This window comes from Rosa rugosa, chromosome 6, assembly GCF_958449725.1.
Source record: "Rosa rugosa chromosome 6, drRosRugo1.1, whole genome shotgun sequence".
In the NCBI taxonomy this organism is placed as follows: domain Eukaryota; kingdom Viridiplantae; phylum Streptophyta; class Magnoliopsida; order Rosales; family Rosaceae; genus Rosa; species Rosa rugosa.
In genome coordinates this window covers 9,198,486-9,269,473 of record NC_084825.1, presented here as the reverse complement: position 1 = coordinate 9,269,473, position 70,988 = coordinate 9,198,486, and the positions used below count along the sequence as shown (strand labels likewise).

Below are 70,988 nucleotides of genomic sequence, written 5' to 3'. Positions count from 1 at the left end.
ACCTAATTCTTGATTTATGGTTTCTTCATTAGATTGCTCTGATAACCTGTGGGACTAATGTTTTGAAGTTGAGACTTGTATTTGTGTAATTGGAGATGTTGTGATTTGGGGAGTAGGGTGGGTCCATGAGTTGAAGATGTTGTGTGTATAATTAGAAGTGTAAATGTGTTTTCTACAAGTTTTGGGTTGTCCATTTTTAGGGATGACTCTGCCAAATTTTCGGTAGAGTTATTCTTAAGGTGGACCCTACAGGGCCGCCTCGGATTTCAGGGTGAAAATTGGGGCACATTCCGTCACTTACACTCATTCTGATTCCTTTATGTGTTAGTAAACACATGAATACTTTTACCCCGGAACCATGTCCTTCATTTTCATTCTCTTTCAATCATTCTAAGTAAGTAAACGTGCCCTTATTTTCATTTATTTGATGCCCATTTTTTTTTTTTTTTTGCGGATAAAATAATCATTGTATTATTGAACCAACTAACATACAGGACTACTCTTTAATACATAGGCTTTGGTGCCTATTACAAAACAAAAGTACCTCACATTTGAAGAAAGAAATATATTTTGCCAGTCACTCACGACAATTGCGCAATTGTGGTATGTAAATATTAAGAACACTTAAACAGTTGCAACCTCCTTCCCCTTGAGGTTGCGATGTTACCTGGACCTTTAGGAAATGAAAAGGAGGTAAACCATTCCCCCTAGCCAGCTAGAGTTTTAGTGTGCTGCATGCAACAAAAAGCAGTCAAAACCAAATCATTAGTTTTTTATTCCTATTTATGGATCATGTATTCAATGTTGATAATCCATATTTTAGGCAAATACAACAACAATACAGAGCACATGAAAAGAAAAGAAAAAACAACAACAAATCGTAACTTGGTTGATAGCCAGCACCAACAGCATGTGCAAGAACAAGAACAAAACCAAGATCAAAATACAAACCAAGCCTAAATAAGCTACTTAGCACAACAATTTGGAACCTAAAGCCTATTTAACCTATACATTACCCAGCTTATAAACACTTAAATAATTCCCAAATTGAACCCCAATTCTTATGCATTAGTAGAATAATTACAATGAAATCGCCTAAGCAAGCCAAATGTGGAAGTGAAAGTCAATCTTATAATTGATGCCACAAGCAAGGATGTCTGTTCTACATGTACATCTTCTTCATTAGAGACTATGAGAGACTGTAGAACTATGATAGAGACTTCTAAAATAATGAGTTAATAGCAATAAAATATACATTTTGTAGTTGGGTACTTGGGTATATGGTGATATTAGATTTTATCAAACCTTTTTTTCTTTTTCTTTATCTGAACATTATAAACCACTGGAGTCCGTACTAGGGTAAAGAAAAAGAAAAAAAAAATTGCCCAATTTCAGCTGAAATGATCATTTACCCAATTTCAGCTTAAAAATTGCCTACTTGCTCCACTAACAGTTTTTTAACCTCATTTACCCAAAACACTCTAAGAGATTATTTCCCTAATACCCAATTAATTCTTTTTATTTATTTTTGAGACTTTTTTGCCCTCTCCTTCTTTCTCACTTAGAGAGAGAAGTCATCCTCCACCTTGCTGTGCTCCTGTGACCAGTGGCCGGCCGCGGTCTCCGGCGACGGGTGACCGGAGTCCGGCGTCCAGTGACCAGAATCCGACAACCAGTCACCGGAATCCCGAATCCGATTGCCGGACTGGTGACCGGATTCCGGCGTCTGATTTTATTACCCCCAATAATCATATTATTGCCCCCAGTAACAAGTTCATTGGGGATCAATAATTAGTGAAAAATGAATATGTTTTTAATTTTGAATGTTTTAGTAGGTTTATCCAAATAAATAATCTTATTATTGCCCCCCAATAATCTTATTATTGCCCTAATAAACATTGTATTGCCCCCCAATAATATTATTATTGCCTCCCAATAATCTTATTATTGCCCTCAAGTGAAATGCATAAACTCCCAAAACCAAAATCAATTTATATGTTCAATTGTATAAGTTCACTTTTTTTTTCTTCTTTTTTTTTCCTTCCCCATATTTGGAACCCAAAAAAAAAAAAAAAACTATGGGCACCCAGAAATTGCTTTGGGCACCCTCTAGAGTGTGAGGCCGGTGCAGGAGTGGTTGAGGAGATTGTGTAAGGGGATCGGAGTCCAGATGCAGTGCTCCGATTGTGAGGCCGGTGCAGGAGTGGTTGAGATCGTCTCTGATGGCGGACATCCAAGTCGAGAGAATCGACGTCGAAGCCGGCATCGAAGTAGTGATCGAAGACGTGGCCGGGGGCGTCGATGTGGGTCCCCGTGTGGGTGGGGAGCTTCATCTCCGAGCCAGAGGAACTGGCCGACGCAGTCGACGGAGTCAAACGCCGTCATGTCGGGGAGGAGATTGGGGGTGAATGAGTCCCTATCGCCGGTTTCTGCTATAGCGGTGGCTGATGTCGAAGATTCGGCCGTTTCCGTGGACTTCGCGGCGAGGGGGGATCAGGTTGGTGGCGGTGGCGCCCGGAATGGAAGGGTAGGCTGTGGTGGTGTGGGAGAGGGTGGCTTGAAGGGAGAAGAGGAGAAGGAGAAGGATTGGATTCATGGTGAGAGTGCTGAGGGGAGTCGAGAGAGATAGAAAGAGAGGGTATGAGGGCAATAATATATGTTAGATCGGGTAAATGGGGTTAAAAAACTCTTAATGGAGCAAGTGGGCAATTTTTAGACTAAAATTGGGTAAGTGGTCACGACCACATTTCTGTATCATGAGAAATTGAAACTAAGCCTAAACATACAACAATTTCATGAGTCATTATTACCCAATTAAGGTCAGTTCCACTTGAATGAGGCAGGTAACTTTTTCACATTACCCTGCTCCTTTTGGATTTTGGCTCGTCGGTCTCTTCCTTGGTTGGCATTGGATATCGGCACACTAGACATAAATGATGAATCTTCAGCCACCAGACAATGCAATATCCTTCTTATAATTTTAGGGCGTTTTAGAGAAACGGGAATTGAGAGAAAATCGCTGTGTATTCTCATTGATAATAGGGGCCTCTTTATATAGAGGATTACAAGGCATAGAATCTGAATCATACAAGGAAAGGTAATCATACATTGAATAGGAATATCTAGATTCTTCTAATTAAACCCTATTACCACTATGTCAAGTAAGCTAGAGTTCGGGCTAGACACAAATTAAGGATATCCTTGAACACTCCCCCTTATGTCGCCCAAATGCAGTGCTTCTCTCGTTGCCTCGCTAAAAACCTTGCCGAGTAACAAAAACCCAGTGGGACAAAAATAACCTCGGTCGAAGAGGAAAAAGAGCACAACACACTCTTCACGCTTCGAGGCGAACATGTAGACATCTCCCCCTGATGTCTGCGCCTCCCCCTGATGACTACGATAATGGGAGTTCAAATAATTTCCGCAAGCCAATTCTTGCCACATGTTTCTCGATCGTGGATTTGGGCAATGACTTAGTAAACAAATCTGCCACATTGTCCTCAGATCGAACCTGGTTTACTTTGATCTTGAGGAGCTTCTGTTGTTGTTGATTGTAGAAGAATTTGGGCGATATGTGCTTGGTGTTGTCGTCTTTGATGTAGTCTTGCTTCATTTGTTCAATGCAAGAAGCATTATCCTCATAAATGCTCGTTGGCTCATCTGTGGTAGACTTCATACCACAATTGCTTCGAACATGCGTAACTATGGATTGAAGCCATATACATTCACGAATTGCTTCGTGAAGAGCAATAATCTCTGCATGATTCGAAGAGGTAGCGACTAAGGTCTGCTTTGTAGACTTCCAAGATATCGCGGTTTTTCCCATGGTGAATACATAACCAGTTTGGGAGCGACCTTTGTGTGGGTCAGAGAGGTGCCCAGCATCAGCAAAACCTTCCAAAACACTTGTATCGTTTTGGGATGGGGAGAAGGCACGCAGTCCACCATGTGTGGCATCCCTGACACTTGATGGGTCCGAATTCATCGTCTCTCTATAGGGATAGAACAAGCCCATATTAATCGTACCACTTAGGTATCGAAAGATATCTTTAACACCAGTCCAATGACGTCGTGTTGGCGCAGAACTATATCTAGCTAGCAAGTTAACAGCGAATGAGATGTCCGGTCTTGTGCATTGTGCTAAGTACAATAATGCGCCTATTGCACTTAGGTAAGGCACTTCTACCTCTAGCACTTCTTCATCGTCATCCTTTGGACGAAATGGATCTTTCTTCGGATCAAGACTACGGACGACCATTGGGGTGCTTGAAGGCTTAATCTTGTCAGTGTTGAAACGCCTAAGCATCTTTTGGGTATAAGCTGATTCATGAATCAGGAAACCATCTCTACGGTGCTCAAGTTCCAAACCGAGGCAAAGCTGTGTTTTCCCAAGATCTTTCATCTCAAACTCGGATTTCAAGTGTTCAGCGGTTTCCCTTAACTCTTTAAGGGTGCCAATTATATTCATGTCATCGACATAAACCGCTACTATTGCAAACCCGGAACTTGTCCTTTTCATGAACACATATGGGCATAGTTCATTGTTGACATATCCCTTACCAATCAAGTAGTCACTTAGACGGATATACCACATCCGTCTGGATTGTTTCAATCCATATAGTGAGCGTTTTAACCTTATAGCAAACGCGCTCCGTGGTTTAGAGCCACTTGATTTGGGTAAATGAAGTCCATCAGGAACCTTCATGTATACTTCTGTATCTAGATCCCCATATAAATACGCAGTAACCACATCCATAAGCTGCATGTTCAGTTTTTCGGAAACTACCAAACTGACAAGGTAGCAGAATGTAATGACGTCCATTACGGGAGAATAGGTCTCCTCGTAGTCGATTCCAGGGCGTTGTGAGAAGCCTTGCGCCACAAGGCGAGCTTTGTACCTTACAATCTCGTTTCTCTCATTACGCTTTCTAACGAATACCCATTTGGGACCAACTGGTTTGGTGTTGGGCGGTATTGGTACAACTTTGCCAAATACCTTTCTTTTCGCTAGAGAATCAAGTTCTGCCTGGATCGCATCTTTCCATTTTGGCCAATCGGCTCTACGTTGGCATTCATCAACGGAGCGTGGTTCGATGTCATCAGTCTCAATAATCTCGCACGCTATGGAGTACGCGAATACATCATCAACGATGATGGAGCTTCTTTCCCACGTCCCATGTACACTAGTGTAATTTACAGAGATCTCTACGTTCTCAGGAATAGGTTCTAACATTGAGGCGTCCCCCAATGATGTCTCTTGGACATAACCATAATCCGGAACATTCTCATGGGACGGATTTTGAGTATCGATGATCAAAGGATTTGTTTGTGCCTCATTCGCTCTGTTTCTAGGCGAGTATCATTCGAACCAACTGGTCTACCACGCTTACTTGTGGGACCTGCGGCCATAGACGCCACATCATTGCCATTTTGGGCAATGGCACCATCTCTTGGTGTCACAGGAGTGGCGTTATGTCCAGTATTCGGGACATCGATCCTTGTAGGCACGTTTGCAGCAGGTATGTGTGATCTCGTCACTTTGGCAACACCAGAAAACGCATCAGGCAGAGTGTCTGCTATGTTCTGGAGCTCGATTATTCTTTGCACTTCAAGTTCGGACTGTGCGGTACGGGGATCGAGATGAGACATAGTAGGGACAGACCACGACAATTCATGTCGTTCCTGTTGAACATCTATGTTATGATCTCCCCCTAACGATGGGAAGACTGTCTCATCAAAGTGACAATCAGCAAATCTAGATGTAAAGAGATCGCCTGTCAAGGGTTCAAGATAGCGGACGATAGTTGGAGATTCATAGCCAACATATATGCCCATTCGTCGTTGTGGACCCATCTTTGTACGTTGTGGTGGCGTAATAGGCACATAAATGGCACACCCAAAAATGCGTAAGTGCGAGATATCAGGCTCGTATCCAGTCACTAGCTGTAACGCAGAGTAAGATTAGGTTGCAGTGGGTCGTAGACGAATTAGCGTTGCTGCATGCAATATTGCATATCCCCAAGCAGAAACAGTGAGACTGGTGCGCATAACCAATGTCCGTGCTATCATCTGTAGTCGTTTGATAGCGGCTTCTGCGAGACCATTTTGGGTATGAACATAGGGAACTGGATGCTCTACATTAATCCCCAGTGACATGCAATAGTCATCGAAAGTTTTCGATGTAAACTCCCCAGCATTATCAAGTCTAATTGACTTAATAGGATGGTCAGGGTAGTGAGCCCGTAGACGGATAATCTGGGCGAGGAGTTTAGCATAAACAGCCTTTCAAGTGGACAACAACGCAACATGTGACCAGCGTGTCGACGCATCAACCAATACCATAAAGTATTTAAAAGGTCCGCATGATGATTGAATTGGTCCACAGATATCCCCTTGGATTCTCTGTAAGAACGGAATGAGTATTTTGGATCCTTTGTGTAGGACGGTCTTGGTTCTAATTTCTCGAAGGAACAGGCTTTGCAAAATGAGCGAGGGGCCTTAAAAGTAACCAATGAGGATTTTGGTTGGGCCTGAGCGTCTATAGCGCTATTAGAAGCAACATGTGTGACTACATCACCCATCATGGCGTTGGAACCATGGAAAGTGGCATCCATGGCGTCTTGGCCATGAGGAGAATCATCCATGGCGTCATGACCATGGGGAGGAACATCCATGGTGTCATGGCCATGGTTGGCACCATTTATGGCGTTGTCACAAGGGACTTGGGCGGCCCAGGACAGCTGTAGCGCCGGATGCTGCGGTGGCTACTGTCTTACTAAGTCCGGGAATCAATGTTCGATTCTTGCTTCTTCTCACTCTGAAGAATGGATGTTCGTGTGAAATCTTTAGTATACGGATCATCATATCACGACCAGGATGTCCTAGTCAATCATGCTAAAGCCAGTACGTGTCAAAATCCAAGAGATATTCTCTTATCACATTATTGGATTCAATTGGTTGAATTGTAGTGACATAAAGTCCACTAGATTGACACATAAGCTTCTCTAAGATGCGCTTCCGTCGACAATCATTAGAGGTAATGCAAAGAAACTATTTTCCGTTCTCAGTATGCGTTTTCGCATGGATTCCGTTGGCTCTTATATCTTTAAAGCTCAATAACGTTCGATTTGCCTTAGGAGTGTAGAGAGCATCTGCGACTTTAATCAAGGTGCCATTTGGCAATAGGAATTGTGCCATTCCATGTCCTTGAACTAAATCTGATGGCCCAGCCATCGTAGTCACAGATGAATATGTAGGCAACATTTCTAAGAATAATTGCCTATGGCGTACAATGGTGTGTGTAGTCGCACTATCCGCAAAACATTGTAGTTCTCCAGAATCCATTCCTAAAAGAAAAGCTTGTAATTAAAAGGAGTCATAAAGAAAAGAACTCAACTTTTATTAATAAGCCAAACAGAATTACATCATTGTTTCTTAACCAAAGAAATTCTAACCCAATAACTAGCTAATGCAAAACAATGGCAGTCGTCTAACTTCTTTCGGTAATTCTAATGCAAATGTGACCAGGTGAGTAGAGATATGTCGGTGGAGCGAGACTCACTTAAATACCACTAATCTCAAAACCTTCCTGGACATCACACTTACATTGAGTACGCCTACTTTGAAGAAAGACTAAACCATTGGCATCTACTACAAAATAATATGGCAATTGCCTACATCTCTTGGAAAATAAAAGGACTTAATCAAAATCGCCAGTTTCTTGGCCCTTGAAATCATCCACCCTAAGAGCTAGATCGTCCCCTTGATCTTCTTGCTCCATGTAGTGCGCCTCCCTTGCTTCACGATACGCCTTGTATGCATCTGCAACATTCTGGGATACTCTACATGCTTTGGCCCAATGTCTGGTTGATCCACATCGAAGACAAACATCATAATGGTCAGGCTCCCTTGATCGAGGCGCCTTTGGGGCGCGATTTGGACGACCATTGCTCTTCGTGGCTTCACCACCATGGTCGGAGGCTCCGCCTCTCTCTCTCTTCACACGTTGACCTCCACGGTTCCGTACACACCTCTTTTGGCGGTTTCCTTCCTCTTTGGGGCAAGTATATGGACCATAACGTCCAGAATTGTCCCTTTTCTTAGGGTTTCGCTCCTTGCTTCCTCCTTTGGGGGCGCGACTATAGTTAGACTCCGGAATAGACTTGGTTCCCACGGGTCTAGCATTATAGTTCTTCACAAGGATATTGTCGTGCTTCTCAGCTACGTTCATGGCACCAATAAGCTCATGAAACCTTGTGATACGTCCTGGATTCACATCAATCCGATAATTCTTAGAAATCATCAGTGCAGAGACGGGGAAGGTAGAGAGAGACTTCTCGATCAACATCGTATCAGTTATGGTTTTGCCACAAAACTCCATTAAAGACTTGATACGAAGGGCTTCCGAGTTATAATCAAGTACAAATTTGAAATCACAAAAGCGGAAGTCTGTCATCTCACTTCTAAATCAGGAAGCAGGGAGTCACGAATGTTGCCAAATCGCTGCTCAAGTTCCACCCATAGTTTTCTGGGGTTTTCCTCATTGAGGTATTCACTTTGGAGCGCGTCATTCATGTACCTTGTCATGAGAATGATAGCTTTGGCTTCATTTTCCTCTCTCGCAGCTCTATTTGCTTCAAAAGCAGCAGCTTGTTGAGGAGTAAGCACGTCCTGACTTGGCTCTTGGATGGTTTCCAGAAGTCCATCAGCCTTAAGATGTTGGCGCACATCTCGGACCCGCCTATGGTATCCTGCGCCTGTTATCTCCAGTGGAACAAAGTTCAACTTGTTCAAGTTGCTCATCCTGAAAAACAACACAAGATTAGGGTTAGTTTCGGAGCGAAAAAGGCTACCACGAAAAACTATAAAATTTCTGAGCGTAGTCGCTTCCAAGAAAATCCGATTCCAAGAGGGGTTTAGATTAGATTGAAACAACGATGTATGTGGTCGATCGTTTTCTTCTCAACAAACTCTAAGTTTGGAGGACTCTACAAGCTCCAAGCTTGGAGTGAGCACGAACCCCCAAAGTTCGGCTTTTTGGTTTCCTCTATGAAGAAGAAAGGGGGGTAGAAGAAGGGAGGTTGCAAGTCCCCGAGAAAAAGAAGAAAAGAATGAAAAACTTCAAAAACGGGAACTTTTAGAAAAGTTTACCTTGAAAAGTTGCCGAAAAACTTGACTGGAAAAGTCGTTGAAGGTGGCCGGAAAAAGGTCTCTGGAGGTCGCCGGAAAAGTGGCCGGGAGCAGGTGGCTGGAGCTAGGCTGGACTGTTGCGGAGGCTGTGCGGGGGCTGCGCATGGCTCGTGCAGGGGCCGTTGGCAGGCTGTCGGCAGATGCTGCAGGGGTGTCGGCAGGTGTCTGGTAGATGTTGGCAACAGGAGCGCAGGGGCCGATTCGGATTTTCTGACGGCCGGTTCAGGTCGATTCCGGCCGGTTCTAGTGGTTCCACCACCGGTTCTGGGCTCCTTGGGACTAGGGCTTCGATATGTGAGGCAGTGGATTCTGGATTTTGAGGGCTATGAAATTATGGTTTTCAGGGTTAGGTTTTCGTGCTGATAACGTGTTTTAGAGAACGGGAATTGAGAGAAAATCGCTGTGTATTCTCATTGATAATAGGGGCCTCTTTATATAGAGAATTACAAGGCATAGAATCTGAATCATACAAGGAAAGGTAATCATACATTGAATAGGAATATCTAGATTCTTCTAATTAAACCCTATTACCACTAGGTCAAGTAACCTAGAGTTTGGGCTAGACACAAATTAAGGATTTCCTTGAACATGGGGAACTTTTTCTATTGATTTTTTATGCGGGACTTTTTATTGTTGACACCCGAAGGCCAAAATCCTATGTAATATATATATATATATATATATATATATATATATATATATATATATATATATATATATATTTTGCAAAGAGGATCAAAGGATTTCACTCCTACCCCCATGGTGACTCGAAGTCTCGAACCCATGACCTCGATCTTAGGTAGTGGGTGCTCTAACCAATGAGCTAACACCACCTCGATCCTATGTAATTTTCATTTGTTCATTATATATAAAATATTTATAATGCCCTCAATTCAACCTTGAACTTTTCAAAATACTACGCCAATGGGTTAGTCCAATACCGATACTTAGAAAACAAACCAAAAAAGAATTGAAAAACACCACACCAATAAGAATTGAAAAATCTTGTTTTAATAATTATTGCACGAGTTTAATTAGTAATATATAACCTCACGCTCATACTATGCATGACATAATTTGATTAAAAACAAACATTATATGGGCAGTTATAGATATTCGAGCTAATTAAGATGTGATAAAGTTTTTGAAATATCAATAATATTTTTGTGAGAGATAGACACATAATTATATACAAAGAGTTAAAATCACACAACAATATTTTCATGTACAGGGCTCTCACGAGATAGAAGAACGGCCCAAGGGTGGTGTGACACGTACATAGTTTTTTCTCATTGCTTTCATATATAGTTTTGCTTACTACTAGGAATGACAAACCGCGCGATGTTGCGGGCAAGAATCTCTGCTTTATGCTCACTAAATTACATATGTTTTTTAAGTGTTTGGTTAGCAAAGATAACTAAGATGTGATTAAATGAAAACGGAAAATTGTTGTGGAAAAGTCAGTGGCCATGTCCAATGTTGATCAAGTCACTGGCCATGTCATATTACATGTCACTGGCTAAGTCATTGACCATATCATATTCCATGTCACTGATTTTGTAACTAACCATATCTAATGTTGATCAAGTCACTGGTCATGTCATTGAAATTGACATGTCACTCGTCATGCCATATTGCATGTTATTGGCTAAGTCAATGGCCATATCTAATATTAATCGAGTCACTGACCATGTCACTGAAATTCCCCAATTAAGTGACATGGCCATATAACGTGACATGGGCAGTGACTTGAATATAATAGTGACTTGACAGATGACACGTTCATGGATGTGACTTAATTAGTGACTTGATGTTAATAGTGATCAGTGACATGTTCATGGCTGTGATATGACCAATAACTTAAAATTAAGAGTGACTTGGCCAGTAACCAATGACTCGGCCAGTAACAATTGACTCCACTGGTCAGTGACATGTGATTGAAAATGACTTAATAAGTGACACATGATTGACAGTGACTTGACAAGTGACATGTAATTGACACTGACTTTGATAAGGATATGATCAGTGACATGACCAGTAAGTTGGCTAAAGACTTGAGGTTAAAAGTGACTTTGCCACTAACCTCACTAACTAGAGACCCGGGTTGGCCAGTGACATGTGTTCAACAATTACATGGTCAGTGATTTGGCCAGTGACATGTGATTGACAGCAACTTGGCAAGTGACCTGTCCATTAACATGCATTGTGACCTGGCCAGTGACATGTGGTTGACAGTGACTTGACAAGTGACATGTGACTTTGAATTGAAGTTGCATGATCAATGACATGAATATAACAGTGACTTTGCTAATGACTTGGAAAGTGACATGTGATCGACAATTACTTATTCAGTAACTTTGACAATTACATGATCAGTAAAGTAGTCATGACTGTGACATGACCAATAACTTGTCCTGTGATATGGCCAGTGACGTAACCAGTGACTTGAGGTTGACAATGACTTAGCCAGTAAACTCACTAACTAAAGACCTGGGCTGGCCAATAACTTCATTGGCCAGTGACATGACCAGTGACATATAATGTGACTTGACCAGTAACTTGGTCAGTAGCGTGTATAATAATAATATAGTCAGTGATTTTTGAAATTGATTTTTCTGAAGATTAAGAAAACTATCCAGATTAATAATGTTGTCAATTTAACATCTTTTTCTTTCCAAGAACACGCCTCACGCGCTGAAACCCTAGAAACCTTGCCTGTGTATTGCTTCGTTCTCGTCCGGCTGTGCCACGGCGCTAGAGTCTGCCTCTGGCCGCGCCGGCGTACTGTGTGTGTGGCCGGACAGGATGCCGGTGTAGTAGGCGTATCCCTTGTTCGAAGGCTGAGATCGGAGGGTGCTTCTATCTATCTCTCTCGGTGTATGGATACGGTTGCATCTGGACGGTTGGGGATCGGAGTGGAGACGGATCTTAACCGGGTCGGAGCAGCGTCTGGCGGCGCTTAGAGGGTGGCTCGAGATAGATGGTTAGATGGGTTCGATCGCTGGCTTGACTGAATGGACGATGATGGTTTGCTGAAGTTTGAATCGGATTCTGCTGTAGATCCATGGTGGAATTGTGGAGGGCTCTACGGCGGTGTTTCGAAATAGGCAGAGGTAGCCGTGATGGTCAGGGTCCGACGACGGTGGTGGGACGGCGGGTATGGAGGGGAGCTAATGCAGCTTTGAATTGAGCTGGGAGGGCTGGAGGCCCACCTTCTGGTGTGAGCTTTTGGACTTGGGTTTTGCTTGTGGGCCCGTTCTGGGCTAGAGTTAGGGTTGGGGCTCAATTTTTGGGCCATGCCTTAAGTTTTATTTTATTTATTGTTTTTGTTTACTTATGTTATTTAGTTTTGTTGCGCTTTTTGCGAGCAATAAGTTCCTACATTGGTTGAGTAGGGCTAGTCGGGCTATGTGCCTGTGTGTGCACTCAAAGTGTCTTGTCTGCTCTAGGTAGGCGGCGAGTTTCTTGCTTCGTCAAATGGTCACTACCGCCTAGTGGTAGGGTGAAGCTAAGTGTCGTTGGATGTTTCCTCCGGCGGCAACATAGTAGGAGAGCTATGCGTATGGTAAATATGCTACATTGTTATCGAGTTATCTTTCTGTTATGTCACCGCTATGTCAAAGTAAATAGAGTAGCCAGTAGAGCACTCTTTGCTAGTTGGTGCCTGGTTGAATACCTTATTTCAGTAGAGACTCCTGATATTATTTCAGGACGTTCTCCATATGCTTATTGTGTAATCAGGGGTTTAGGTTTCATGTCCCCCCCTGTATTCGACAGTTTCATTAATCAAGGCTTGAGGGCAACCGCGCCAGCCCTTTATTCAAAAAAATAATAATGTTGTCAATTTCAATATTAAACAAAATTTTTAGTCTTAATAAAATGAAAATTGGAATAACGAAGAAAACTATATATTTGTTCAATGACTTTTTGAAACTGTACTATATCTGTACCATATTACAAGAGGATTTACAGTAATCCAGTAGAATAGTCTTTAACAAGTTCATCAGGGACATCATTAGGAAAGTTGTGTTTGGTGATGAAGTCCTTCAATATGTCCATGCTCAGAAAGAATGCCCTTGTCTCCGCTGGTAGAATATGTTTTTGAACCAAGCTAAAATTGTACCTTAACCTGAGGCCTACGAACAATGATTCCTGGATTTGAACCTCCATCATACTGCAGCATAGGCAATCCAACAAAGACACAATTAGACAACAACTGGTGATAGTGCAAGACATGGAGTAAATAGTTTCTCTCATGGCAGCTGCTGGTTATGTTTAGAAAGGGAAATGAAACATGCAAAAGAAATAATCTTCTGAACATCTTAGAATGGCTGTATATGAGACAACTGCCTTAAGTCCCCAGAAATGGTTCAGTTGGAAGTTGAAATTCTAACAGAGCTCCAAAATCATGCTCAAACTTCTTTCACTCTAATTCATCCAAAAACGGATTAGAGTAGCTATTAATTGCATCTCAAACTGAAAGCAAACTCCATTTCGACATAATTCAAATCATGCAACACCCAAACCAACCTATATCAGATTCAAAAATGGCATCGTAATAAGGCATGATAAATAAACAAAAACAATAGCAAAGATCATAGCTTTTCCAATGCTCCACTTAGTGTCTGGCAAAACACATAAGACAAATTCATGTGATCATAAACAATCAAGATCAATTGAAAACACGAAAATGAACCACCTTTACCTTGGAATTCTCATTGCCTACCTAGTTCTCTGGTTTTGCAGCTTTGAATTCCCAACCATCATCGTCATCGTCATCAAAATCTGTGATTCAAAAATGGCATCGTAATTTAAATAGTTTTTGAAATTACCGCCGAAGACGGAGATCTAGTAGGCCGAGTCGTCGAAATCGCCGGAAGATCGCTCCCGCCGAGTGGCACCATTGCTGGAGTGAGAAGACAGTACCAGCATGAGGCGGCTGACCAGGGATTCGGAAACTGAGTTCATTATCCTCGTCGTCATTATCAGCGGTCGTCTGCGATGGTGGATGGTGACCCGGATTCCGGTGGATTTGAGAGAGAGCGAGAGGGGTTATTCTAAAATGGCTGATGGCATGAGTTGTAATTAAATTTAACTTTTTTTTTTTTGGGTTACAAACGGGGCCTAGCAGGCCCAAACACAAAAAAACAAAAGACTAAGAACTGGAGTAAGCACTTCTTCTTGCTCTAGACATAGAGGTAATGTCATCCAGGTAAGGTTGAGCAGCATGAATGGGAGCGTCATCCAGAGTAATGAAACCAAGCTCATGGTTAATACTAGCTTTGGCCAAGGCGTCTGCAGTCATGTTGAATTCTATGAAAATATGCCTAATATGAGCATCCCCCATGTTGTTCATGAGATTTAGGCAACCAGTCAGAAGAGAACCAAGATGATGATTGTCAAGATCAGCACTCTGAACCAGCTGCACCAACACTGCAGAATCAGACTCAACCTCAAGTTGAGAGATTAATTAAATTTAACTTTAGTGGTAAGTTGTAAAAGAGGTGACCTTAATTATCATGGGGACATTTGTGTGTTCTGGATTATAATAAGACACTTCAAAATGACCTCTTTTATCATTGACCCTTTCCAAAATCATCATTATCTTATGAAAGTATTCCCTGACCACGAAAAAGGAAAAAAAGGAATGACAAAGGATCTATTTTTTTTTTTTTTTTGAATTTCTTTGTTTTGTATTTCAACTACGAGGGACTACATTCCTTGAAGTTGTTTGGGCTGTGGTCACTCACCCTAACACAAGGGTTTAAATTTCTTCGAAACAACCAACATTTTGTTGAAAATTTCAGAAATTTACCTTACTGATATGTAACCAAAATTAGTATTTAACTACTAATATTGATTGACATTTACCTTACCGATATTTAACCGAAACTAATATTTCAATCAACCCTGAAATTTTCATCAAAAATGAAATTGCAAACCTTGCCACCAAACATTAAATAATACTTTTTAACTTTTACACAATTCTTTTTTCTATCAAATTTTTCTTTGGAAATTAAATTATGAAAATTTTTGATAGCCTTTGGTTTCAAATGTTCTAGAATAAAAATTTTGAAGAACTCTAGACTAGAACGAAAAATGATCTTTTTAGGAGACGTTCTCTCTCCCCAAACTGGAACAATAGAGTGATAGAGATGAACTATAACCGTCACTTTAATCTGCCGGTCATAATAGTGCTAGCTCAAATTTAGGAGGAAAAGATAAAATTTGACTGAAATTTTGGAGCTATTTTGGAGTCATCCAAGCAGATGCCAGCATGGAATAAAATTGCAGAGGTGTCGAATTTCGAGTGGTTGGTTGAATAAATGTGTTGGAAAGGGTTCCCTACCTAAGAATCTCTATCATCCACTATATAAAGGTCCAGAGAAGACGAGCGTTACGTTTCTTTCATTTCTGACAAAACACACATCAGTGACTCATGGCTGCCTCACCGCCTCACTCCGATGCTCAGCTGACTCTCCTCCCTCCTCCTCCTCCTCCACCGGAATCCGACTCTCAGATCTCTTCCCTCCTTTACGGCAAGTTTCACTTCTCTCCTACCTCTACTAACATTTTCGATTCTAAACAATCAGATCCGAAATTGATTCACTCGCGATTCGTGCAGAGATCTCGCAACAAGTTCAAGCAGAAATGGAGGACATGCTCAAGTCGATCAGGTCAGTTTTGAATTCGTGCTGAAGAAACTGTTTGATTTTGATCGGGCGCTGCAAGTTTTGAAGTCACGATTTGTTGTTTTTCAGGGAAATTGATGAAAACTCTGCTCAGATAAATGAAGAGATTGACAAGTGCAAGGACTCTGCGCTCGAGAAGAAGAGAGGCTTAGACGAAACCAAAGAACAAGTCGAGAAAGCTGCTTATGCCGTTTTGCAGATGCTCAACAACAGAGCATAGCTGTAAGTTCTTCAATCTTCATCCTTATAAGTGAATTACATTATGCGAAACCGAAACCATGTTGTGTTCAATTATACATCATCGCCTTGTTTGAAAGATAAAGAAGAAGCAGATAGGGACTGGCGAGTCAATTAGTAGTACTGAGTGACTGAGATGACTCTCATAATATGTTATTTGGTAATGTATGGAATCATTGAACTCCCTGGTGTTCTTTGAATGGCATTTGATTCTCATTAGTTCGAATTTGAATAGTTTCGTACTCTTTATCCTTTGGAAGGTCTTGTGGTACTTTTGTAGAAAATTTTTGGAGAGTCTTTTGCTGATTCTTGTCTCAATTAGAAAAATATCTGCTAATCTCCAAATGTATGCAACTGAACTAGGTAGATGAAATTTTTTCCCTATTGGAGTCACCTATTTGGACAATGACTATGAATTATCACTCTCAAGGAGTAATGGTGATTGGCCCTGCAGCAGAAGTTTGTCTGTTTTTGTAAGACTATAGCAGTATTTTAAAGAAAGATGACAAGTTTTAAAGAATACTATTAAGTATTCATATAAACCAGAATTTTGATTAAGTTAACATAAGCCAGAATTTAATTACTCTTCAGGAAGGATACCTTTTAAAGCACATTATTTATCCATATAGTTTGCTATGTCATATGTAGTTCTCTTGTTCTGTTTAACTTTACTTCCATAAACGACACAGTATAAAGTCCCCCTGATCCCTTATTCTATAAAGCGTCTCAAGATGACAGTAGGATTGATATGCGTGCGTGCTAGGGATGATTGTACCTTCCATATTTGCATCTCCATCACAGTTCATGATTATATGTATTCTCATTTGATTCCATGGAACTGCAAATAACATGCAGTCATCATCATTAGCATGAAGTAATGAACAAATATTGAAATTGGATAAAGTTGGGATTACGACATGCCTATCACCGGAATGATTAGAAGATGTGATATCAATATCTATTTGTTCTACTATTTTTTTGTCTGTGTCACTTGACATGTTTGAATTATCTGAGCTTATGGTTTATTCAGCCAACAGTTATTAATATTTTACAACAGTGTAACAATATCAAATTCGAACTGAAATCATACTTTCTTAACTTTTCTAAATTCCATGTACTTTGTTGTAATGGAATTCGTTTTCTACATTCTGAAAGACTGAATGACCTGCCTGATGGAAAAGTTAAGTCTTGAGGATTATAATCCAGACAAGTAAAATCATATATCGATTCCTGCTATTTGAGTAGAAGTGATGAAGTGTACCTCTGTATTCAGGTCATCCAGCACCTTTGTTAGAAATGTATTTCTTCTTGTACTTCTTGTTCAAGTCCTTCAAGTGATGAATGGTATCTATGTAGATTTATGTTTTTGAAGTTCACGAATTGTATAAGGTGGTTATTTTCTGTTTCTTTCCTGTCAAATCATGATCATTCTATGTTTATTCGAGCAGAAAGCACCTTCGATATGTTTTCGCAAAGATGATTTTCAACTCCTTGTTTGAAGAACTTCACTAGAAAATTTCTTTTATTTCTCATTTCATAAGATTTTCCTTGAAGTATGTCAACAGTAACAAGGGAGGTAATGATATCTTCGGTATTACAGACCTGAGTGAAGTTTGTGATGATTAGCTTCTGTCTTCATTCAGTGGTTGTACTGTTTGCTTGAAATCTTGCCAATTGTTCCCATGACCTGAGAAACCTTTATGTTCTCACCGTATGAGGATGTGGGATATTGAAAAATACCCCAAACTCTCCTACTATTTCTGCAGCTTCTAGTTTTAACTAGAACTGACAAATGCAAGCCACTGCAATCCAAATAATTTATATATTTCACATTTGCATCATGTTTAAAAGTATTTTCCAGCATCCCAACATTATCTTTTTCAATCAATACCATTTATTTTTCAATAAGTATTCTTCCTTCCTTGACATGGTTTAAAGTTAATTTTTCTCTGCCTGATCTGCAGGTTGTTGGAAGCTGAAAAGAGACGTGTCAATAGGAGCTGTGAATCTGATCCAAAAGTAACTAAAGCGTCTGTCTTTCTGTAGCCTGTAGGAGAACATTTATTCTTGATTAACTCTAACTTGGTCTTGAGTGATATATAAAATATGTTTTCGAAAGAGAAAGTAGCCAAAATGAGGTTGTTATGATCTTTTGCAAGTCTTGGATCGGAATGAGATGCTTTTTAAGTTTTTAGATAGTAGAGTTCTTTTGCCAAGTCCTGATGCCTGAGACACTAGAGGAGAAGACCTGGCCATGGCGTTGGTTCATATGCCCAGTCAAGATAATGTGGATGAAGTTTATCTTGTTTGTGGATTGATCAAAATATACTGATCAATTTTGAACTTGGCACACATCCCTCGATGTATGTTTGGATTTTGATCCAATAGTGTTGTCGAGTACAAACAAAATCCTTTGTCCAGGTTACCAAAAAAACATGTCCCATTATTAACAAAAAGCATTTTGAGTGATGTGTTTTTCATCATCATCATTCTTCATTTTTAGTTATCTTTGGCAAATAATAATGTCAACGAGGCATACTTTATTTACTCTTCCTCAAGGAGTGTCAAGCCTTTTTAGGGTCTTAGATCTTGAAGATGTTCCTATTGTTCAAATGCCACATGAACTAATTACAACTTTTAACTTCAATATATCTAAGTTTTGAAAATAACAGAAGTTGTAGAGTTTTGGGAGAGGCCTAGGAAAACTTGATTACTTGTGTCCAATATTAGAGCTCTTGTTGGGAGTTGGCATTGCGTAGTTACAAAACTAACGACATCGATCTGCTGATTATTGATGTGGGCAATGTGCCTCCGAAATTGTTGTCGGCGACCTCAAACTCAGTAAGTTGTGTGGCATTGATCAATTTCTGAAACAAAACTCACTGTTTATCGCTTCCAGGGTTATTATCAGCAACATTGAACATCGTAAGGTTATGAAACTTTTGTATATTTGGCACCTGACCAGTGAGTTTGTTGAGTGAACATTGAAACCACATAAGATTCGTACGTTGCATTGGATATTGACCAAGGGATGGCGCCAGTAAATTGATTCATGGTAACGGAAAAAAATTGAAGGTTGGGAAAAGCATTGATCAAGTTTGAGGGAAGATTTCCTTGAGTTTGGTTTAGTACTACCTCGAAAGTAACTGTACCAGAGAGGTTATACATGTAGGCCGGAAGGGATGATACCAGACAACCTATTTAAGCCTGAAGACAAAACTGTTAATTTTTTCAACTAGCATAGAGAACTAGGGATGCTTCCTTCTAAGGTTTTAGCAGATGTAGCAAACATCTCGAGAGACGAAAGGTTCCCTAAAGAAGGAAGGATCTCTCCAGTTAAATTGTTAAATTGCAAATTAATGTTTCGAAGCTTTGACAAGGGACTGAATTGGGGAGGAATTTTACCCACTAGATTGTTTTTAGCAAGAACGAAGAGCATTGAGTTTCAAGCAGTTGGATATGTTGGGAGGAATTGTGCCAGTAAGTGAGTTAATGTTTAGACGCAATACTAGCAATCTATGCAAATTCCCAATTTTGAGGGGGGATATGTTGAGTGAAGCTATTGTTCTCGAGATTTAGCACTCTTAGATGTCCTATATGTGGAGTGAAACTATATGTTGATGGCGGATATATTGAGGAATTTAGAATTTTTTTTCTTTTTCAAATAGTCAATTTATTGGATTTACATGTAATTAAATAGATGGTAGGGTCCTCAACTTTACTCGCGAATTTTTTTCCTCCTAGTCCTCCAAGGTGCCGCACGCGCACAAGCTTGGTCAAGATTTTGCCGAGTTCCTCTCGTCCGGCGGCGCTCATCATCGGCATGGGGCTTGTCTCGTCGTCGGTGTGAGGCTGCCGGACGGGTGATGGTGGTCTACGGTTCTCTGGCTTCTAGGATTTGCAGTAACTCGATGTCGACAACGTGATCTGGTTTCGTTCTGGTTTCATGCCTTTCTGTGGCTCGGGCAGTCGTGGGATTCCGGTTTCAAGGGGCGGCGCGAACTGGTGTTGGATCCAGGCGGCGGCGCAGTGTCATTGACAGGGTGAGGTTGATCTTTCTGGGGCATAGGGGATCAGTTCCAGTTTGGTTCGGGTCGGGTGCTTTCGGGATTCTCTGATGGCCTCTCAGTGGTGGCTGCGTGTTGTTGGCGGAGTTTCCTTGAAGCTGGGTGGCGACGACTGGATTGCGGCATGGCGTGGAGGCGTTGGCTGCTTGCCGCGGGCGCGTGTCGATCTCAGCGTAGGGAGGTGGAGATGGAACTGAGCTGGGCCAGTTGTTGGGCCTTGGGTGCTGTTTATTCTTTGGGCTAGTTGGACTTTTTAGTTTTATTTTTTTCACTTGTTTTGGAACCCTAGGTTAGTTCTGCTCTCCATTTTGTTAGGGAATTACGCACTTTAATTTGTGCCTCTAGCAAATCCTCTAGAGTGGTAACGACGGAGGATTCTCGAGATAAGGGCTTAGGAAAGTCTTGGGCTTTCCTGGTCTTCTTGCCTACTACTCGAAATCTGGTCTTCTTCTACTTTCTTCTTAGTTTTCTCTAGTTGTACACCAATTGAGGTCTCTAGGCGACTAGGTTTACTTTTCAAAGAGAGGTTAGTAGTGAAGATTTGATTTCTTGTACTTAGGCTCAATAAGTGAGCGCATGTGTTAACAGTGAAGATACTTGTCTTTTGCTTGGCGGCTTATGCCATATAGATTTTAGGTATGAGACAGCATCTGATGTATGTGCCTTCTGGCCTTTAGTTAATGAAGCTATCCTTTTATCGAAAAAAAAAAATAGATATGAACGGTAACTTCATTTACATCTAAAAAGAGACTCTATGTGGTTGAAAAGTCGCTCCGTGGTCTACGAAAGTACAATAATCAGACAAAAACATATGATCCATATAGTACGAATTGTAGTGATGAACATAATAGTCATAGATATCTTTGGAGCTATAGACTGTTTCCCCTATACGGGGATAATAAGGATGAATTCAATTAATTGGATGATTGGTCATGTACTTCTCCACATTGATTATATCCATAAGTGTTATAACCAAATTGATTGTTGCCTTCATGAAATTCATTTGAGATCCCATTGTGCTCTATGCTTAAACTGATATAGTCAAAACTTAAGGCAGCTAAAGCAACATCAGATGGGGTACTTCAATAATCAGTTGCACCTCTAGTCCTCCTCCCATAAACAATCTTCTCTTGAGCACCATGACCAGCTGTTCTAGATCTGTGGGCTTCATCTTAGGTGGAATGATCAAAATTACTTTCACAGATAAATTGGTTCAATCATCCACCCATAGAAAATTGTCCATATATATTTATACATTTCACCTCCACTACCTTTCCACTTCCACCATCTTCATCATCATATTTGTCATAAGGAGATTACTTTTCACTCAGATTAGCCTTGAGAGAATTTCTCCTCACTCAGATTCACCTTGAGGGGATTATTCCTCACTCCTTGAAGGGATTTCTCCTCATATAGATTCGCATTTAGGGAATTACTTCTCACCTAAATTTTCTTTGAAGGTATTTTTCCTCACCTAGATTCGCCTTGAGGGGATTTTGCCTCACCCAAATCCGCCTTGAGAGGTTTCATCTCAAGGTATTTTTCCCAAACATTTTGTGCTACCTCTCTATTAGGTCATTTCCTGACTAGAAACCGCTGTTAAAATTTTACACCCCTACATAACCTCCATATTCCGTAATGTATGTTTTTCTGTGAATAATTGAGTAAGTGTTTGATTTTTTTTTTCTCTCATAAGATTTTACAGATATTTCTTCATTTTCTCGGAATATATCCTAAATATTTTATATATCGAAGACATTTGACAATATCGGAGAAATTTCGCAAAAACGGTGGAAGATAAGATATTTTCCCTATATGATATATCGACCACTTTAAAAATGGATATATAAGAAATTTCACAGATATTTCAATCCTTAGAAGAGATTCATTCCAATTCATTCCATGAGCTTGTGACCTGGTTGGGATCGTGTGGTATTTGAGCTTTGATTGCTAGTAGTGCCAGCCTATACGCCTCATTTGCCCCGAGTCTCATTGTTAAGGGATGATTTAGTTGCATGGAGGAGCTACAACAGAAAATGAATATTGCATTAAAAACTGAGGATATCAAAACCAATATCAGAACCAAAACTCCCATTTTGATTTATTTATTGTGTGTATTAACCAAACAAAAGAAGATATATTGTCCGTCGTGAAATAGGTGAGTTCCATGTGATGCATAACAAACTAATTTATAGGATAGGAAGATGGGCACACTACAAAAAAAAATTGCAATGGCTTCACCAGTTAGCGTCGGCGTTGTTTTGCCGTCGCAAAAAATTGTCTTTTCTCTACGGCAAAGTTACGCCGTGGCAGAACTTGCGACTGAGTTGCTGCGCCGTGGCAATTGGGGTAGCCAAACTCTAACATTCTACTTCGATGAACATTAGCCGTCGCAAAGTTTCACTACTTTGCTACTGCATCTAGAGTACCGTCGCACGATAGAATAAACTCAATTATAAACTATATGCATCTTCAATCTTTGTTCTTTACCGCAACCCTCTCTCTCTCTCTCTCTCTCTCTCTCTCCATTTTCGATCTAACCCATCTCCGGTCCATTTCACAGAACGCAGCAACCTGCAAGGCTGTAACCAGCAACCCATCGATCTCCGGTCTCCGAGCTCCGCCTCCAGCCTTTCAAGCCCCACCGGCCACCGCCGAACTCGGGGTTGGAGACTTGGAGCACTCCCGAGTCCCGAACACGGAACACAACGAGCAAGGCTGTAACCAGCAACCAGCAACCAGCAACCCGTCTCCGCCTGTCCGGTCTCCGAGCTCCGCCTCCAGGTATCTCACTATCTCTCTCTCCCTCTCCGTCTTCTTCTTCTCCTCGGCTCCTCGCCTCCTCCAGTCCTCCTCTTCTTCTCTTCTGAGTTTCTGATGGGTTCAATTTCAAATGGCTTTGATTATCTTTTGATCTTGATCTTGATTTTAATTAAGGTAATGATACTGATTGAGTGATTGGGTAGTTAGAAACGGGTTCAATTTCCTTTTGAATTTTTGATCTTGATCACTTGATGTTGATTTTAATTAAGGTAATGATACTGATTGGGTAGTTAGAAATGGGTTTGATAATTTGATTTCCATTTAATGTTGATTTCTTCTTCAATTGCAGTTTGTAAATTTGTATGATTCATGACTGTATCAGTTGGAAGCAGTCTGCTAGGTATTCAAAGTTTAATTGATACCCTTGTCATTTGTTTTCAATCAATTTGATGAAAGAGAGAAGAAAGTGACGTATCCCTTTATTCTCTTCATTATCTTTTGACAAATTATGGTTTTGTGCATGAGATAGTCCTGCCTGCTGGTGACTATTCCTTTGCTAAGAATAACAAGGTATGTACAAAGTAACCTTGATCAACTGTGCTCGGAAGGTGGCCTCTCTTCTTAATCTGAGAGTAGCATTGAATGTGAAGGCAACAGCACTGTCCGTTACGTCGTAAAGCTGTATACTTCTTTCATCTTATTGCTAGATGCTTTTATATTTCAATACATGATTATACATCAGGATACAGGTTGGTATTTTGATATTAACTTTACCAGGAAAAAAAAAACAATTGAGGTTGTTATACTTGATTGATATCTATACTGCATAAGGTAAACTATACTGACCTCTGATGGGGTTAAGTGAAGTACGTACGCTACGTACCTCCTTGCATTGCGAGAACTTACCTTGACCTTCCTTATCTACTAGGTGCTAGAAGTTCTCAGCTAAACTGATCTAATGGTAGGTGCCAAGGTGGTTTGGCATTGGAGGTAGAAGTTTAATTTTCTGATGATTTTCACCTTAATCTATTGGAGGTTAGTATAGTTGCCAATATTATTACCGTACAAAAGAAGGATTTTCTCACAAAGAGAAGATAATTGTAAATGAACACCACAATCATTTATTTCAAAGCAATCTCTGTTATTATCATTCTGCTTTCTTGTTAATATTGTTCTCTGATTAGTACTTGAATTCATATATTTTAATCTGACAGGGTCCTCAAGAGTCAAGACTCAAGAGGTTTAGTCTACCTGGCACGCTTCCACCTCAACTGGTGAAACTACATTACCTTAGAGAAATGTAAGAGCATTTATATAGCTCAAGACTTGAAAAATGATGTCTGATGACATTTCTGAAATAGTTATTTTTTGCTGAATGCCTTCCAACTTTTTTCATCTTTGTGCAGTGATTTGGTTTACAATTATCTTAGTGGTACAATACCAGCAGAATGGGGTTCAATGCAGTTAACTTCAATGTGAGCTCTCTCAATGTTTTTGATCATACATTACCAATTAATTAGAAGGCCTGTGCAGCTCTCTTGTTGTAAATCGCTTATCAGGGGAGATTCCAGTGGAGCTGGCAAATATTACCACTCTCAGATACCTGTGAGTTTTATGAATTTTTCTCAGTTATTGACCTTGTAGATTGGGTCGTTTACTGTCATCATCATCTATTTCTAGTATCAACAATCTTTCTTTTGTTTTAAAATAATCAGATATGGTGAAGAGAAATACATGGGAGTGGGCTTCGTGGACCTATCCCGTGTATCATATCTCTCCTGAGTAATTTAGAACAGTTGTAAGTAAAAGGCCTTTTCAATTTTGTTTAGGATTCCTTTTTTCCTTTTTTTTTTTTAGTGAACTAATCCTTTCTTTTTCCTATTGTGGTGTCATATCTATATAGGAGGATTAGTGATATAAATGGAACAGAGCAGGATTTTCCTATGTTGAAAAACATGACTGGCCTAGTCAAATTGTAAGTCTAGTATTTGTATTATCAGATATGGTGAACATGTTTTTTTTTTTTATATTTGATAAGGGTTTGTTAATACAACTCCGTTTTGTATTTTAGGATACTGAGAAACTGTAACATTTCTGGAGAGATCCCTCCTTACCTATGGACACTGCAGAAACTGGAAATGCTGTAAGTAAAGCTTGCGAAGATAATACATTTATTACATGTGATGTTGATGACCGTAAATGATAAGGGTTTATATTTTTGAATGTTGATAGGGATCTGAGTTTTAACAAGTTGATAGGAGAAATTCCAACAACAATCAGCTTAAAGCGTTTGAGATTCCTGTAAGTAGAAATTTTTGCTTGATTCACTTATAAACTGCAAGGTCCATTGCATGTGGTTTTTTCCTTAAAGTTTCTGGAAAATGCTGAGACATCTTTCTGGGGAAGGGACGAAAGTGCTGTGTCACACATATGGGCACACAAATGCACCTACATAAGTTTCGGATATTTTGATTTTATAGCTCAAACAATGGTCATACAAGATCAAACAAATGCAAGCTTACTATTTAGGTTTGGTGTCTGCTTAGATTTTGATTTTTGTTTTATGTATGATTTTTGTTTGGTGCTGCTTTCTGTAGATTCTTAACTGGCAACTCTCTGAGAGGAAGTGTACCAGACTCAATCTTCATAGATGGAAGCAATGTGTATGTGTCGTCATTTTGGATGCTTCATATTATTCCTTTTTCTCTATTCATATATGCAATTTACTTTCTCATGTGTATATTATTACTCACTGGAATTCTAGGACATCATCACTTCAACCTTGTATGCAATTTGCGTTATGCTTGTAGAGAAGAAGCAAGTTGGTGCTAGACATATAAGTTGAAGCTAGTATCATACATTGGGTTTAGTGTCTTATGTTTACATGTCTGAATAATAGATCTTTGCTTGATTGTTGTCTAATTATCATGAGTGAAAACAATACACCGTTGTTAATAATATATTTTCTCTTCCAAATTAATTGGCGGTTTATGCCTGTTCAATTGAATTCTTGTTTTCAATTGAATTCTTTTTAACAGGTAAAGTAAGGAATAATGTTTGTATTTTGATTATGGCTTATTGGTTTACTCTACAAGTAAGGAATGTTGCGTGGTTCTGCATGATTTAGATGCTTGTGTGTTTTGATGTGGACATCCATATGTGGTTGCATCTATTAAGTTTTGGATTAAGATGCTGCTATGTAGTACGTTTTGTAATTTAATCGATTAATAGTAGTGTTATATTGCTCAGTTGCACTAATGTAAAACTTTTGATATCAGGTTGAGGACTAGCAAAAGAAAAATCAAAAGGCCAATAAAGTACATTAACTACCGGGATTATACACGGTAATTACTTTTGCTTATGTCCTAAGTTTGGGATCATAGAGATTACATTTCCAAATATGACTGCTCTACAAGGGCAAATCACATAGTTCCAGATGGAACTTTGTTTTGCTTCTTTCTTTTGCCTCTGCCAAAATTCATGATTTGCCTTAAGAAAATCTGTGTTAGTTATTATGGTATAGGTGATATGTGGGCTGAGTTTCAAATAAGTTTATAGCTTAGAAAATGGAATCAATAATACCGTGGTATGGTATTTATGCAATTGAGAACTTTCTATGAAAAGGCTAGAAGGTTTAAGATTATGGTCTTGGTGTCTTTATTGCTTCTTGGTACATATGAGTTATCAATAATCATGTGCCATGTATCGTGTATTAACATACATTTTTGTAATTATGTTGCAGTGGAGATATGTAGGATGCTATTGATAGCGTATCAAAGGCTTCTCAAAGTAAGATATCAAAGGCATTTTTGCAGCAGCCCCCTATTCAGGAACTAATTGGAAGGGATCTTCATGATATATAATGAATGGAAATTCAGACATATTTCGTGGTAAGTATGGAACTATGGATTTAGCATTCTTCAAATCAACTACTCTAGCTTTAATCATAGAAAGACATGGATTTAGCACACTTGCTGACTCAAAATGTCAAAAAGTAATTAAGAGTGGTAGTGAAATATTAATTGTATGTACTGGTATGAACAATATCTATGTCATGTGTACATCTCCCATTAATTTTCCAGCTTTTTGTTTCTTTAATGAATGCTTGAAGATTTCTGACTTTCTGTTATAGGAGGCTTGCAACAACACTAGAGTAATTGGTACATGAAGTAGATCGAGGAAGATCCCTGCAAAGTTCATCTTGAAGTAGCTAGAGGAAAATAACTAACTTGTAAAGCTTAATTATCGATCTTGTAAATTTTGGTAGAAGCTTCATTCATTTTGTAACATTTATGAGGAAAATTAAAGTGTAACATTTCCTTTTATATAAGCTTCATTCCTTTTTGTATAGTTTTCATTCATTAAAAAAAAAAAAAAAAAATCGGCCTGCATTTGCATGCCGATTTTTTTTTTATTCATAAATAATATTTTTGCGACGGCATTTTTGCCGTAGCAAGTGACTTATGGCGACGGCAAAAATCTTCCGACGCCGTTGGTGGCGTCGCCAATGGTATTTGCCACGGCAATTCGCCGTCGCAAAATTATTGCGACGGCAAACGTTTTGCCGTCGCTAATAGTCTTGCGACGGCGAATTGCCGTGGCAAATACCATTGGCGACGCCACCAACGGCGTCGGAAGAATTGCCGTCGCAGAGCCGTCGCCAATGCTCTTTTGCGACGGCAAAAGAGGCTTTTGCTACGGCATTGCGCCGTGGCCATTGTAATTTTTTTTTGTAGTGGCAACCAACCAAAAGTACTCCCTTTCTTTCCAACTCTTGTTTCCCAAATATACCAATTGTTGGTGCATGTATAGATTTTATTTTATTTTATTTATTTATTTATTTCTTTTAAACCAAAGAGAGGGAGATATATGCTGGCGCCAAAAATCAGGTACAAGTTCATCAGAGTCATAACAATCAATTATGATCAAGATGAGCACTCTTTGGTTGACTTAATTAATTATTGCTTTCTTGCGAAAGACGACTGACTTAATTCGATCACTTGCTTTCCACCTAAGACGACTGACTTGTTTCTTATCTTAAATCTAATGTGGTTTCCTCTATCAAAGAAAAATATCGATCATAAGGGAAGCAGAAGCACCAAGACGGGTAGCAGAATCTATTATAGCTAGGAAGACTTAGAATAGATGAGAAGGACAACCACTGACGACTTGCTTCGTGCTTCCAACTAGTACCCATACTAGTAGTGTAGGTTTTTTTTTTTTTCTTTCTTTCTTAATTTTTTCCTACAAACAGTCGTAATTAAGCACCAAGACACTACTAGAAAAAGGGCCTAAGGGGACTAATAATATGTGTGCCCTTTGATACCTATAGGGACAAATATGTGTCCCCATTGAGCTATAGAGACATATATCATATGTGTGCCTATTGCTAGTGTTCCTATTGCTAAATGGCACACATATCTCAAGCTCAAGTGTCCCCATATAAACCCCATGTATTCTAACTTCATCCAAATACATATTGAATGATATATACTTGTACTGTTCACAAATACAAATACTTATTATTTCAAATGGGGACAGAAGCAACTTCTGTGCCTATATCTCCAACAAGAGCATACCTACAGTGTCATACAATACACAATCACTTTTGTACGTTCAACCAAATTTTCAACATGAATCCAAATATTAGCTTTCCTACACAAATTTCATTCATTCAAGAGCAATATACAAAAGTGGTCATTGTTCTCCCATACCATAATAATTACATGATTCAGTTCATCTCTGCCCTAACCCAAGCTAGTATTGCTATATCTAATATGGCAGAAGCCATTACCCAAAAACATATATAATTCATCTCCAATATTGACAATAAAAGGACCAAAAATGTACTGTAATGTGAAATTATGAGATGAATCATAGATACCAGCAATATGCTTCAAAAGCAAACTTCATACAGTTTCGTATCCTAGTGTCCAAGTAAAGACACATACCCTTCCATTGGAGTTGATTGCACTTCTTGGATCGGTTGAGGTTGCTTCTCTGCGATATTAGTAAGTGTTGCTGTTAGCTTCTTAATGCTATCAGGTCCACCACTTAATATACTATGCAAGGGATTGTGAATACGAGTCTCAATATATATCGCGAGAAACTGCTAGCTTTGCAGTTTGTATTTCCAGGAACATCAACCCACTCTACTCCAAGTCCATACCCTCGAACTGCATTTCCTGTCTCTGGTCCAAATTGCTCACCGAACAATTCATTCATAAGACCGTAGTAAGTTCCCTACCATTTAGGCGCTCCCTTTGCTCAAGCTTATCCAATTCCAACTACAGCAAGATCAAAAACTAATTTAAAGTAAGCTAATTAAAGAAAATAATTGGCACCATACAAGTAGCCATGTATACAAAGCTACAGCGAATATCACAACACTTACAAAGATTTTTTCTGCTTCGTCATTAATTGGCAGGGTACCACTACCATCTTGTTTTGGTTTGCTGTGAATCAATCGCCAGAAAGTGCAGCGATCCATTACCTTCCCTTGGTTTGCAAATTCCTGCCAATCCATGATGTTATACAATCAGCCACAAAATGTAATCCAGAACTACTTATCATGAAGAGAATGGGTGAAAAAAGCTATGTAAAAACTAAAGGCATGCTTTAACATTTCTGTTTAAAATAAAACTCATTGTAAGTGCAGCAAGAATGAGTAAATTAAACATGGCACCTTATGGTGTAAAAGGATCAGAAGGCAGCTATGAATACACTTTTCAATCAATAGTTTGCAATGGGATCAGAATACACTTTATAGTAGTGTATCTCAGCTCATTATACCATGCTGTCAAATTTGTTCAGAAGATTGTACCAAAAAGCAATGACATTTTCTTACAATTTAACTTCATACTTGATGACATCAGTAATTAAAAATGCTACTGCCAAAATGATTCATTCCAAATCTAACATAGTCAATACTAAAACCTGCGAATAAGAGAAACATGTAAGCTTCATACTTTTACTCTACAAGAGATCAGTATCATGTTGATGGTGTTTAGGGGAAACCAAAATACCATTCATGAATATACTTTGAATTTGGTCTAGATATTTAATAGTCTCTGCCCATCAGAAAATTGTATCAAGTACATGATTGTAATTAAAGTAACCATTTCATTATGTTTCTGTAGGCAGGAAACAATTCATGTCAATGACATTCTTTATAAACTAACATTATCTGTCATTTGACAAAAAAGGGAGCATCAAAACACAAAGGGTCAATGAAAGGGTTGGTTTTCTATCTGCAGCAAATCGAAGTAACATCTATCATTCCATAAACTTACTATTTGTACTGTTCCTAAATATCAAACTGGGTCAATGAAAGGGTAGATTTTACTGCAGATGGAAATCAAAATAACACCTATGATTCCACACACATACTATTTGTACTGCTCCTAAATTTCAACATCAAAATCAAACTCTGAAACTCTTCAGAACATCCTATGGACTTATAGCTAACCAAATAAATATACTACTGAATTTAAGATTTAAAGTATGAGGATAACCATTAACACCTCCCTAGGCTTAACCAAGAGAAAAGAAATCACCTTGCAACTTGTGAACAAAACCCAAAAAAAACTAAAATACTTGTAGCAGTAATCTGCCTTAAAGAAGGACACATTTGATATTTTAGTAGCAAGAAGTTATAGTCTTCTATCTGCTTTTACAATTTCCTCATCAGTCCAAACACAGACAATCACAAAAGTTTAAGGTTCAAGAAACGATTACAAAACATAGGAAACAAAGATTCAGATTATGTCCTTGTCATGAACCCTAGTTCTTCAAAAGCAGGTATACCCCTCGTACCCCGAACTGCTAAGGCTCCATGTTCCCGACACACGTTTTATATGCTAATTTAACCACATGAAAATAATGAAAGAACACTTTTTCAAAAAAGTTCTTAATCATACATCGCACGCATACAACTGACTACAAATGCAGATCCATCGCCATTAATATATAAGGCACTCTAATTGATCCTCCTCTTAATCTCTACGGCCCAAGAGCCATGAACCCTAAAAGAATCCAAACCAACAACATAACCAAGTCTGCTACAGACTTTACATATCAGCAATCCATACAAAAACCAAGTCTTTCTTGTCAGAGAGTAAGTAAAGATAAATAGATTCCCAAAGTCTCATAGTAGACACCATCCTAAAATAGAACACAAAATCATACACACAGTAGTTTTGGAGGAAAAGAACCAAACCCTTGCTCAACCTATCCATAACGATTTAGAATTCTCAACAGCTCAACCAACAAGAAAACATCAAAATCAAACATTCAAAACAAAAAAAAAGAAGCAAAGTTATGAACTTACCGCCATCTCTCCCTCTCCAACAGATTCAGAACAGCCCCAAAAAATGTCAGAGCCCAATATTAGTCCTTTCACCAAACCCAGAGGCCGGAGCAGTGGGAGACAATTCTTCCGGGGACTGGATCTGAATGGAGGGTTGAGCGGGAAGAGGAAGAGGGCGAAGGCTTCCATCTTCTGACGGAGATGAAGCTCACCGTCCCAGGAGCCGGAGAAGGAGAACTGGCCGTCGGGATTGATAGATGCTAAGGATGGAGCGAGATCCCCTTTGCTATTTAACATCCCCTCTCTACATCCTCGGTCCTTTCAATTATAATCGTATCTATTGAGAGAGGAGACATGAGCTTAAGGCAAGGCTAAGGCAGAGAGAGAGAGAGAGAGCCTCGAGAGATGTAGGTACCTTACAAATACGTATTTCAGTGCATATGTGGTATTTTTATCAAATAGGGACACTTCATCTGTCCCTTTTTAAAGAGGAGAGAGAATGTGGAGATAAAAATACATATTTGCAATATGTATGTGGTATTTTTATCAAATGGGGACACTTCATTTGTCCCTTTTCTAACTAAAGGCACACATAATTTCATTTGTCCCTATTGCTCACTTATAGGCACACGTCTCTCATATGTCCCTATTTCATGTGTGCCCTTAGGCCCTTTTTCTAGTAGTGAGATCAGTAAGCAGCACTAATATAAGTCAGCATGCATATCATTGCATACTGTGGAGACCTTAGAAAAGAGGGTGACTGTTCTTATCCAAGGCCAGAGACCTTAGAAGTCCGACCATAAACTGTTATTATTATCTAAACTCTCCGGCCTTTTCTGTTTACCCTGTTTTGTGTTTAGGTATCGTATGTTACACATATTGATTGTCCGCTGGTTTCTTTTGTACGTTGTTAGTGTGTATTGTGTGGTTACAATAGTCAAGACAGCAATCTAATTTCATGCATGGCGATGGAATGTTTAGGAAATTAAGAGGGAAAAGAACATTACCTAAATATTTATTGCAAAATGAGCAATTAAATTTAGATAATTTCACAGTATATGACACAAGACTTGTAGTTTTTTTTCTTGTTCTCCTTTTTTTTTTTTTTTGGCAAAAATGGCACTCGATTAGTTGCATTCCCAATTTGTTCTCAGCTGTGTACAAAGGTAAAGGTTTGAAGATTAGGAAGGTTTTTCCTTTTTTTTTTTTTTCGTGCAATTAAAGGTTAATTAACAAGAGCAGAGAAGTTAGATATATAGGGGAGGATAGTGCAAGACAACAAATTAAGCCTATCGAGACAAATATATGATATATTTTCAATATATTGGCCTAGTAAATGAATGATATGTAACTCTTACAAGCCTGTTAGCATTTGGTTAAATTATTCCAGCCATTGGGCAATAGCCGAATAATCGATCATGCTGTAAGATTTATTTCCACTACTGTATACACCAACTTAAACAGATATGTAATATGTTCATAATTTACTGCTGAAGGAGTAACAGCTCTAGATCGAGCTATTGTTTGCTGCAGGTGTTCTTATTTTGGAATGAACTTAAGCAAACTAAAAAGATATGCTATTTGGAAATAATATTTTTTAGTACATAGAAAAATAACTGGGGAAATTTAAGGCCGGGGATTTCCTGAATCATGTTTCACAATTGCTAGCGAGAACAGTTCTGTACTGAACTACTGATCATTATAGAATTGATCGAGAGCTATTCTTCATGTTACCTTTTCCTCTGAAAGATAACAGAAAGAGAAAAAAAAAAAAAAAAGGGTGCTGTTTAGCTTTGTGGCTCTGATACCATGAAAGATAACAGAGAGAACAGAGAGTTTGTGGAAAACCTCACACAGAGAGGATCAATTGTATTGCTTATTTATATTACACCAGATACATGTAGTACGGAAAGTATTAAACACAGATTTACAAAGAGATTACAGAGGCTAAGCTTAGGCATCAAGTAGACTTGGCCTCCAAGGCTGGAATCATTTAGAGGATTCTGACCTGTTCTTCAAGGCACAACGATTCTGTTCATCATCCTCTACCCCCAGTCAAAACTCTTAAACATTACATTATGAAGAAAACCACTTACAGTCATCTAGGAAAGAATGAAAGAAAAAGAAAAATGCAGTACATGTCAACTCTTTTGTTTTACCAACAACTTTTTTGTTCCAAGGTCTCGGGTCTTCTCTGTTTTCCTCTATTTTGTTCAATCATATATATTGATTTTCTTCAATAATTGTACTTTCTAATTTGTATTTCAGTAATCAATTACACTTTACCACATGATTAATTCCACTAGGGAGACAGTTTTGAAGGAAGATGCTTGAAATCGTTTGGTAAAAAGTTGTCTGTTCTAAAATATAAAAATAAAAATTGAGATTTCAGATATATTCATGGGGATTAGATCTAAAAAAAAAAAACCAAAATTTGGATCAAGTATGAACTCTTATCAATTGAGTTTGCTGCAAGTTGGGTTGATGCACTGAAACTGAACAAACTGACAGTTCGAAGTTGATTCCCCTCTTCACTGATCCTAGTGGGATCATGAGTTTCAGACTTGGGATATATACAAGATGTTACTCTCTTTTATTCTTTTCATTACATTGAGGGCTCAAGGCTTCAGACACGCAGTTACACACTAAATACAAGACATAGTAGTAACAAAGCGAACAGCAAAGACAGCATATATCAATTGCAAAACAAAAAAGATCAATATACAACAAGCATGCAGCACATATAAAAGCCTTCACAAATCAGTAACATTTTAGAAGGTTCTAGCCAAGAAGATTACCCCTAATTGCGTGCAATTCAGATGCAACATCACTAATATCCTTTCGGTTTGTTGGGGATTCGGCAGAACAGGCAATTCCAATTTCAAATATCAAAGTCAAGCACCCATCAATTTTTTGTTCTCTCATACTCTGTGTGTGGGCTTCTTCGACGTTTATATTGCGTCCTTGAAGAACAAGCAAATCTGCAATGTCTGCAACACCTTCAGGGAGAGCTGTCTTCACAAAATAATGAAGATTCAAGCCGTCACTGAACATGGGATCAGTGGGTCTCTTCCCTGTAAACATTTCTAACAAGAGAATGCCAAAGCTGTAGACATCCCCATATGTCGACACTCCACTTCCCATACCATACTCTACAGTTTAAAGAATGTGATAGACATTTGTCACTACAACTGTACTTAAAATAAAATAGCACTCATCAAAAGGTAAATGAGAGAGATAGATGTGAAGAATACGAGGAAAGTTACCTGGAGCAGCATAACCAACAGATCCTTTGATTCCGATGGAGCTTGATTGATTTATAGAAACATTATTGGTTGGTTCCGAGAGAAACCTTGAAAGCCCAAAGTCAGAAACATGTCCAGTCAGGTCATTGTCCAAAAGAACATTACTTGGCTTGAGATCACAATGAACTATTGGTGTTTCACAGTGGTTGTGAAGATAATCCAATGCACAAGCAACCTCAATGGCAATGTTGAGCCTCTGAACAAGGCTTAAACTTTTGGGTGCTTCTATCACCTCTTCATTTCTAGTGGATGGATGCAACCACTCATCTAAGCTCCCGTTGTCCATGAACTCGTAAACAAGAGCCCTAAAATCATTGCCGCTGAAATCATTACTTGAACATACAGTTAAGATCTTGGCCAGATTTCGATGCCTGATATTTCTCAAAGCCTTACATTCAGCCATGAAACTCTTAGATGCTCCTTGGTGTAACATGTTAAGTACCTTCACAGCGACAACTCTATCATCAACAAGAATTCCTTTGTACACAGACCCAAAAGCACCCACACCAATCAAATTAGTTGAAGAAAAACCATCAGTAGCTTTCAAGAGTGTAGCGTATGAAACTTGCAAAATAGAGTTCTCCAAAGTGCTTAATTTAGTTTCTTTCATTTTCTTACAAAGAAGGAAAAAAGACAGCACCATAGCCAATCCCAAAAGTGTGAACCCAGAGACCAAAGAGATCATTAGTTTCATTTCACGGGACAATCCTCCTCCATGGGACTTACACACAGGAAGTCGAAGGTTAGCAATACCGCCACAGAGTCTGGTGTTTCCAGCAACTGAAGTCGCACTTGCATTCTTAAAAACACCATCAATTGGTACTGCTCCCCAAAATTGATTGAAGGATAGATTGAGATTCTCCAAGTTTCGAAAGCCCTCGAAGAACTGTGGAATATCTCCAGAGAAATTGTTGCGAGAAAGGTCTAAATCTTGAATCCCTCTCAATTCCTTCATAGATGAAGGGATGAGCCCGTTGAAGAAGTTGCCTTGCAAGTGTAGGACTTCTAAACTTTGACAACTACCGAGGCTACTAGGGAGTTCTCCAGATAACATGTTGTTAGAAATGTCTAGCTTACCTAGAGCCTTCAACTTTCCAATCTCAACGGGAAGGGAACCAGTAAAGTGGTTTGTTGACAAGTTCAAAGAAATTGATAAAGAGAGGAGACCATTAAGTAATTGTTGAGGTATTTTGCCTTCTAAGCTGTTTTCAGAAAGATCCAACTCTTGCAACCCGTGACATTCTCCTAGGCTTGAAGGGATGCTGCCATTGAGATTATTTCTATCCAAGTCAAGACTGTTTAACATTGTTAAATTTCCAAGAGAAGATGGAATGCTCCCTGATAATTTGTTGCTATAAAAAGAAATTAACCCAAGCCTTAAAACTTTCCCAATGTCAGCGGGGATGCTACCTATGAAGTTGTTTTTCTCCATACCGAGTACTAGCAAGTTCCCAAGATTCCCTAACCCAGTTGGGATGCTTCCATGTAGGTAGTTTCCTCCAATTGCAAGCTTTTGGAGATTGGTTGAGAGATTGAATATTGATGTTGGAAATGTTCCTCCAAATTTGTTGTAGCCGTAATCCAACGTTGTCAGCTGTGTGGCATTGATCAAGTCTGAGACAAAACTCAAGTCACCTAGTTTACCGCTTCCAAGATTATTATTGGCGACGTTGAATGTCACAAGGTTATGATGATTTCGTAAATTTGGCACATGTCCAGTGAGTATGTTAGAACTACATTGAAACGTCATAAGATTTGTCGCATTGGATATTGACGAAGGGATGGTACCAGTAAATTGATTAAAACTAATGGAAAAGAATTGAAGGTTGGTAAAAGCATGGTTCAAATTTGATGGAAGACTTCCATGAATTTGGTTTTGTATTACGTCAAACTCAACTATACCAGAGAGGTTATAAATGCAGGAAGGGATGATGCCAGACAACCTATTTACGGACAATAAGAATACTGTTAATTTTTTCAACTGGCATAGAGAACTAGGGATGCTTCCTTCTAAGTAGTTAGGACCTAAACCAAATTTCTCCATAGATGAAAGGTTTCCCAAAGAAGGAGGGATCTCTCCTGTTAAATTGTTCAATTGCAAAGAAAATAACTGAAGCTTTGACAAAGAACTCAGTTTGGGAGGAATTTTACCCACTAGATTGTTGTGACCAAGATGGAGAGTGCTGAGTTTGAAGCAATTTGATATATTGGCAGGAATGGTGCCAGTAAGTGAGTTTTCCTTTAGACGCAATACCTGCAATCTATGCAAATGCCCAATTTGAGGAGGGATTTGATGAGTGAAGCTATTGTTCTCGAGATTTAGCACTCTTAAGAAGCTTAGATTTCCTATGTGTGGAGATATGGATCCCCCCAAAGCTAGAGAGAGCAGCTCCAGCTTCGTCACCCTTTGGCGATGTCGTCGACTGCAGGTGATGCCGTGCCACAGGCAAAAATGAAGGGATTCATTCCATGAGCTTGTGACCTGGTTGGGATCGTGTTTTATTTGAGCTTTGATTGCTAGCAGTGCCAGCCTATCCGTCTCATCCCCCCCAAGTCTCGTGGTTAAGGGATGGTTTAGTTGCATGGAGGAGCTAGAACAGAAAATGAATATTGCATTAAAAACTGAGGATATCAAAAGCAATTTCACAGACAAAAATCCCATTTTGAATTTTTTTTTTTTTTTTTGTGTATTAACCAAAAAAAGGAGATTGTCGTTGGAAATAGGTGAGTTCCATTTGATGCATCAGAATTTGATGCATCAGAAACTAATTTATAGGATAGGAAGATGGACAACCAACCAAAACTCCCTTTCTTTCCAACTCTTGTTTTCCAAAGACAACTAGCTGTTGTTAGTCCATGGGGAAAAATTCACCAACGGTGTCTGGACACTTAGGGGACTTTCAGAATGATACCTGAACTTACAAAGTTATCAATGTGATACTTGGACTCATTTTTTCGTATCAACATCATACCTATGACCAATTTCCGTAACGGCTTCGTGACGGAAATTGGCCGTAGGTATCACATTGATACGAAAAAATGAGTCCAGGTATCACATTGATAACTTTGTAAGTTCAGGTATCATTCTGAAAGTCCCTAAGTGTCCAGACACCGTTGGTGAATTTTTCTCAATTTTGCACGTGCGATGCACGTGAGTCACTTAATGAAAACAAAAGGACCAATTTACCCTCAAATTATTTCTTTCTTTTCTTTTCTTTTCTTTTTTTCTTTATTCTTCTTTCTTTCTTTCTTTCTTTCTTTCTTCTTCTTCTTTTCTGGTTTCTTCTTCCCCTGATTTGAATCATCAAGATTCAAATCATCTTGCTCGTCCGATTCCCACCGCCGATCGCCGATCAAACACCGCCGCTGCGTCTGAATCCACCTTCATGCACCACAGATGTTTCTGGTTCCCCCAACTTCAAATCCTATAGCAAATTGAAATTGTGCATTGAGGCTTCACCGCTCACTCCGAGTTCATCCCCGCCGCCGTCACCAATGACTTGACCACAACAACCTCCACCACCGCACAACAACGTCGTCCTCCGCTGCTTCTCGATTGGGTTTGGGGATAAGGACTGCTTCTTCCTCCACCGCTAGCGAAATCGTGGAGGCTCAAGGCCACATTCTAAGGGCCACGACCAGCCTAGCAAGGTCGTCGATTGGCTAATCAAGAAAGCCAAGGCCGCAATCAACGAGCTCGACTAGCTGCCACTGTGGAGGTGGTGTTGCATGTCGGGAACGAAGGAGAGGATGGAGGGGTGGGATTGGAGCTGTGATTTGAGAGTGGAGGGCTGGCGCGGTCTGAGTTTCTGATCAATGGTGTATAAAAGGGGGTCAGAGGAGAGAACGAGAGTGGTGGTGGTCAAGTCATTGGCGGCGGCGGCGGGGATGAACTCGGAGTGAGCGGTGAAGCTTCAATGCACAATTTCAATTTGCTATAGGATTTGAAGTTGGGGGAACCAGAAACATCTGTGGTGCATGAAGGTGGATTGAGACGCAGCGGCGGTGTTTGATCGGCGATCGGCGGTGGGAATCGGACGAGCAAGATAATTTGAATCTTAATGATTCAAATCAGGGGAAGAAGAAACCAGAAAAGAAGAAGAAGAAAGAAAGAAAGAAAGAAGAATAAAGAAAAAAAAAGAAAGAATTTGAGAGTAAATCGGTCCTTTTGTCTTCATTAAGTGACTCACGTGCATCGCACATGCAAAATTGGGAAAAATTCACCAACGGTGTCTGGACACTTAGGGACTTTCAGAATGATACCTGAACTTACAAAGTTATCAATGTGATACCTGGACTCATTTTTTCGTATCAATGTGATACCTACGGTCAATTTCCGTCACGGAGCCGTTACGAAAATTGGTCATAGGTACGATGTTGATACGAAAAAATGAGTCCAGGTATCACATTGATAACTTTGTAAGTTCAGGTATCATTCTGAAAGTCCCCTAAGTGTCCAGACACCGGTGGTGAATTTTTCCCTTAGTCCATGTGTCAAAAACTGAGTTATCAAAACCAAATTCAGAGCCAAAACCTACACCTACACCTTGATTTTTTTTTTTTGTTGGGTTATGAATCAAGTAAAAGTTCATTAGTCATAACAATCAGTGTATAGAATATATGATGAAGAGGAGCACACTTTGGTTAACTTAATTATTTATTTCTTGCAAAAGACGACTGACTATTTCTTTTCTTAACTTCATTGGGAAGAAGAAGCACCAGGACCTGTAACAGAACCTATTATAGCTAGCTAAGGTAGACTTAGAATAGATGATAAGGACAACCACCGACGACTTGCTTCGTGCTTCCAACTAGTAGTGTAGAGTTTTTTTCAATAGAGACTACAGTGATAAGGACAACCACCGACGACTTGCTTCGTGCTTCCAACTAGTAGTGTAGTGTTTTTTTCAATAGAGACTACAGTGATAAGGACAACCACCGACGACTTGCTTCGTGTTTCCAACTAGTAGTGTAGTGTTTTTTTTTTCAATAAAGACTACAGTGATAAGGACAACCACCGACGCCGACGACTTGCTTCGTGCTTCCAACTAGTAGTGTAGAGTTTTTTTCAATAAAGACTACAGTCAATCGTATAATGTGGGGAGGAAAATGAAATAAATAAAAAAAGAGATTGTTGAAGAATGGTGACATTTAGTGTGCCTTGTCAAACTAGGATTAGTTCTATAGTTATAATGAGAGAGATTTCCTACTCCAAGTTAGACTAGGAATCCTTGTACTCCAAGATTATGTAATTTGTAATCCGTATATATAGGGCTTCTATTATCAATGAATACACATAACTATTCTCCCAATTCTCTCTACATTCCAATTTCCTTAAACACGTTATCAGCACGAGCCCTAACCTTGAATCAGAAGCCAAAAATAATTCTTTCTTATTCTCTAAGGTGTGAAACCCTAGGACCCTACACTAGGATTACCTAGTGTGCCTTCCTGCGCCGCCGCCCGTGCCTACCTGCACACCTACGCAAAATCGGGTCAGCCTCGCACGCGTGCGTCAGCCTTGCTAAGCAAGATCAGGTAACAAGAAAATACCAAGTGTTGTAAATAATTATGGCTAATATCATGTAAATAGATGGAGAGTCATATATGCCTTTCACTATAGATTAGTGATTGATAGGATTGTGAATAGGAGTAATTGATGTTGCTATTAAACGTTGCCTATTTGTATACATCATGTACTCCTATATAAACCCCCTCATGGTGAGATGAATAGAGACATTCTATTCTATGTGTCCAAACTCTCTCTCTCTCTCTCTCAAAAACTTTTCTGTTTCACAACACGTTATCAGCACGAAAACTCTAACCCAAGCCCTAGCCAGGAAAACCCCCCCCCCTGCTGCAGCCTGTTTGCACGCCCCGAAACCTCTTGATCGGGACCTCAGATCAAAATCTTTCCTTCATGAAAGTTGTTCATCTCTGCCTCTTCTATCTGCCCTCCAAATTTCAGCCCCATTGGAGTCGTTTTGAGACCTGTACACCATTCGAAGTGGGAGCTGTCCAGAAGAGGCGAATAGCTCTTGGATTGGCTGAGAAGACAACCTTCTCAGTTCTGCACATATAAACTGAAGATTCATCCGCTCTTCATCAAGTAATGTTTTCCAAAATCTAATTTTATATTCATACTTATTGAGCCTATTGATTGAACATGAAAAATCCTCCATGATGCATGAACCCTAAATTCTGATTGTTTTATTTGGAATATATATATATATATATATATATATATATATATATATATATATATATATATATATATATATGTTTTGGATTGTTTGATTGGAAAAGAAAAGAGAAAAATTTATGGACTGCAACTATATATCTGTAGTACTTGGTCCATTAGTACCAAATCAATATCAGTAACATCAATTCAACAAGAAAGAAAAAAGAAAGAAAAAAAAACAGATTGTGCAGTTGCTGGGTTTCGAACCCAGCTAAAATAGGTACCAACTCAACATGTTGTCCGCTGTACCACTATGGCAAGTTAGTATGTGTTAACACTATTTAGTATTAATTCTGCCAGAAGCAGATTTGAGGCCAATTAATTGGTGATTGATCAACCCGTGATTTGATTTTGATTGATTTTATCCAAAGCAATTACCATAGTAATTTATGCTCATTACCACAATCACTTCATTATCACATTGAGACAATTCTGAATTATTGCGTGAATTATGATAGAAGAATTATGGGCTTAATTTTTGGTTTCACAAATTTGAATTATGCCATTATAATTCCTTATGCTAGAAGCATTATGGGCTAAATTATTATGCGATTATTACATAAACATTATGCCAGAAGCATTTGCCCAATTTACCTATACGAAATGCCAGAAGCATTAATGGGATTTGAACCCATTTCCTCAGGTACATAACCGCTGTATTAATTTATTTACGTTATGATTTAATAACATATATTGAATTTAATTATGTTATAATTGTGAATATTAAATGAGGTTGAGTCAGAAGCTCAAATCAAGCCCAAAGTCACAACAACAAATCCGAGCCAGAAGCTCAAGCCCAAGTTGCAAAACCAGAACAGAAGCTCACCACATGTTGCCATGACAAAAGTTATGAATCTTCTCAAACTAGGCTCATCCAGTTGGATGCGATGTCTAGGCAAGGTTCAGATGAGGCTGTGTACTTAAGAGAGCCTCGCTCCACCTAAACCTCATCTTTCCTTACCTGGTCGTATTCAATTGGAGTTACCGAAAGGGTTGAGTAATAACTTTTCATTCCTTGGCAGACCAGTTTGAGCCCAGCAGGCCTACTCTCTCTCAGCAAGACCTAGCAGCCCAGCAGGTTTCACACACCATTTGACTTACGCATGAAAGCCCGGGTCACAAGCCCGCAGACTAAGCCCGGGTCACTAGCCCGCAGACTAAGCCTGATAGGCTTCACTATCAAGCCCACTCCTTCTTTGGTCCAACAGAATCAAATAAAAGGAAAAATGATTTGATATTGTAAATAGATTCACCATATTTAAATATGTGTAATTAATTGATACAGCTTCTCCGAGATGTATACTGGATGAGCCATTGGTGAAGTTCTGGTACAAACTTGATAGTACTTGAAAACTTCCGCGGGCAAAATACTTATTTCCGCATCAATCCCAAGGGTGGATATGATAATGTGAAGAGTTCTGTCTTGACTGAACTATAGTATCCATCCTCCAAGATGAACTGAATGAGATTGTTTATCAGGTTATTGCCTCATCTCATATTGACAAAGTCCTTTGTGGTTTAGTTTTAATGGCTGGTGCTTAATGCTTTTTTTTGGGGGGGGGGGTGAAGAGTCTTGCATTACGATCATTTTTTTAATCTCCGTGTAGTTTTCATCCAAGTTTGTGCACTAGAGGAACCTGAATTCTATAGTAACTTATAGTATAGACTTGAAAATTAGAAAATTGGTTTAGGTAACTTCCAAATAAAGTACTTGCTGTTACCTTTTATCATACAAGTTATAAATTACAAATGTGTTCTCCCTCCATTCTTGACAACTCACTTATTTTGATCTTGAATTTAATTTATAATGGTAGTCTTCCCGAGCCTTGCGTAGCTAATTTTGAGAACTAAAGAAACGTTTACCGATGTCTATGAAGGGTATACTCAGGTTGTCCTCATTGACTTATCTCTGCATGTAGGCTAGTGTTGCCAAGCTGGAAACTTGCAAGGGACAGTTGAGAACTTTATAAATAGACTGGAGGAGTTGTTGGTAAGCATTCAAGGTTCCTTTGAAACTGCTAGTTTAAGGGGCTTTCCCCCCCCCCCCCCCCTTAATAGCGAAAAGATAATAATAAATTAATAATAATACGAGTTTAAGGTTTTACCCGATCTTTTTTATAAACACTTCAGAAGTATGAACTGTTAACTGTAGTATACTATGTATACACTTTTTAAAACCAAGATTATAGGATCTTGCAACTTGAGGTGCCATAATGAAATGTACAAGGCATTTCTTGATCATGGGAATCTGATTTTATTCTGTTATGCTCACGTACTTGGTTTAACTCGTGTGGTTTTCTTATTGAGCATTTGCAAAATGATATATCATATATGATTGTTGGACACGGAATTTCTTCTGTTCTTCCATTTTGATTGAGGATCAATAACAGGGTTGGAGGGTAGGGTTGATTGTGTGCTGTTCATTTCCTAGAGGGATATTTCACAAACAGCTGCATATATACACCGCTAATGCATGTGCGACGCTATTGCTCTCTGTAGGAACATAAGAACACAGTAGCATGCTAAACATTTAGGTCCTTTTGTCATATCAAAATCAGTTCATAAATTTTCACACAATGATCCTCTTTTTTTTTTTTCTTTTTCTTTTTTTAAATTATCAGAAGAGAACTTCATTTATATTGAAAACGATTACAACGAGATAGTGTGCAAAGGTTCAACCTTGCCCACTTAAACTTCAGACTGCATTTATTTATTTACAGCGGCCTCCCAATATTTATTATGAGAAGAAATGACAAAGAATTCCTATATGACTAATTAAATGTCAAATTAAGTTTAAATTATGTATTATCCTAAATCATTTCATTAATTTTTAATGTTTATGTTAAGTTACTCCACCTAATCCCTCAGTTGGTTCTCTTTTAGCCCTTCAAGGGAATATAGGCTAGTGATGTAAGTGTTTTTATTTTATGAGAAGCAAATTGGACAATTTTTTTTTTTTTTGTGAAAATAAAGGGTTTGTACGGCTACCCTCAAGCCTTGATTGATGAAACTGCCGAATATAAGGGGGGAACTTTGAGCCTAAACCCCTGATTACAATAATAATTGAGAGCACGTCCCAAAATAATATCAGGAGTCTCTATAGAATTCATGTATTCTAACAAGCACCAATTAGCAAAGAGTGCTCTATTGGCTACTCCATTTGCTTTGACATAGCAGTGACATAACGGAAAGATAACTCGATTACAATCACGAAGCATAATTATCAGAATCTCAGCTTTCCTACTATGTTGCCGCTGGACAAATTCTTTGATAGTAGAGAATGAGTTATAAAAGTTCCTTCAAATTTTTGATCGCATACAACCTTTCATAAATTTTATGTATGATTAGATTGGCATACTATAGTTAATGATCCTAACATAATCTTGAGGAATAGATACACAATTGATGAGGGGTGGAGAATTGTGTCAGGATTAGGTCTTCCCAACGTAATCAAGAGAAAATTAATCACTAATCAGGTCATTAATCATGTCACTAACCCTGTCTCATGTCGCTAATCATGTCATTAACCATGTCTCAAGTTGCTAATCAGGTCACCGACCATGAGTTTGAGACGACATCACAGCAAAATCGAACCCAATCATGTCACTGACCATATCTCAAATCGCTAGTCACGTCACTAATCATGTCTCATGTCGCTAATCATATCACTAAGCATGTCTCATATTTATAGGACTTTCAGAGTTTCAGCCAATAAGCACTTAGTAGCTAAGGTACAAGTGCAGGTTGATATTTGGTATTTCCGCCGTGCAACGGTATATCACTGACCATGTCTCATGTCACTAATCAGATTGATATTATCCAAGTGTATATTAAAAATATTTGAATTCTCATTGGGTAGCCGCACCATCCACGAGACACGGCCACATTCTGCTTGGGCCGGGGTCTGGTGTGAGTTCCAACCCCACGCCAAATAGAGATGGCGATGGGCTCATCCCGCCCCATAGGAAATGTCCGCCCCCCAAGAGTCTTTCGCGTCGTATGTAACAAGCGTATATGAAATGTACAAGTACGTAAGACAATTTTTTTTTGTGATTAAGAGACAATTTTTGGACAGATTAGATCAAAGACTAATTAGATTAGATTCGGAATAATCCTGATTTCCACTATAAAAGCCTTGTATTTAAAACCATAGCAATACTCCCACCACCTTCCTTCCAATTCAAAAAATCCCCAAATTCCCACCATGGCGTTGAGAAATCCGGCCACCGTCGCCACGTTATTGCTCGCTCTGCTATTGATTTCCGACCCCAATTTTGCGTCCGCCGCTACGGGTGGGCGGTCCGGCGGAAGCCTGTTCCCCTCCGGCGGAGATTCTTCTTCTTCTTCATCTTCATCTTCATCTTCGTCTTCATCGTGGTCGGGGTCTTCGGGTTCATCGGACTCTTGGTCGTGGCACCACTCGCCGTCGTCGTCTTCCTTGTCGGACGGTGGATTCTACGTCTTCTTGGTTTTAATGGCGGCTGTGGTTGGTGTGGCGGTCATCTGCCGCTGTGCTGGTGTTGGGAAAACAAGCGTCGTCAAGCTTCAGGTATAGTTTGATCTGTGCCTTCTCTGTTTATATATGAATTGAATGGTGTTAAATTTTGATAGGTTTTCTCAATCCTATAGAAATGTAGAAAAGAAATATTAACATGGACTCTTTAATTTGCTTACTAGAATTCACCAATCTATTAATTAGATTTGGATTTGTGGATCAGTCTGCTTATAGCAAGTTGTTCTGTTTCAAGAATTCGGTAGGGTAGGAAACTGATGTAACACTAAAAAAGAAATGTATCGAATCTCGAAGAAGTCTGGGATTTGGAGAGTTTGTTTAGAACTGTTGATCAAGAAGTTTAACACCATTGAGGATTAATTGAGTTTTTGTGCAAGAGTGTTTTGGAATTGGACGAAAGTATGTGAAGCTACTAGAAACGTATGTTATATGATATGTAGGAGGTAGTAAAATCAATTGAAAGGCTTTAATGTTGAAAGAAAAAGTTTAGGGAATCATGTGTATTAGAGTTTGACATTTTAAGCTGTAATAAGACAAGCGTAACTTTTAGAAAAGGGTGGACCTGTTGGTGTTGTTAATTGGACAGTGATGCACTGTAAAGACTCTTCTGTTTGTTATTCTGGATATTTGAATAGAGAAGTTGTTCTGTTTATAATCTATTATTCTTCTGTAAGGTTGGTCTGGTGGGCAAGGCGCGATCACTTCAAAAGGATCTTAATCGACTTACTGAAACTACAGATATGTCTACGTCTACGGGTTTGAGCCATCTTTTGACAGGTGAGTTGCCTTATTGATCAGCTATTCACTGCTCATTTGATTTTTAGTAGTTAGCCATTAAATCTAGAATACTCCCCCCCCCCCCCCCCCCCCTCTTCTTCTTTTGTATTTGGTTAGGGGTCAGTTTATGCAACAACTTGATTAAAAACTTGAAATGTTACATAAAATATTGGAGTACTGAATGTTGATTTCAAATGGAGATTTACAGCTAGTTATTGTAGTTAATTAGGCGATTTATTAGAAGATCTGTTGATGGTGAAATTTGTGGCTTCACTATGTCCAATTCCAATGCTGTGGAACATTTATGTGAAAGAGACTATTCCCTATCTTTAACAGTTGTTTAACTTTTAGAGACTGATGAAAGAATGAAAAGGTTTCAAAGAAGACATTAACTGGGTTAATGGCTTTCCAACAAATTTAGATGCACATTTTGCACTGAGCTTTTTGGATTAGTTTTCTGCAGGAGTACCTTACCCAACATTTTGAGCTAGCTACAGTCTAGTTACTTTTATTTTCTTCTTTCTTATCCAAATTTTGTACACCTTTGGTTTCAGGGGCATCAACATCTTTGCTTCGCAATCTTGATTATTGCATCTCAAGTTATTCATCTGTAAGTTCTATTTATCTGCGCGAGCTAATGTTGATATTATAAAACAGAAAACATTACTAGATTCATACTGGGGCTAATGTTGATATAGAGAGCGACCAAAATAGAGAACATTACTCGAATTAGATATTAGAAATATTGAGGAAATCAATTATAACTTCTTAAATGCTTATAGGTTACTCGAAAGTCCGAGACAGAAGATGCAGAGCAATGCTTCAAACAACTCTCTATGGAAGAAGCAGCTAAATTTGATGAAGTGACACTCGCCAATGTGAACAACTTTATAGTGCATTCAACAAGCCAGTCACCAAATGAAGGCCACAAAGAATATATAGTGGTAAGGTTTAGATGAAATGGCAACCTTTCTAATTCTGGTATAGATGTTTTCATGTGTACCTAAGGATGAAACCCGTGTTTTGATTTGAGTTGGCTACTTCTAGGATTGTTTTAGCATATAGGAATGCAAGCTCTTAGTTCATTTATTAAAATTGAATTATTATCAGGTTACAATTTTGGTGGCTACTGAAGGAGCACCTAAGTTGCCTAGCATCAATGGCCCAGGTGACTTGAAGAAAGCATTACAGAGTCTTGGATCCATTCCCTCGAACAAAATACTGGTAAGAATGGAATTACTCTGAAAGCTAAGTTGTAAGTTTCTCCTTTGGATATGTGCTTAATGTATGTATATTTTCTTCGTGCAGGCGGTTGAGGTCTTGTGGACTCCTCAACAAGAAAATGATACATTGACTGAGAAGGAACTACTTAAAGATTACCCGCAGTTGAGGGGCTTTTATGATGAAGGGTCACTTGAAGAAGGGCCATATGACGATTCCCACCCGTTCTTAGGGGTTACTGTCGTCAAGAGCTAGTGATAAGATTACTGTTTGGTCAAATTTTTGGCATGGTACCTCTTTCATTTCATACTGTATATACCATCAAAATAATGTCAGGTTATTTGTATGAGATGATACAAATGTGCTAAGTTTACTAGTCAATTCCAAGTTTCGTTTGAAGGGTCTGCAATCCACCATTTTGAACTCCAGATTGTGCACTCCCTTTAATTCAACGTAAAAAGTAGCTTCACTATTTGGAAGACAGTACGTCAGTAAGATAGCCAAACAATGTGTGGAACACTATGGGTGAATTTTGTGGCATTGATCCCCCGGAATCGCCCAACATTTTTTAGGGTTCCTACGAGACATCATCTAGTTGATCATTCTAAATGACATTGATAGATGCATTAAGTATAATCATATTGGTCAAACATGTTTGACTAAGATTCATTTTACTCAAGGCCGGCCCTAAGGGCTGCCGACTGAGGCGGCTGCCTCAGGCCACCGGCCTCCGGCGGGCCTCCGTCAGTTTTTTTTTTATATATAAATATAGATTTCAACAAATGTTATATATTTTGCTTCGCACTAGTTGCATGATGGGCCGTTGTAGTTCAGTTGGTAGGTAATCTAGTGGCTTACATTTATGAGCCACCCCCACCCAAGTTCGATTTTTGAGCTTGTTCAATTCACTTTGCTTTTTTTATTTTTATTCTTTTTTCTGGTTTACCTTACTACTCTTTTATTTTTTATTTTTTTTGGTTTCTTTTGGTATAATCACCTTTAATTCCTTTTCTTTGTTGCTAATATAATTTAAGAAAATAAATATAGATGTAACAAAATACTATATGAAAATTAAATTTTATTATTGAATAAAACAAATTTGGTTGATCGAACACTATTCATGAGGCCACATTTTATTTATTCGCCTCAGACCTCTACAATGTCAGGACCGGCCCTGATTTTACTCTTAAATCGTCTCAACATATGTCCACAATGTGGTTGGAAGTTTTTTTTTTTTTTTTTCGATGCATGGTTGGAAGGTTATAGGCTTATGGTAATTGGAATAAACAATAGTTAGGGGAAATAATGGAATGCTTGAATTCTTGAAACGCTCCTTAGGCCTTTCCTGTTGATGCCATTCCAATCATCATTGCCAAGCTTCTTAGCTCGGTGGCCAACTCAATCGAGATCCTGTAGAAAACTAAAACAAAATTTGAAATAGACATGTGCTGGCAGATGTAAACTCAAACGACTATGTCACTATGATTTGAAGTAGGCAACAGTTACCGCAAACTTTTAGCATATGCTCTGAATACACCTGTAGTTATATTCTTTATTTCCCTAGCATATGCTCGAAAGAAAATCCGAGTCCTGCTTTTGTGTTCCAACATGTGGTTTACGCATTAAAGTAAACAGAATGATTAGTGCTCCAATGCGTAAAACAGAATGATTTCACTTGATCGAGATGGAAATATATGATATTTTTAAACCACATGGAGTACTGTTCGTTTTCAAATCTATTAATTAGTTTCACAAACCACATAGCTAAAATTAAATATTTTTAAACCACAAGGTTAATTTTGAGCATCATTCCAAACCACAAGGACTATTTTTAACTTTTACCCTTAAAAAAAAACTGTTGCTATTGTGTTGTGAAAATAATTAGATGTGAATTAAAATAATTTCGTGTTTGCTATATTATACTTGTAAAAGTAATGTCATTACATCAAATAACTTCACATCATGTTTTGATCCACAGCAACTTCTAAAAGTAATATCTGGGTTGCGCGGGATGAAACTGGTTGCTTTTGTGGTGCATGGTCTACGAGGTTATCACATCTATGCTCGGCTTTTCATGCCGAAGCGGAGGCCTGTAGAGCTGGATTACTCTTGGCAATATATCAGGGGTGGAAGGAAGTTGAGGTCGAAAGTGACTGCATCATCTTAGTGGCTGCTCTCAACCAACAATGTGAGAATAACTCAGAGGTTGGTCGAATTCTAGATGATTGTAAAGTTTACATGCAAGCTTTTGATTGGATTAGGTTTCGACATGTGTTTCGTGAAGCAAACAGTGTAGCAAATAGGTTGGCTCACTTTGCTAGTTTAGATCTTGTTGTGGGTCTTTGTTTAGATGAGGCTCCTACTTTCATACAGGATGCCCTCTACGAGGATAATTGTAATGCAACTATGATTGCTCGGGGTTCAGGTATTACGTCCCCCTCGATGCAACAAAATCTAAATAATATAAATAACGGGCGTGGGGCTGAGCCTCCCAGTTAGGCTGGGTTCCAAACCCCATTTTTAAAAAAAAAAAAAAAAAAAAAAAAATAGAAAGCCAGTAAGCATTAAATTTTTAGAACTTGGAAGTAACGCTTAGTCACCTACTACCTTATAGTCATGACATTAAACATACCTTATAGCTATGACATTAAATTACAATAAACATACCTTAAGCTATGACATTAGATAACATAGCTCTAGAATAGGTAACCAATAAATCACATAGCAATGAGATATCTAACTATATACCTCTTGACAAGGTATCAGAAAAAACTTAATTACCATAAAACAACTACCTCATAGCCATGAACATCACTAAATACCATACATTTGGAATAGCTAACCAATGAAACTTATAGCATAAAAAAAAAATTAAATAAATAAAAATAAAACCGGTAGGCATGTTATTATTTTGAACTTAAAAGTCACACCTACTACCTATTATTCCTTCAATTGTCACCTGAAAGTTAGGTATTATACCCAGGTTAGTATGTGTATAATAAGTATGGTATATATAGTCAAGCAAACCTCTATTTTAGGTATGCAACTAATACAAACCATCATATGAACCAAATTCTTAATGACATTTCATCAAATACATTAATTGAATTCGTTGCAACGAAAAGTAAAAAACACAAAGAAAGAAAAAACAATGACATTGTTCTTTCCCATCTTAATCACTATAACAAATACTATCAATATTATGAATCAAATAACTTAAATAACTCTGTGATAGAAGGTTTTTGAACTAAAAAGAAAGATATGCAAAAATCTCTTAGCATTTGGTTCATTAAAAGTAGCAATCAACCAACTTAAATTTGAAAAAAAAAAAAAGTAATATTGCATGATTCTAGAGAAATTAATAGTAACTCCAGCAGCTTCCCTATATAATATTTACTCTATTATAGAGAAAAATAGGCAAAATAAGCTTCTTTTTTTCACTCCAACAGCTTCCATATATCTATCTCCATTCTAGACAAAAGTGAAGGTGAAAACAGATTTCCCTATATTTTAAGCAAACTCTAAAATTAGAGGGAATCTTTTTTTAAGAAGTTTTTAATATTTTCTCTCTTACCTTTTCAAATTTTTTTTTTAATTTATATCATGAATAATATAATTACATTTTTGAAATTTTAAAAATTTACTTTATTTAATCATGACCCATTTATTCAAAAAAAAAAAAATCATGACCCATAAATTATAGAGAATATAATAGAGAAGCTGTTGGAATTGCAGAACAAAAATTATGGAGATCTTAATTTTTAAAACCACGTAGTAAGGATTTTATAGAGAAACTGTTGGAGATGCACTAATAAGAGTAACTCCAACAGTTTCCCTATATTTTGATTTTCTATATTTTAGGGAAAAATGAGTCTCTTTTGCTCCAACAGATTCCCTATAACTATGCCCATTTTAGGGAGAGTGAGGAAAGAGAAAATGAGATTCTCTAAATTTACAGCGATCTCTAAAATTATAAGGAAAAATTATAGAGATTTGAGAGATTGCTGTAAAATAGGGAATCTGTTGGAGTTGAATAAGAAAAATTGCTTAAAGTTTTGACTTTTGCTTCCCTATAACACAAAAATTATATGTTTGAGTTGCTCTAACAATATTGAAGCTAGGGATTACAAAACCTACAATTTAAAATATTGATGTAGAGTGCTTTAATCATGGGATAGATTAGAGTTTATTGTAATTTTTAGGGAAAAAAAGTGTATTATTTATCTTCAAGGGTGGAGCGACGAAGGGACCTCCTGGGTCCTATGCCCTAGTCAGCTTTTGAAATATAAATTATTATTTTTTTTGAAATAAAGAGTTCATAGCATTGATATGACCTTGAATCATGGGTTAGAATAGTACATAGAAGACTACTCTATTAAAACACTGAAAGCTCAGAGTAGTCTATGCTAACAAAATCTCCTCGCCTCGTAGGCAATCTATTCTACCTGACTCCAAACGCCGAACACGCCATTATGGTACGTTTAAACCAAGTACTTCTACAAAGGCTCCTTCTACTAGCATAGACAAGACAAACCCGATCGAGTTGAGTAGTATGTCACCTAACTAACGACTAAAAAGTAAAACAAAATAAAAAGTATCTAGACTGGGCCTAAGCCCACTGCCTCCCCAAAAAAAGGGAATTATTAATAAAAACGAGCTAGAAACAAAAAACCAAAAACAGCCCAAATGGCCCATAGACCAACAGCACCCAAAGCCAAAATTGGTAGGCTCAGCCTAGCCCAATCATCACCTACCTAGGCAGAACCCTCGCACGGACACTCAGGCCGTACCGCCGCCGCCGCCACGCTGGAAGGAAACCACCACTACCACGACGCCATTAGAGGACCCCTGCTAGACTTGAAAGTAACAAGCCCGACCCAAACCACTAGATCTGGATCCCCTGTACTTTACGCCTTCAGCGAGTCCTTTTATACCGCCATCTTCACTGCTGCCACCGCCTAGATCAGGTCCATAACCAAGGCTGGAACCCAAACTCGCGCCGCTAGATACCCTCCCTCAAGCACGAAGCCCACGACCACCCTGCTTCAGAAAACTCAGACTCGGGCTGCACCACCCACCACCGTCAACCTCAAGAGCTGCAATCCGAAGCCAAAAGGACACTAAACACACTTCTCGTCTGGCAACAACCTAGCATCAGCGAGGCTAGCACCAGCACCAACGTCGGCTGCCGCTGGACGAGACAAAAATCACGATATTTTGCCGACTATACTCTTTGGCTTCGCTCTGTGCTAGGGTTTTTTTCTTGGTTGCGCTTGTTTTAATTAGGTGTCCACAGTCCAATAGTCCAGGTTCAGTCCAGTCTAGTTCCGTTGCATAGGTCAGGTTTTCGGTCTAATAGTTCAGTTCAGACGTGTCTTGTTGCACCTTGGGGAGGGTTTTTTTCTTGGTTGAAGCAAAACATTATCAAACTATATATCTATACTATTATTAAGAGAAGATGATTTGTTAGCCAAAATCAAAAATTTTGACAGAAATGACCCTAAAAGATTAAAAAACTTTGAAAATTAATTAAATCACAAGGACAATGATGACATTTACAAAATGTATTTTTATTTAAAAAATAAACAAAAAAAGAATCTATAACCCACTTTTCTCTCCCACTATCTTTTTTCTGCAATAACTGTTTTTTTTTTATATTCAGGAAAAAAAAAAATACTTGCACATGCAGAGCATGTGTGGAGAAAGACTAGTTATTATTAAGAGAAGAGAGTTTGCTCTCTAAAATTGAAAAATTTGACGAATATAACCCTCTAATATTAAAAAAATTTAGAAACTGAAATAACCACCAAGGATAATAATGTCAATTGAAGAAAATAAAAAGAAATTAAATTCCTTAAAATAAAATAAATACTAGTTTTGTGTGAATCACGCGCTGACGCGCATGTCCTTTTCAGAGTTCATTCAACCAATAATCAACGAGAGCACATTTGTGTTCTATAATGAGCTTCGCGTCTTCGTCAACTTTTTTCTTTAAATACCTTCGTATGTTCCTCGTCACTCGTCAGGTCATCATTCTAGTCCCAAGACAAATTCTTCAGTCTCATTCTTCTTCGTCTTCTTCCTCTTCTACCAACAATGTGGAAGTTCATAGTTCAAATTGCTACCCAGTTGAGCTGGTTATTCAACTATTTGCTTTTCTGTTCGTTTGCCAAACCCTACTATGAGTTTGAATTACCTGCAAAAGCTATAGAGACTCTTAGTAGTACTGTCCACTACAAAAGCTCCAACCCTGCTGTGAGGTGCTCTGAAGAAGAATGTGCTGTGTGTCTATGCAAAATTGAGGAAGGAGAAGAGATGAGAGAATTGAGATGTGCTCATCTCTTTCATAAAACATGCTTGGACCGTTGGACAGGTCTTAAACATGTCACGTGTCCCCTTTGCCGGAGTTTCCTAGCTCCCCCAGTAAGTTCAGAATCCCGGTTTCAAATTGAAGTGCTTCATTTCAGATTCTGCTCTTTCCAGTCGGATAAAGATCGTGATACATGGTGGTTGCGCTAAACTAGAATGGAGCGGCGGAAACAGAGAGGCCATTTTAGATATTTGTTACCAAGTATATGCCACTCTAGCTACACTATGTTTTGGAGTTAGTTCGTACTTTGTGATCACTTGTCCTAGAAAAAGTTGTGAAATTAGTGCGTGAATTCTGTTCTTGTTATAGAGCCTAATGGGGGTGTATTATCTATGGAATTAGTGGAACTTTTAAAAAAATCTATGGAATTGAAAAGTCTGCGTGTATTTAATATAGACTTTTAGCAGTCTATAAAAATCTTGAGGTATTCAATTAGGATTTTTAAAGACTTCATGAATTCCACCAAAATCTAGGGGTACTCAATTAAGACTTCTAAAAATGAATAAAAGTACAGAGGTATTCAAAATATCATTCATACTTATGAAATTAGAAAATCATGGATAATCATGGACTTTGTAGTGTTAACTATACATACCAAACTCCAATAATTTTTCAGCCTTCAGACCAAAGATTTGAAAAAGTCTATCAAAGTTCCCTCTTAAGAAAAAAAAAATCTATAAAAGTTCTTCTCTCCGCGCCGACGAGGTTGGTCCTTCATCATCTCTCTTTCTTGATTTTTTGTCTTTTCTCTAATCTTTTATGATATCAATGTTTTCTGATACTCAGCATGTTCATTGTAGTTGTTGAATGTGATTTTTTTTTTTTTTTCAATTGTGATACTTCAAACCCTAGCTAATAGCAATAAAAATGATTTATGAAACCCTAAAACCACCTTGAACAATGTTGCTATGACATACTAAATTTTATCTTATTAATTATTCTCACTGATTTGAATTTATATTATGGTTCAAAGAAAAGTTGAACAATTGAATGTCAAAGATATTGAACTTGGAACCTCTACATATAGCTCTACCAACACATTGTCGAGGAAAATATATTATCAAAATAGTATGAACAATGCTACATGAATCACTTTTTTACATCTCATCTGAGACCCAACTCATGCAGAGAACTATCCAGTATAATGCAACCTTATGAAATAATAAGGATACTTTTTTACAATAAAGCTAAGTAAATTGGGGATAGAATCAAAAAAACCTCATATTACACTTGATATTAGCACTATTTTGGAGTGGGTAGCTAGCAAAATCAGGAATATCACGTGATATTCCGGCATGCAAGGCCTAGAGGCCAGGTGTACCTATCCAAGAGAGGTAGGTCCGTAGGTAGTAAAGCTATCAAGAAAAATTGGAGAGAAACTTGCGTGGGGCACCCGCACCACGTGTCCCTACGGCAGACCAATCACCTCCCAGCAGGGGGGTGTTTTGGATATTGTATATTTAAGTAGAAGGGGTGTTTTCGGAAAAGACAAAAAAATTTCTTCCTCCTGATTGGGCTGCCGTAGGGACACGTGGTGGGGAAACCCCCACCTAAGTATTTGCCGAAAAATGACGCTGTGATACATTGACGTGGAAGACTCTAGATCCCAAATTAAAGATCAGAGAAACACCGAGGGGGAGTCAGAACTAGGATATGAAATTTAGAGGGGCTAGACGTGAATATAAGTCCAAAATTGTAGCTTTTTATTTTTGGAAAGATAGTATTATTATTTAGAAAATGAGGAAAATAATTTCGTGCAAAAATCATTAATTTTTTTTTATCAACCCAGTAGACCAAAAAAAAAATCAAATATATGTAACAAAAAAAAAATAGTAAATTACGCATAAGTGTATTTTTGAAACTCAAATTATCAATTAAGCCACCATATAATTTTATCCCTTAAAAAGCCACCAAAATATACAAAATATCAATATTCACAAAAATGTCACTGCACTTTTATTTTTCATTATGTACGAAAATGGCACTGTAGAAAATGGCACGAAAATAGTTAACTATTTTTATTAATTAAAAAGCTACTACCAACGACTAAAAAAATTATTATCAAATATCAATGAATTGAAAAGTTATTGTTAATGAACTGAAAATCTATTGTCGTTCTTTAGAAAAATTACTATTAGCTAGTTGACAACCTAGTTGACAATAGCTACTTGAAAGAAGGTAATGACTTTTTTTATGAATTACAATAACTTTTCTGAAAATCAATAGCTTTTTGGTTCGTCGATAGTAATTTTTTAGTTGTTCGTCGGAAGTATCTTTTTTGTTCGTTGAAAGTAGTTTTTTTTTTCATTTGCAGTAGCTTTTCACTTAATAACAGTAGATGTTTTGACTCAGTGACATTTTCGTAACAAATGACAACTAAAAGTGCAGTGACATTTTTATAAATATTGATATTTTTATATTTTGGTGGTTTTATGAGGAAAAAAAATTAGGTGGTCTAGAGAGTAATAAAAATTATTAAAAGTGGCTTTTATATTTCATGGCCTAAAAATCAAATAAATATTAATCACTATATAATGAAGAAAGTAAATATATATATTAATCACTATATATAGATCAAAAACAGTTTTCTATTTTCTCTATTATTTTATTTGTTTACTATATCAGTATATCTCATGTGAACCAAGTTAAAGTAGTACAGTATAATTGGATTGAGAATTGGGGAAGGGGAAGAGGGGGAGAGTCTAGACAATTGAACTAAACACTTCGTAGGTTAATTGTACACTCTTTAAGCCTTTAACTACAAAAAATGGCATCAACAGGAATCAGGGTGGGGTCCAAAACCCTTTTTTTTTTTTTTATGACATCCAAAATCCCTTCAAATAGTAATGGTCCGCCCTTTAGGGCAAGTTCTCCTGTTGGGTCACCAGGTCACATACTATTCACTGTTTTTATGTGTTATTTTGCCCTCTGGATCACGAGTACAGTGTATTTCACGAGCTGCAATCCGAAGCCAAAAGGACACTAAACACACTTCTCGTCTGGCAACAACCTAGCATCAGCGAGGCTAGCACCAGCACCAACGTCGGCTGCCGCTGGACGAGACAAAAATCACGATATTTTTCCGACTATACTCTTTGGCTTCGCTCTGTGCTAGGGTTTTTTTCTTGGTTGCGCTTGTTTTAATTAGGTGTCCACAGTCCAATAGTCCAGGTTCAGTCCAGTCTAGTTCCGTTGCATAGGTCAGGTTTTCGGTCTAATAGTTCAGTTCAGACGTGTCTTGTTGCACCTTGGGCAGGGTTTTTTTCTTGGTTGAAGCAAAACATTATCAAACTATATATCTATACTATTATTAAGAGAAGATGATTTGTTAGCCAAAATCAAAAAATTTGACAGAAATGACCCTAAAAGATTAAAAAACTTTGAAAATTAATTAAATCACAAGGACAATGATGACATTTACAAAATGTATTTTTATTTAAAAAATAAACAAAAAAAGAATCTATAACCCACTTTTTTCTCCCACTATCTTTTTTCTGCAATAACTGTTTTTTTTTTATATTCCGGAAAAAAAAAAAAATACTTGCACATGCAGAGCATGTGTGGAGAAAGATTAGTTATTATTAAGAGAAGAGAGTTTGCTCTCTAAAATTGAAAAATTTGACGAATAGAACCCTCTAATATTAAAAAAAATTTAGAAACTGAAATAACCAACAAGGATAATAATGTCAATTGAAGAAAATAAAAAGAAATTAAATTCCTTAAAATAAAATAAATAGTAGTTATTGTTATAGGAAACTACTTTGGTTAAGAAACTACCAACTTCCTTACCCAAAAAAAAAAAACACCCACACGCATAGAGTGTGGGCACATGCTAGTATTATATTAATTAAACCTACTTAATGATATTTATTATATATAATAGCCAACATTGAAACTATCTAAGAGCATCTTTAGCAAAGTTAGCCATTTTCAAGTCAAAATTTAGCCAAAGTAGCTAAAAAGTCATTTTAGTTAACCACTTTAGAAATACGTCTACATTTAGTGCTTTCTATTTTAGATAGTTTTGAATTTATATTATTTTTAAAATGAAGATTAAATAATTTAAATGTATTTATAAATTACATAAAATAACTTAAAAGGAATGTTTTAAATTATAGAGAGCCTCATCTCGCTCTCTATATTTAGGAGTGAGATAGCTAAAAGTTATAATTGAGAGCCACTTAGGAGTCTAGTGCAGCTGCTAAAATAGATAAAAAGCTTAAACATGCTCTGCAAAATAGCTAAAGAGCCAAAATGGAGAGTCTGCTAAATATGCTCTAATAAAATTAAAATTCAGCTGGTCCCGTCCATTAATAAAACAAAATTAATCAAACTAATTATTTGTTAATCCCGTCAAATGTAATTCTAATTTTGTTTTTTCTATTTATGTATATATATAATAGGGATTTTGAGATAATTATTTGTGTATTGTCTTCTTTTTTTTTCATTTCATTTCACTTCACGTCTTTTCTTCATTCATGTATAAAAAATTATAGCTCTCCCAAATAAAATCTTTGCTTGATTTTAGATTGTAAGAAAGACACTTTATTAGTATAGATGATGAGACTAATATGAAATCTCTAAACTATTGTAATAGATATAAACTTCATTTAGAGAATGTTTATGTTTTGAGATTATTTTTACTATTGTTGTTTTTTTTGCGCCCTAGTAAGTTCAAAATTCTGGCTCCGCCACTGTTTATCTTAGATGGCAACTTTTGGGTGTCAGTTGAAAAAAAAAATAATGGATGAGTTCTACCTAATTTTTTTTTTTGTTGAAGGGGGTGTACCTAATATTTCTTATGAAAATTGAATCTATAATGAATGGTCCCAAAAAACAAAAACAAAAGAATCATTTTACTTTCTTCTAAACAAAAAAACCATCTTACTTCTGTACATACTAAATCATGAACACACACTATATATGTCTGCAAATAAAAATTGTTATTGGACAAGTATTATATGGTGAGAAATTACTTATTGAAAGTAAGTTTGTGTGGAGAAAGTATCTAGTTACTTTGGAGAGAAAAAGTGGGAGAGAAATAAAGTATGAAATATTAATAAGCGTTAATTTTTATATTTATGTTACTAATTAGCATGTCTAAACGGGTATTCTAAACCTCATGGTTTTAGAACGCGCTCCACACACGGGAGGAAAAAAGAAAAAAAGGAGTGTTTTCTCTCCCGGCCGAACGCTGCCGGCGATCTCGCCGCCGCGTTTCCGGCCTGGGAGAGGATGTTGTTTCTGAATAAGGGCGGGCTTTCCGAGCAAAGGTGCGATCCAGGGATGGAGGATGGGGTGTTGTTTCCGGGTTGGGCAGATCGTTCTGTCCCTCTCGGATCAAGGGCGACGGAGGTAGTGGTGCAGCGACGTGCTGGTTCTTTCCGGCGGTGGGATCTATCGTTTCCAACTCGACGATCTGAGCTGTGGCCGTGGAGATTGGAACTCGGCGGGGGCGATTCCTTTTGGGATCTGTTTCGTTCTTGGGTTTGGATCTAGTTGAGGCTTTTAACAGGGTGCCGGGTCTGTCTGCAATTTGGCGAGGCAGAGTGGCGGCGTAGGGATGCAGTGAGGCGGCGAGGTGAGGCGAGGTTGAGGAGTTGGGACGATGGAGTTCGCCGGTGGCTGGAATGGTTGTCGACTACACACTCTCTGTTGGGGGAAAGGTGGTTGGGCCGGGCCTTTGCTTTTGGACCGTGCTGGTGTTGTTTTGTTTCTAGTTTTTCAGGCTTTATTTGTTTATTTCCAGTTGTGTTGTTGGTTGGTTCTGTGTTAATAAGTCCCTACTTCTCGGAGCTAGGGTTGGGTTCCTACTCCTTTGAGCTAGGATTAGGTCTAGGTGGTATGTCATGTATATGGTGTCATTCCCGTGGACGATTTGGTTCTATTCTGGATTACCTTTGTTGTCGAGTCGTTGACATGCGATCATTTACACGTGGTCTGGTAGCTTTGGACACGGTGTTGAAGAGGACGCTATCGTTTTTGCGGTTGATTACGAGGTTTTACTGGAACTTTCGGGTCATATGTCTCAAGGTAGCCCTGGACATGGGCGTTTGGCGGTTAGAGTTTGGGCCCTTTGGCCTGATGGTTTCTGTAATTGCTGTTTGGGGTTGTGGTCATGTCCTCCCCAATGTATTGCTTTCTGGTTGAATGAATGAATGATTTTCGGTTTGTCTCAAAAAAAAAAAAAAACGGGTATTCTAAACAAAATCAAGAACAATTGAGACAACCACAAAGTTTACATGAGAATCTAAAAATCACTTGGCTGGTCTATTCGGTTGTTTGATGATGTTTATCTAGGCCTTCTGAAAGAATCGCAATATGTGATATCATATTAGTTTGATGAGTAACATAGTGAACAGAGACTTGCACTCGGTTGGTTAAACAAATTATCTATTGAGGAATTTGTTGCACCTCCTCCTATAGTTGTGACGATTCTTCCACAAAGTCCGCATAAACTTCATCAAAGTACTAAAATTTTCTTTAGGTCAAGGGGAGTGAAATGCACAATCACAATTTTATAATTCACAATCCAGACTCCATGTTTCGTACTTTAGTATCTTGAATATTGTATTCTTGTGAAGACAAAAATTAAGAGAGTGAATTTCATTCTCTTAGATAAAATACCCAAACACTCCGTGAAAGGAAAGGAGCGGGCACCATACAGGAGGGTTCTGGATCAAACCCTATGTTGTCGGGCAGGTACAAAAAAGATGGTGAATAGACCCTCGTAGATGATTCCAGAGTAAACAATGAGCAACTCCTGAACAACCTTCCCTTGTAAAGGTGGCTATATCTGATACTATATGTTTGCAGAACTTGCCAAAATATTTCTTATAAGAACCAACATCCACCCTTCGTATGCACATCTGATTAATTAGTATGCTACTAGAAATTATGCCCGCGCTTTGCGGCGGGATTTAGTTTTATGAATTAGAAGCCTTGATTGAGCTAAAATAGATCTAGTATCAGGGGACATTCCAAAATTTAGAAAGAAAAACACTCGAGATCAGAATTTTAGATGACTGAATTTTAGCAACTACTTCTTCTGAAACAAAGCTAAAGCTTCCTTCAAAAATTGACCAAAATCTTGGATCTCTCCTGAGGTTCAATGCATCATTGCCATTTTTAAGTTCTACCAACTTCAGTCCCTGCAAGGTAAAATAGTTAATCATTAAATTCCACAATGCATATTTGACAAATTTTCTCAATCTGATATTGAATTATAGCAAGAGCTAGAGCATTGTCTTTGATTTTTGGAAGTTGATATTAAACACCAGAACTACTTTGAATTAATTTAATGCTACTACATAATTATAAAGCGAGGGTCTGAGATGAAGTAGTACATTACCATAAGTGGAATCCATGTATTACATTGCTTGTCTGTCAACAAAATCTCGTGAATGATATGATTCAGTTGAAGTCAGTCTGCAAAAAAATTGCATTGAGTTTAAATAATTGATATGATAATATAGAATCAATAGACTTTGTTGAATTAGCACCTGCTGATATAAATTCTATCCGAATGTACTCAAATTTCTGAATATATTATGCTAGATATATTCTCATACCTGCATTAGTTGTGATACTGAACAATGCTGCTTTATTCCAGTGCCTGTTGAAGGGTCATCTGCTTTTTCCTCGTACTTCTAATGGTCCTTCGTATGATTGTTCACAAATACATAATAGACGTGCATAAAAAAAAAAATGGTTTGTCTGTCGAATGAAGAAAAGCAGCAAAAGCTTAAGATAGCTGAACCATATTGTAATTGAACAAAAAGCATAATTTTCTCAACTGAAAGAATCAAAAGTACATAGCAATTAATCAAAAACCTACAATAAGAACAAAAGCTAGTACCTGATTACCCTCACGCTAGACATAGTAGCACCCAATCAACTAAGCAAAAACAGGCAGATATTCCAGTTGAGAACACGTAGAACTGTGGAAGAAAGAGTTTCCAAATTGTTAACTGAAATTTAACAAAAACTTTGGATGATTTTCAACATATGATTGGATGCGCAACATAAGACATATTAAGTTCAAATAATTGTGTTTTGTAATTTGCAAATCAATATGTAAAGTCCTAACATCAGATCAATTTAAGCAACAATAAAGAAATTGGCAACAGCTTGGAATTTTCAAGTAAAAACTCTGAATTTGTGTTTTGGTTGCTGCGAAATTTTGCAAACAGTAGGTCAGAGTTTTCCAATTTTGAAATGGTTCAGGCAAGCAGCCAGTTTTAGTAAGCAACTGTCTACTTCCAAAACTTTTTGTTTTCCTCTGCTATAGATATATGCTGACATAACCAAGGCATCTGAAAACGCAACATAAATACATCATTAATTCTATTTTTGCAAAAATAGAATTACTGATCTCATATATTCTCATTGTTCACTGGTGCAACAGCAGCTAGATCATCAAAAGAGTTTAGGGTGTTTAGCTTCTGCCCTTAGTATAATTGATATTAAGAGAGTGAAGCAGATTTCGGTTGAAGCTAACCATACTATGGCATTCCCTTATTTTGTTTTCAAACTTTTGCTGTTATAAACAGCAATGCTAACTGATCACTAATCAGAACAGAGAATTCTCAGATATACCTCCACTTGTATCAACCATGACAAACAACATACAAAATTCAACATGATTTCCTCACCGGAACAAAGCATGCAATATTGTCATATACCAATGGCTGATAGTAGGAATACAACTCAAAATCAAATTTCAGAGCTACAGTTTTGCTCGGATATCTCTTTGTTTTTCAATTGCAATAAAAAAAAAAAAGGCAAATAATCTAATAATATATGAACCTTCTCTTCCAAGCATTTGAAACCATATACATATTCTCTTTCAAGCATTTCCATCAATGAAATAGTTGATAAAAACTTTATTTTAGAGAACATATGTATAATCCACATTAGTTCAAAATTTATACCTGAATTTCCAACAGTTGAAGAACTCAATAGCACGCTGTTCCAAATATCTGCAAAATCAAAAAGAGGTGCTTACAAATTTGGCATCACTATAGCTGACCAAACTTGAACCCAAATATATTATATTCCTAGATAGACAATTCCTAAACAGCCAGAAGAATTGGAATCAAAATATCTTGCTGCAGTAATTACTATTATATGTTATTGAGATAACATTACATATCAGAATGAACATACCTGAAGAAGAATACAATACTGAAATAATCCCAAACAATACGCAAAGGAACAGCGGCAGGAGAATCACGTGCACACCCTTGTGCATAAAATCTAACTTGAAGACAAACTGAATCTAATCAGAAACAAAAGCCAAAGAAGAAAGAGAAGTCAAAAAATAAAAAATAAAAATATTTAGGAATATGAAAAGAACAGGACATAAAATTAAATCCCATTATAAAGTAGTCCTAAATGCCACATAACTGCTACAACTACTTTAATACATGGATGCAGGCATTAAAATATATCTCGCTAAGTTCGGAGACAAATCTAAATCCCATTAAACAAATAAAGAGAAGAAAAAGTGAAGCCGTGAATCGTAATGTGTAAAAAGGAGAATCAGTGAGGTTCTACTTTCTGCAAGTCTCTCTCTCTCTCTCTCTCTCTCTCTCTCTCTCTCTCTCTACCCCGTAATGTTTCTCTCTCAAATTGAGAAGTAAGAAGCTGATTACAATGGATGTGCTAGACTATCTATCAGACAATTTCACAATAAGCTCCAAATCCAAAAAGAAACACAAAGCAATACCGGTATCATCCAAACCTCTCAAATAAACAACTCACCATCGAACACAGAAAGGGGATTTCTGTTATATCATAATTACGTAGCCGTAGCCGTAGCCTTTGTGGTCGGTACAGCTTTTGAATTCTTTAGCTTTATAATTAGGATATGTCACACGAATTTCTCCCCAGAATCAATAATTTCAAATCAAAGTTGATAAACCCTAAAACTTAAAGGTATACAATATTGATAAACGATGTGTAGGGATATTCATCTCATGTTGCTGTTGCTTAGTTTAAGCTGGTGTTGTCATATCACCTTGCTTCCTGCTCCAGATTGCCTGATATAACAACGCACATCAAGAAGTCGTTACAAAAACTGCTAACACATAGGTATATAGACTTGTAATTTGAGTAAAACTTCAGTTGTAAAATGTAGGCAGAAAATACAGAGCAATCAAAGCTTGAACTACAGAGTTTACTTTCAATGGGTTCACTTGGTTATTCCTGTTACATTGGCCTCTCTTTTCTTGATAAAGTTATTCCTTAATCTGATTATGGTCAGGACATGCAAGCAAACATGATGCCATATGACTCAGAACAGAGCATGATTTTAAGTATAACATGCCATTGCAATTAACTTCCATTTAATAGCCTGGTGGTGCAACAGTGTATAATAGCCTTAAAAAGAATTAAAGGCTCATATACATATTATGGAAAAAAAAATATATGAATTGCGGCATGAGAGAAATTCCAAATAGGTTAAATCTCATTATGCATCATTCAATAAAATAAAGTAACAGATTGTTGATTCTACCTATAGTTGATACAAATATATGAAACGACCTACATTCTTCTTCTGCTGTTTTGCTTGTGATCAGCTGTGTTTAAATGCAATGAATATATGGAAAATTAAATAAGATGAATATATTAATTCAGTTTAGGATTTAAAATTAACTTTTATGCATCAGTTACATATTAGCTTTTTTTTTCTTTTCCATTTGTACTATGTGCTGTAGCCCTGGAGATACTCAAATCAGATTTTAAAAGCTTAGTACTACAATAATTGACCCTCTAATATGATATTAAGAAGTAAACCAAAATCCCAGACACAATCATTAATAGAAGATACAAAAAGTAGGCAGAGCTTGCAAGTTTTGCCAGAGTAATATGATCTTCCTATGCTGAATACTCAAGTTCAAACAAAGGCATTCAATTTTGAATTTGATTTACCCTGCCTTCATATTCCTTACCAGCATATACTGTAAGGAGCTCACCATGTAAATAGACCCAGAAACCACAAACATGAAAAGCACTCCCAAAACTCAAAACAAATGATACAAAATTACATGCAATCAATCCCAGAGAGAAATAAATGCATCCCTCAAATTACCTAAAAGGTAGTACTTTCCTTCACCTGTTCAAGCTTCAAGTTGATGTCCCGAGCAGGTGATAAAGCCTCTTTCCATCTCTATGATCAAACTGGTACTCTACCTCTCTCTCCTTTAGTCTATCGATCGAACCCTCTCTCTGTGTCTATCGATCGACTACCAAAACTGGGAGATCGATGTGACATCACCCAAAATCACTGTTCCTTCGCCTGCTGCTCTCTTTTCTATTTTAAATCACTCTCTCAGCTATCACCTAGAACTGGCAGCCATCGAATAAGAAGGTTATAGAAGAATGGCAGACTGTAATTGAGGAAGAACTCTGGAAGCTATAAAGTATAAAAACCAACATGCACCGAAATTGAAAAACCCAATCAATTGCACCCAAAATGTCAAACCATTTGATCAAATAAGAAGCTTACCTGGAGTCTTTCATATATCTCTGATTGCTCAATCGGATCCTCCGATTTGATCAAATGAGCTCAATTTCACAAAATCAAAAGTTTAAAAGTTTCCCAAAATGAATAGTAAAGAAGGCTTTCGAACGATACTTGAAACCGGTCCAATCGATCATCGAGGTCTCAGAATGCGGTGCTTTCTACTGTGTTAAGACAGAGATACCAGCAATCGAGCTTCTCATTAACAGCAACAGCAGCCTGTAATTAAGGAAATAGAAGATTATAGAAGAAAGGTATAGAAGATTATAGAAGGATGGCAGCCTGTATTTAAAAGAAAACAGAAGGAATTTTTTTTTTTTTTTTTTTTTTTTTGGAATAATGCTTACCCATGAGCTCCTTAATCTTTAAACTGGTCAACACTATGAGCACTGGTGGAGACAGTTTTTTAATGCTCTGTATGTCAAACTGTCTGGCAATGTTACCCCAGAGAGTGACTCTAAGATCTTCTCTTCTAGATTTTGAATTTGAAGAGTTAGTTTCATTTTTTCTTTTTCTGGAAAATATAGCAGATTTAATTTTGATCTAGTTTATGAAAATTTTACCTTAAGTTTTGTAGATAAATTTCACATTTTGATTCCTCTTTATCCTTGACAGGAGCTTGATGCACTGGTAGAACTGACTTCAAACAGCCATAAACATGTTACATTAAAAAAAAAAAAAAAAAACAAACAAAGATTCTGTTAGTGAAGATTATTAAATGTCATATAATGAATAAAGATTTATTATTTGTAGTTTGTTCATTCACCTGAGAGAATTGTATTGTTGTTAATGCGTGCCCTCAGCTGGTCAAAATCTACAAAATAGAACCGATGTTGTGGAATTGGTGGGAAGCTTTCTTCAACTGCTTCAAAGACAGTCTTTGCATTGAAGTACACTTGCACTTAATGATCAACAATTTTGTAACTCTCCTGGCTTTTTCGTGTAAAGAAATGATCAATATCATACACTTTGCCTTGATGCAATTTTTTGTGAACCAAGTGGTAATCAGATTCAGTTACAATTGCATGAACTGCATCACCCTGTATTAAATGGAAAAGAAAAAAAAAAATCAGTTGCAGAGAGACAATTTGAAATGGAACATAGTGACATTTTCCAATTGCACAACATCGAGATAGAACATAACAGATAAAAATAATTGCAGGTAAGAAAATTACCATTTCATCAACCAAAACGCATTGCAGACCATCATTTTTGTCAGTATTGTACTTTTTGCTCTCCACAATCTTGATATTCGAACTCTGATCTTATAATGACATTTGTAAGATTCCATTGCACGAATCAGCACAGGTTCCATTATATCGTCAAAGCTGAAATCTTATAACAAATGTATTAGTTTATTCAAATCTAATTGATAAATGAGTATTTGATATATGAAAACAAAATTTTGGAATTTGAAACTGTAGGAGATATAAGTAATCAATGAAATCGTTGGCGGCGGCGGCGGGGATGAACTCGGGGTGAGCGGTGAAGCCTCAATGCACAATTTCAATTTGCTATAGGATTTGAAGTTGGGGGAACCAGAAACATCTGTGGTGCATGAAGGTGGATTGAGACGCAGCGGCGGTGTTTGATCGGCGATCGGCGGTGGGAATCGGACGAGCAAGATGATTTGAATCAATGTGATACCTACGGCCAATTTCCGTCACGGAGCCGTTACGGAAATTGGTCATAGGTACGATGTTGATACGAAAAAATGAGTCCAGGTATCACATTGATAACTTTATAAGTTCAGGTATCATTCTGAAAGTCTCCTAAGTGTCCAGACACCGTTGGTGAATTTTTCCCTTATTAGTTAGTACAGGTTTAGCATTTTAGTTAGTACTTTGACCGACACTATTTTCATTTTTTGTGTGAATCACGCGCTGACGCGCATGTCCTTTTCAGAGTTCATTCAACCAATAATCGACGAGAGCACATTTGTGTTCTATAATGAGCTTCGCGTCTTCGTCAACTTTTTGCTTTAAATACCTTCGTATGTTCCTCGTCACTCGTCAGGTCATCATTCTAGTCCCAAGACAAATTCTTCAGTCTCATTCTTCTTCGTCTTCTTCCTCTTCTACCAACAATGTGGAAGTTCATGGTTCAAATTGCTACCCAGTTGAGCTGGTTATTCAACTATTTGCTTTTCTGTTCGTTTGCCAAACCCTACTATGAGTTTGAATTACCTGCAAAAGCTATAGAGACTCTTAGTAGTACAGTCCACTACAAAAGCTCCAACCCTGCTGTGAGGTGCTCTGAAGAAGAATGTGCTGTGTGTCTATGCAAAATTGAGGAAGGAGAAGAGATGAGAGAATTGAGATGTGCTCATCGCTTTCATAAAACATGCTTGGACCGTTGGACAGGTCTTAAACATGTCACGTGTCCCCTTTGCCGGAGTTTCCTAGCTCCCCCAGTAAGTTCAGAATCCCGGTTTCAAATTGAAGTGCTTCATTTCAGATTCTGCTCTTTCCAGTCGGATAAAGATCGTGATACATGGTGCATGGTTGTGCTAAACTAGAATGGAGCGGCGGAAACAGAGAGGCCATTTTAGATATTTGTTACCAAGTATATGCCACTCTAGCTACACTATGTTTTGGAGTTAGTTCGTACTTTGTGATCACTTGTCCTAGAAAAAGTTGTGAAATTAGTGCGTGAATTCTGTTCTTGTTATAGAGCCTAATGGGGGTGTATTATATATGGAATTAGTGGAACTTTTAAAAAAATCTATGGAATTGAAAAGTCTGCGTGTATTTAATATAGACTTTTAGCAGTCTATAAAAATCTTGAGGTATTCAATTAGGATTTTTAAAGACTTCATGAATTCCACCAAAATCTAGGGGTACTCAATTAAGACTTCTAAAAATGAATAAAAGTACAGAGGTATTCAAAATATCATTCATACTTATGAAATTAGAAAATCATGGATAATTATGGACTTTGTAGTGTTAACTATACATACCAAACTCCAATAATTTTTCAGCCTTCAGACCAAAGATTTGAAAAAGTCTATCAAAGTTCCCTCTTAAGAAAAAAAAAATCTATAAAAGTTCTTCTCTCCGCGCCGACGAGGTTGGTCCTTCATCATCTCTCTTTCTTGATTTTTTGTCTTTTCTCTAATCTTTTATGATATCAATGTTTTCTGATACTCAGTGTTAGAACAACTACATCTTCTCCTAAACTTCAGCCATCTGCTTCTCCTACATTAACTACATAGGCTGTTATGATTCTTGTGTATTAGTTTAGATCATAGCTGTAAATAGGATTTAATAGGATTTAATCACAGCATTGTAACTGCAGCAGCTAGCTGCATATATATATGTGTATCCTTGCAGATATCAATACATTGAAAACTCACATTCTACATGGTATCAGCCTAGGTCTAGGATCCTCACCTGTCATCCCTTTTATTTTTCTCCTGTAGCTTCTGTGTCTTCCTCTCCCAACTTCCATGGCCACCCCACCTTCCTCCATTGCTCCTGCCCAAAACACTGCCCAATTCACCAAATTAACCGAAACCAACTACTTAACTTGGCTTCGCCAACTTAAACCTTACCTTCATGGCCAAAAACACTCAGCATGTTCATTGTAGTTGTTGAATGTGATTTTTTTTTTTTTTTTTTTTTCAATTGTGATACTTCAAACCCTAATAGCAATAAAAATGATTTATGAAACCCTAAAACCCAAATATTGTGGTCTACCCTAAAACCTTGAACAATGTTGCTATGACATACTAAATTTTATCTTATTAATTATTCTCACTGATTTGAATTTATATTATGGTTCAAAGAAAAGTTGAACAATTGAATGTCAAAGATATTGAACTTGGAACCTCTACATATAGCTCTACCAACACATTGTCGAGGAAAATATATTATCAACATAGTATGAACAATGCTACATGAATCACTTTTTTACATCTCATCTGAGACCCAACTCATGCAGAGAACTATCCAGTATAATGCAACCTTATGAAATAATAAGGATACTTTTTTACAATAAAGCTAAGTAAATTGGGGCCGGTCCAAGTGATTAGGAGATAGAAATTGTTATAAAGGAGGGTTAATTTTGACATTTTGTACTCCATTAGCGTATATAGTCAACTATAAATTGGGTGCTAGAACTTTTTTTTTTTCATATTACACTGATCTCTAAACAAAAAAAAAAAAACCTCATATTACACTTGATATTAGCACTATTTTGGAGTGGGTAGCTAGCAAAATCAGGAATATCACGTGATATTCCGGCATGCAAGGCCTAGAGGCCAGATTTACCTATCCAAGAGAGGTAGGTCCGTAGGTAGTAAAGCTATCAAGAAAAATTGGAGAGAAACTTGCGTGGGGCACCCGCACCACGTGTCCCTACGGCAGACCAATCACCTCCCAGCAGGGGGGTGTTTTGGGTATTGTATATTTAAGGAGAAGGGGTGTTTTCGGAAAAGACAAAAAAATTTCTTCCTCCTGATTGGGCTGCCGTAGGGACACGTGGTGGGGAAACCCCCACCTAAGTATTTGCCGAAAAATGACGCTGTGATACATTGACGTGGAAGACTCTAGATCCCAAATTAAAGATCAGAGAAACACCGAGGGGGAGTCAGAACTAGGATTTGAAATTTAGAGGGGCTAGACGTGAATATAAGTCCAAAATTGTAGCTTTTTATTTTTGGAAAGATAGTATTATTATTTAGAAAATGAGGAAAATATTTTCGTGCAAAAATCAGTAATTTTTTTTTATCAACCCAGTAGACAAAAAAAAAATCAAATATATGTAACAAAAAAAAAAAAGTAAATTACGCATAAGTGTATTTTTGAAACTCAAATTATCAATTAAGCCACCATATAATTTTATCCCTTAAAAAGCCACCAAAATATACAAAATATCAATATTCACAAAAATGTCACTGCACTTTTATTTTTCATTATGTACGAAAATGGCACTGTAGAAAATGGCACAAAAATAGTTAACTATTTTTATTAATTAAAAAGCTACTACCAACGACTAAAAAAATTATTATCAAATATCAATGAATTGAAAAGTTATTGTTAATGAACTGAAAATCTATTGTCGTTCTTTAGAAAAATTACTATTAGCTAGTTGACAACCTAGTTGACAATAGCTATTTGAAAGAAGGTAATGAATTTTTTTATGAATTACAATAACTTTTCTGAAAATCAATAGCTTTTTGGTTCGTCGATAGTAACTTTTTAGTTGTTCGTCGGAAGTATCTTTTTTGTTCGTTGAAAGTAGTTTTTTTTTTCATTTGCAGTAGCTTTTCACTTAATAACAGTAGATGTTTTGACTCAGTGACATTTTTGTAACAAATGACAACTAAAAGTGCAGTGACATTTTTATAAATATTGATATTTTTATATTTTGGTGGTTTTATGAGGAAAAAAAATTAGGTTGTCTAGAGAGTAATAAAAATTATTAAAAGTGGCTTTTATATTTCATGGCCTAAAAATCAAATAAATATTAATCACTATATAATGAAGAAAGTAAATAAATATATTAATCACTATATATAGATCAAAAACAGTTTTCTATTTTCTCTATTATTTTATTTGTTTACTATATCAGTATATCTCATGTGAACCAAGTTAAAGTAGTACAGTATAATTGGATTGAGAATTGGGGAAGGGGAAGAGGGGAAGAGTCCAGACAATTGAACTAAACACTTCGTAGGTTAATTGTACACTCTTTAAGCCTTTAACTACAAAAAATGGCATCAACAGGAATCAGGGTGGGGTCCAAAACCCTTTTTTTTTTTTTAATGACATCCAA

The 70,988-nt window shown here is 37.7% G+C and overlaps 5 protein-coding genes and 1 long non-coding RNA gene across 11 annotated transcripts; 3 read left to right on the top strand and 3 right to left on the bottom strand.

Annotated features, from left to right (window-relative positions):
• The first annotated feature begins 15,579 nt into the window (after window positions 1-15,579).
• Window positions 15,580-18,620, top strand: LOC133715768 (uncharacterized). Its single transcript, XM_062142404.1, has 4 exons — window positions 15,580-15,728; window positions 15,815-15,866; window positions 15,951-16,103; window positions 18,083-18,620. Exons 1-3 carry the CDS (start codon window positions 15,629-15,631, stop codon window positions 16,099-16,101), a joined length of 303 nt encoding a protein of 100 aa, XP_061998388.1. The 5' UTR covers window positions 15,580-15,628; the 3' UTR covers window positions 16,102-16,103; window positions 18,083-18,620.
• A 4,742-nt stretch (window positions 18,621-23,362) lies between these two features.
• Window positions 23,363-27,294, top strand: LOC133714078 (probable LRR receptor-like serine/threonine-protein kinase RFK1). Its single transcript, XM_062140130.1, has 10 exons — window positions 23,363-24,248; window positions 24,355-24,553; window positions 24,664-24,746; window positions 24,852-24,923; window positions 25,020-25,091; window positions 25,181-25,249; window positions 25,546-25,611; window positions 26,227-26,292; window positions 26,691-26,838; window positions 27,081-27,294. The coding sequence occupies exons 4-9, from the start codon at window positions 24,892-24,894 to the stop codon at window positions 26,701-26,703; spliced, it is 318 nt and encodes a 105-aa protein (XP_061996114.1). The 5' UTR covers window positions 23,363-24,248; window positions 24,355-24,553; window positions 24,664-24,746; window positions 24,852-24,891; the 3' UTR covers window positions 26,704-26,838; window positions 27,081-27,294.
• A 1,288-nt stretch (window positions 27,295-28,582) lies between these two features.
• LOC133718342 (uncharacterized) lies at window positions 28,583-31,666 on the bottom strand. Its single transcript, XM_062145167.1, has 3 exons — window positions 31,278-31,666; window positions 29,343-29,462; window positions 28,583-29,235 (listed from the first exon to the last, which is right to left on the bottom strand). The coding sequence occupies exons 1-3, from the start codon at window positions 31,551-31,553 to the stop codon at window positions 29,170-29,172; spliced, it is 462 nt and encodes a 153-aa protein (XP_062001151.1). The 5' UTR covers window positions 31,554-31,666; the 3' UTR covers window positions 28,583-29,169.
• A 1,336-nt stretch (window positions 31,667-33,002) lies between these two features.
• Window positions 33,003-37,269, bottom strand: LOC133713395 (probable LRR receptor-like serine/threonine-protein kinase At3g47570). The gene is made up of 3 exons (XM_062139401.1): window positions 34,523-37,269; window positions 34,055-34,408; window positions 33,003-33,301 (listed from the first exon to the last, which is right to left on the bottom strand). The coding sequence occupies exons 1-3, from the start codon at window positions 37,221-37,223 to the stop codon at window positions 33,246-33,248; spliced, it is 3,111 nt and encodes a 1,036-aa protein (XP_061995385.1). The 5' UTR covers window positions 37,224-37,269; the 3' UTR covers window positions 33,003-33,245.
• Window positions 37,270-44,909: 7,640 nt separating this feature from the next.
• On the top strand, window positions 44,910-47,729 carry LOC133715161 (uncharacterized). Its single transcript, XM_062141540.1, has 6 exons — window positions 44,910-45,351; window positions 45,990-46,092; window positions 46,647-46,702; window positions 46,875-47,036; window positions 47,203-47,316; window positions 47,401-47,729. The coding sequence occupies exons 1-6, from the start codon at window positions 45,007-45,009 to the stop codon at window positions 47,566-47,568; spliced, it is 948 nt and encodes a 315-aa protein (XP_061997524.1). The 5' UTR covers window positions 44,910-45,006; the 3' UTR covers window positions 47,569-47,729.
• A 12,715-nt stretch (window positions 47,730-60,444) lies between these two features.
• On the bottom strand, window positions 60,445-66,538 carry LOC133715985 (uncharacterized). Of its 6 annotated transcripts, XR_009849285.1 has the most exons (13): window positions 66,386-66,537; window positions 65,977-66,250; window positions 65,774-65,850; window positions 65,558-65,682; window positions 65,196-65,429; window positions 64,779-65,035; window positions 63,449-63,726; window positions 62,852-62,963; window positions 62,617-62,664; window positions 61,542-61,623; window positions 61,255-61,399; window positions 61,035-61,111; window positions 60,445-60,834 (listed from the first exon to the last, which is right to left on the bottom strand). It is a non-coding gene; the product is annotated as an uncharacterized LOC133715985 (long non-coding RNA). The 6 variants fall into 6 exon arrangements; XR_009849284.1 differs by having other exon boundaries at window positions 62,852-63,726; window positions 66,386-66,538; XR_009849289.1 differs by having other exon boundaries at window positions 62,852-63,726; window positions 64,803-65,035; window positions 66,386-66,538.
• Window positions 66,539-70,988: the final 4,450 nt, after the last annotated feature.

Bases quoted from the DNA above. Each gene is read 5' to 3' on its own strand.
- LOC133713395 (XM_062139401.1), bottom strand. From the start codon at position 37,223: ATGGGATTTTTGTCTGTGAAATTGCTTTTGATATCCTCAGTTTTTAAT. The intron at 34,409-34,522 runs GTAACTTTCCTC...TTTAAACTGTAG, and splicing joins TGTTGGTTATGCTGCTCCAG to AGTATGGTATGGGAAGTGGA. The intron at 33,302-34,054 runs GTAATCTTCTTG...GACTGGGGGTAG, and splicing joins TGAATTGCACGCAATTAGGG to AGGATGATGAACAGAATCGT.
- LOC133715768 (XM_062142404.1), top strand. From the start codon at position 15,629: ATGGCTGCCTCACCGCCTCACTCCGATGCTCAGCTGACTCTCCTCCCT. The intron at 15,729-15,814 runs GCAAGTTTCACT...CGATTCGTGCAG, and splicing joins GATCTCTTCCCTCCTTTACG to AGATCTCGCAACAAGTTCAA. The intron at 15,867-15,950 runs GTCAGTTTTGAA...GTTGTTTTTCAG, and splicing joins GACATGCTCAAGTCGATCAG to GGAAATTGATGAAAACTCTG.
- LOC133718342 (XM_062145167.1), bottom strand. From the start codon at position 31,553: ATGTTAAATAGCAAAGGGGATCTCGCTCCATCCTTAGCATCTATCAAT. The intron at 29,463-31,277 runs GTAAGTTCATAA...ATGGATTGGCAG, and splicing joins TTGGAGAGGGAGAGATGGCG to GAATTTGCAAACCAAGGGAA. The intron at 29,236-29,342 runs GTAAGTGTTGTG...ATCTTGCTGTAG, and splicing joins ACGAAGCAGAAAAAATCTTT to TTGGAATTGGATAAGCTTGA.
- LOC133714078 (XM_062140130.1), top strand. From the start codon at position 24,892: ATGTTGAAAAACATGACTGGCCTAGTCAAATT. The intron at 24,924-25,019 runs GTAAGTCTAGTA...TTTGTATTTTAG, and splicing joins ATGACTGGCCTAGTCAAATT to GATACTGAGAAACTGTAACA. The intron at 25,612-26,226 runs GTATGTGTCGTC...TTTTGATATCAG, and splicing joins TTCATAGATGGAAGCAATGT to GTTGAGGACTAGCAAAAGAA.
- LOC133715161 (XM_062141540.1), top strand. From the start codon at position 45,007: ATGGCGTTGAGAAATCCGGCCACCGTCGCCACGTTATTGCTCGCTCTG. The intron at 47,037-47,202 runs GTAAGGTTTAGA...AATTATTATCAG, and splicing joins GCCACAAAGAATATATAGTG to GTTACAATTTTGGTGGCTAC. The intron at 47,317-47,400 runs GTAAGAATGGAA...TTCTTCGTGCAG, and splicing joins TTCCCTCGAACAAAATACTG to GCGGTTGAGGTCTTGTGGAC.